At 48.1% G+C, this 56,954-nt stretch overlaps 2 protein-coding genes and 1 pseudogene across 8 annotated transcripts; 1 reads left to right on the top strand and 2 right to left on the bottom strand.

Moving 5' to 3' along the window:
* Positions 1 to 3,555: 3,555 nt before the first annotated feature.
* Positions 3,556 to 14,364, bottom strand: Stoml1 (stomatin like 1). Of its 3 annotated transcripts, none has more exons than XM_005069614.4 (7): positions 14,168 to 14,364; positions 12,756 to 12,862; positions 10,891 to 11,040; positions 10,459 to 10,662; positions 8,779 to 8,974; positions 8,156 to 8,374; positions 3,556 to 7,686 (listed from the first exon to the last, which is right to left on the bottom strand). In XM_005069614.4, exons 1-7 carry the CDS (start codon positions 14,298 to 14,300, stop codon positions 7,493 to 7,495), a joined length of 1,203 nt encoding a protein of 400 aa, XP_005069671.1. In that variant the 5' UTR covers positions 14,301 to 14,364; the 3' UTR covers positions 3,556 to 7,492. The 3 variants fall into 3 exon arrangements, with proteins under 3 accessions (XP_005069671.1, XP_040585698.1, XP_040585699.1); XM_040729764.1 differs by having other exon boundaries at positions 12,756 to 14,014; positions 14,168 to 14,305; XM_040729765.1 differs by having other exon boundaries at positions 12,756 to 13,940; positions 14,168 to 14,302.
* A 3,885-nt stretch (positions 14,365 to 18,249) lies between these two features.
* On the top strand, positions 18,250 to 54,421 carry Pml (PML nuclear body scaffold). Of its 5 annotated transcripts, none has more exons than XM_013112978.3 (9): positions 18,250 to 18,476; positions 20,227 to 20,684; positions 35,336 to 35,916; positions 37,392 to 37,462; positions 40,695 to 40,838; positions 41,233 to 41,488; positions 41,914 to 41,966; positions 49,790 to 49,940; positions 50,894 to 54,421. In XM_013112978.3, exons 1-9 carry the CDS (start codon positions 18,348 to 18,350, stop codon positions 51,673 to 51,675), a joined length of 2,625 nt encoding a protein of 874 aa, XP_012968432.1. In that variant the 5' UTR covers positions 18,250 to 18,347; the 3' UTR covers positions 51,676 to 54,421. The 5 variants fall into 5 exon arrangements, with proteins under 5 accessions (XP_012968432.1, XP_012968433.1, XP_021082531.1 ...); XM_013112979.3 differs by having other exon boundaries at positions 18,253 to 18,476; positions 20,224 to 20,684; positions 50,899 to 51,040; XM_021226872.2 differs by lacking the exon at positions 49,790 to 49,940 and having other exon boundaries at positions 18,253 to 18,476; positions 20,224 to 20,684; positions 50,894 to 51,068.
* On the bottom strand, positions 30,361 to 31,068 carry LOC101829696 (annotated as a pseudogene).
* Positions 54,422 to 56,954: the final 2,533 nt, after the last annotated feature.

Genomic DNA, 56,954 nt, shown 5'->3' with positions numbered 1-56,954 from the left:
TGCCCATTTAGCAAAACATAAGTAGTTTTCCCAGCCATTGGCATTTATGAATAAGTGAACGTGTGTGCACTGGATATGTTTAATAATATCAACTGCTTAAGAGTGAACCAGGCACTGTGCTGTCCTTTCATCTGTAATCCAGTTTTATTCTTTTTCATTGTTACCTTTTAAAGATTTATCCTTACTTATGTTTGTGTGTGTCAGATTGTGTGAGAATATGGGCACCATGTGCATGCAGGAGCCCACAGAGGCCAGGAGAAGGCGTCAGGGCCCCTGGAATAGGAGGTGATAGGCAGCTGTGTATTATCATATGGGTGCTGGGAACCAAATCCAGGTACTCCACAAGAGTAAGCTCTCTTAACTGCTGAGCCATTTGATTCCAGCCTTTTATTTAGAAAGGATTTCACTATATAGCCATGGCTGGCCTGGAACTTGCTATGTAGACAAGGCTGGCCTCAAACTCATAGAGATCTACCTGGCTCTAGCTCCTGAGTGCTGGAGTTAAAGACATGTGCCACCATAATTGCCTCACTTTTGTTTTCTATGGCTTTCCTATGGGAAGGCACCGTTAGGACCATGTATTTATCCATCAGGTAAGGAGGTCCCCTCCACGGACATGAAAGAGCCAGTGAGGGCATCAGGGACCCACATAAATGGTTAAAAGCTAAGATAAAGGCTTGATTGTAAAGTGGAAAAACTAAAGAATAACAGAAATTCATCAATATTTAATCAAATGTTGGTAAGATGTCATCCATTATTAATGTATGCCATTAATTTCATGTCAGCATCTTTCATTATTAAGTGTAGCAATCATATGAGTTGCATTATATTTAAAAATGATTTGTAGGGTTAGAAGATACTTACCTCTGTGAACACATCAGGAATGAAAGGAGTACTTGAGAAGGTTGAGAACAGCTCTTAGCTGGATCATTCCCATAGAAAAACCTACAAAACTCACACCGTATTATCTCAAAATGTGTTACACTTGATGTAGAAGTTCTCAGTTTTAATGTTCATAACACATGGGGAAATGATCTTTGATGTAAATAGCCCACCTCACAGATTTAATCCAAAAACCTGCCCAGTTTCTCCTGGCTAACCTGCTCCTCACTTCCCTTTCTGTCCTCAGCCCCATCAAACCCACCCAGGCCCAGGTATAGCAGGGATGCTTGTTTGTTATGAAGATGGGAAGTGGTGGAGCCAGGGGAACTCTCCTGGGTCCTCACATTTTCCCTCACTATCCTTAGAAACCTTTCCACCACCACTTGAAAGCCTCATCTGGAAGAAAAGCCTAATGTCCTCTAAGCACCACTAGGTGGCACCACACACTACAGATTGTCAAATTTCCTTTAGCATCAGACTAGGAGGCAGAAGGGATACCTCTGGGTGTCCCTCCCTAGTTTTTCCTCTTCTAGATGACTCTGGCCCCTCTAGGGTGACTAGCAGGCTGTATTCTCACCTCGGTGACAAGCTAGTGATCTGGGTCTCAGCATAGATGCTACAAGGACAGTTTTCTCATTCTCAACTCCAAGGTCAAAGTTAGGATACAGTCTAAGTGGGGACAGAGACTTATTATCCTAAAGGAATGGTCCTCAATCTGTGAGCCATGAACCCTTTTAGGGGGACCACATATCAGATACCCTGCATACCAGATATTTATATTCCAAGTCATAGCAGCATCAAAATTAGTTATGAAATAGCAAAGAAAATAGTTTTAGGCTTGGGGTCACCACAACATGAGGAACTGTATTAAAGGGTTGTAGCATTAGGAAGGTTGAGGACCACTGCCCTAGAGCAGCTCTGAGAGCACCTGGCTCCTCCCCTTCCTTCCTCTGGGGTCCTGCTCCCTCCCACACTCAGCTCTCTTCCTGTTATCTTACTTCTCCATTTTTCTTCTGTGCGCTTCAGTATTTCTGTCTCCCTTCCTTTCTCAACAAATCAAATGTAATCTTTTGCTTATGCATGCACATGGCAGGGGGCACATATCACATATATGAGGGTGCACATGTATGTTGAAGTTGACATTGGGTGTCTTCCTAGATCTTTCTGCACTTTATTTACTAAGGGAGGGTATTACATTGAACCTAGAATTTGCCAGTCCTGGCTAGCATAGGGATCCTGTTTCTGGAATTACAGATGGTCTCCAGTCACACTTGCTCAGTTTTTACATGAGCTCTGGAGACTCAAATTCCAGCCCTCATGATTATATGGCAGAAAGTATCCACAAGCCATCTCTCCAGCCACAAGATGTCTTCATTTTATCCAGTCAGTTGAATTTCAAAGCCAGCTGCTGGTGTCCGTTAAATGACAGACACAGGCCAATGCTGGAGATGCGATGAAGGCAGGCTGGAGTTCCAACTCCTGATAGGCAGGAGACCATCAGGGGTGACCCCTCAGTCTCTCTGGTCTTCAGTATCCTGCCTCTTTCCAGTCCCCTCTCTGCCCCAGTCTCTTGAGCTGCAGAGGATCTGGGTCCATAGGGGTGGCTCTCTGTCTGTCCCACCCCAAGTCTGTACCAGCTCTTACAGTAGAGTCAGACTGGACACAACTAGAAGCCCAGGGTCTTGAAACACTATCCTGAGACAACCCTGTCTCCCCACTTCTAGCAGTCAGGAGATGAAGGGAACTAGCTCTGTCACAAACCCCTCAGGGAAACATGCACCCTGGGCCTAACTGCCTCAGCCTTCTCGCCTAGGAAGTGAGCTGGTAGGACGAGCACTGCCCCCCCCTATCCGGCTCCCTTCTTGTCCTGTATCCTAAGGTTTTCTTTCACTATGCCCATGCTGGCCAGACACCAGATGTCCCTCACCTGCCTTGAAAATACTGGCCTCTCATCAGCACTACAAAAGATTTGCTGTCCTGGATGGACTCCACTGGACAGACAGGACAGCAATTGGGAACCATCCACAAGAAGAGGACCCTGTCTCCCTGCATTTCCATCCCCCATGACAAAAATCTCCCCAGCACCCCCCCATCCCTGTATAATTTTTGGTCTGGAAGCTGTACAGAGAGGCTGACCAGGGATGGCCAGCAAATGACTCAGTGACCTACTTAACCATCAGTACTACCTTCTCCTAACACTGTTAGAACCTGGGGAGAGGCTGGACTGTAAATACTTTCCTGCATGCACCCAGATCCTCCACCTCCTATATTTCCTTCCCTCTTTCTCCGTTACTCCTTTGTTCTTCTCACTGTACCTTTTTTTTCTTTCTCTAGAAATTACCACTAATCCCTGGCTCTTTCCTCTGGGTACAGTAACCTCTTAAATCACTTCCATCAAATACCTCCCCACAGTAGTTATGAAAAACAACTAAGACCCCAATTCAAGATTTACAGAAGTTAGCACATGCCTAAGATCCTACACATAGGTTGAGACAATAGGATGGAAAGTCCAGGGTCATCCTGGAATGCATATTTAGTTATAAGCCAGATGGGGCTATGTACCCAGTCTTGTCACATATATGCATGCACACACACACACATATGCATGCACGCTCACACGCACGCACGGCAGGGGAGAGGGAGAGGGAAAGTTACCTTAAAATGACACCCAAATACCACATTGTAAATATTTATATATCAATTAGCAAGGAATAACCATTAACATTTACTCACTAGATTATTCTGAGGGGAGAATAGAAGTGTCTGGCTTAGTACAGGGATATAGTAGGCATACAATAGTTGCTCTTTCTAGCTCAATACAGGGATATAGTGGGCATACAATGATAGATTCTCTTTTTAGCTCACTACAGGGATACACTAGGCATACAATAATAGCTACTCTTTATAGCTCACTACAGGGATACAGTAGGCATACAATTATAGTTACTGTTTCTATTTCACTACAGGGATACAGTAGGTACATAATGATAACTACTCTTTCTAGCTCCTCAAAATTCCCTGCACAGAGTCTTCATATTTCAGATTCCATCTACTCAAATTAGGTTTCTGCCAGTCTCTTCCCCTTGTGCTCTAACACGGGTGTCCGTTTGTCCTGTCTTTCCCTCTTTTAGTGGTCTACCCAATGGCAGGCTCAGGGAAGATTCTGACTTGACACTTTAGGTGTCTTTGTGTCCCTTCTCCTGTGGAATGCCCAGTTTGCCCTGTGTTCCAGGCCCAGGGGCATTTGAGCCTGTAAGCAACATCTCTAGAGTGCTAGCCACATCCAGAGAGGTACCCACTCAGGATACAGTAATGGTGTAGGTCTTACCTATACCCACACAGACATCCACATAAGTTTCCATTTCCCGAACAGAAACGTTAATCAAAAGTTCATTTTTAAAAAAGGGGGGGGCGGGGGAGTTTCAGTTTCAATTCTCCTTAAGCTATGATCTCATCTTTCCTGTCACTGCCTACTCTGCCTGGGATACAGTGCCAGCTGCCAAGGATCTGTATATGAGGGATCATGGAAAGAGGCCTAGGTTCCTTTGTGAAGCAGTCCTTCAGGACACTGGCAGGAGGATGCTTACAGGGAGGTAACGGTCCAGTGGGGAAGCATGGTAACATAGAAAAGAAGTGGTTTCCCTGTTCACTACTGCTCCACTCATATTAGCCAGAAATTGGAAACAACCTAGATGTCCCTTAACAGAGGAATGGATTAAAAAACGTGGTATAATTATACAATGGGATATTACTCAGCTCTTTAAAAAAACTGACACTAAGAAATTTACAGGCAAATGGATGGAACCAGAGAAAAATAATAAAGTAACCCAGACCCAGAAAGATAAATATGGTATGTATTCACTTATATCTAGATATTAGTCATTAAATAAATGATACGCTACAATCCAGAGAAGTAAGGCATATGGGAATGGGGGTGGAGGGGAGGAGAAATGTGGATCTCCCTGGAAGGAGGGCTGAAGCAGGAGGGGGGAGAACAGGAGGATCGGGTGGGGAGGGGACGGGATTGAGAGAGGGAACAAGGGGAAAGACAGCTAGAATCGAAGCTCATTTGAGGGGTGTTATGTAAACAGTACAGTGGAAACTTCCTACAATATGTGAAGGTGATCCTAAGGAAGTCTAGATAATGAGGGATATGGAACCCCTATTGGCCATCTCTTGTCACCAAACGAAGCTTGAAGGGCCAAGACTGGGTTTCACCCAATTGAGTTGTTGGCCATAGGAAATTCCTAAACAATCCAGGCTGTTGCCAAGAAAATAGGCTGCTCTCCACAAATTGACAGCAAGGCCCCATTGCTAAAGACAACACCCATTCAATTCATTGAACAAGGAGGGGTTGAGTTAGTGCTCATATAGAACCTTCACTCCTCAAGTTCTAATGTCTATGACACAGAAAGGTACCAATCCAACTACAAAACCTTTGATCTACAAATGTCCTGCCTGTAGTATATAAAGGGCAACGGTGACACAAACCTTGTGGGAATAACCAACTGATGTCTAATTTGGCTTAAGGCCCACTCCAAGAGATAGAACCCATATCCAGCTCTGCTTGGGTGGCCAAGAACCAGAGTCCAGATAGCTCAAAGACCTAGGGTAAAACCTAATACTACTGGTCTTTAAAAAAAATAACAATAAAATGACTCCTAATGACATTCTGCTACACTCACAGATCAGTGCCTGCTCAGCCATCATCAGAGTTTCCTCCTGCAGCACAGATAGGAACAGAAACAGAGGCCACAGCCAGACATTGTGTAGAGTGAGACCTTAGAGACAAATGGCTCCCCCCAGAGCTCAGGGAACCCCACAGAAGGAGGAGTGGGGGAGACAGAGGACACCAGGAGACTAAGGTCCTTCCTCCAGAACAAGTGAGCAAAGCTCACGTGAACTCAGAGGCTGAAGCAGTTGGCACACCAGCCCCCTGCGTACATGCTATTGCTTTCAGTTTTGTACTTTTACAGGACTCCTGAATCTAAAAACAAAGGGGTCTCTGATTCTTGGGCCTTCTCTTGGGGTTCTCTTATTTTCTGTTGGCTTGTCCAACTTAGAATGATGCTCTCCATTTTACCTTAATATATTTTATTTTGTTAAAAAAAATCTAGTCCTTTAAAAATATCAAGTGGCAATAGCTGTATTCTGGGGGTGGGGAGAAGACAAGAGAGTGATTTATCAATAGCTGAGGGAGCTCAGCCAGGAGGGAAGGGCTCTAAGGGACACTGGGGAGCCAGCAGGGCCCAGAGAAGTGGCTCGGGAACCCAGCCTCTGTGAGAAAGCCGCAAGAGGATCCCCACTGTCTGTGGGGCCCATGGAGGCTCTGAGGGAAGTGCCCAGGCCAGGTGGAGGCCTACGATGCAAGACAGTGTCTGGCACCAGAACAGACAGAGGGACACAGTGCAGGGCCCAGGAGAAACGACTGGCACTGGCAGAAGACAAGCCGAGGGCTTGGGTTGGTGTTTGGTTTTCCTCTACAAGCCTCTCTAGGACACTACGCTCACTTCTTAGCCTTGAGCTGGGCCCTATCAGTGGGACAGAAGCAGGCTGAGCCCAGAGCCAGGACTCGAGCTGGGTCTCTCTCATCAGCCAGGGAAGCAACAACATCTGAGGGCAGCAAGAGGGCTGCTCACAGTGGCTCCGACTCCTCTCCTGAGCATGTTAAGAGCCCCTCATCTTGCTCTCCAGTAAGTTAGTATTTGTATTCATGTCCTACTTCCCTGGTAAATCTGTTTCCTCACTATAAAAAGAAACACAGAGCAACCCACAGCTACCTCACGCTGACTTTCAGGGATGTGAGACACCCAGAAGGAAGAGCTTCAAATGCTGAGTCAAATGCCTTGGCCCTTGGCTGGGCTTAGGGTCTTATAGACCCTCCCTACGCCACCACGCCCCACAGCCAGCTTGTGCTTCTCCACTGCACACTGTAAACGCCACATTTATTTGTCGGAGGCTCTCAAGCCTCTAGTAAGCACAGGATAGCAGGGCTCTCCCCACATGCTGCCCTGAGCCCAGCTCCTCAAGCATGCAGGATGGAACTGAGGAATGAGACCAGGTGTCTTCGGGAGCAGTCCCCCGGAAAGACAAACTCTCCTCTGTCCATGCCCTCCCCTCCTAGCCTGTCTGGCTTGCCAGTAGCAAGCTGGGGCTGGCCGGCCCCACTGCAGCACCCGCTTCTGGGGGCCCGCCCTCCCTGCTCTTCCCTACTGTCTGATCTCCCTGGGGTCAGAGTCACGGTCCATGCGCTTTGGTCTTTCACACGGGGGATACACAGGCTGCTTCTGTGTCTCTTGTCTGTCCAGTCAGGTTATCAGCGGGCTGGGCTGTGTGTCTTCACTCTGTAGCAAGCTCAGGACTAGGCACTTTGTTGGGGATCGAATACGCAAAGGCCTGTCCAGAGCACCACCACAGCTGAAAAGCGCCAGGCACCTGACTCAGCACTGGCCAGCAGCAGATGTCTCCCAGCCTCCTGGGCTCCTGGTTGGGCCTGAAACATCTTCAGGCCTCAATTTTCTGTGGCCCAGACCAACTCCTCCTATCCCAAGAGGTTTCTCTGGCTTGGCACCAGGTTCAGGGTTAGGTCATGGATGGACAACCAACACTGCTACTTCAAGGCCCTAAGGACAGCCTCCAGCTTCATGACCACAGCTAGGTCCCCCTTCACCTTCAGCCGCCCACTCATGTAGGCTCCCAGGGGCCGCAGTTCCCTGCACAGCAAGGCCTGTAGGTCTGCCTCCGTCATCTCCACCACCACATCAGGGATGCCATCAGGTGCTCCATGTCCCACTCGGCCTTGTCCTGTTGGGAGGAAGCATTGGCATCAGTAGGAGGATACACTGTGGGGAGAAGAGGGTAGCACATCCCACTGGGAACAGCAATCACTGGTTACTTCAAGTTCTACAGCTGGGGGTGTGGCCTAGACTTAACCCCAGCCCCATACACACAGTGGTGGTAGGACAGGTTGTAGTCAATGACTTCAAGTCTGACTGACTTCTTGTTGCTTCTGTTTGCAAACTTATGAATGATAACCTTGCTTCACAAGGTCACAGTGTTAAGTACAGTGCCTGGTATGCAGTAGCCTGTTACCTATGAGGCTCCTGGTTACCTGACTGAGCTGTGCTGCTGATCACAGAGAGACAAAAGCTCAGGCTGTAGTTATGGGCTCATTCCAATCAGGTGGCAGGAGCAGGGGACAGTCTTTAATGGACCACGGGGCTGGGCACAAGCAACCTAAGTGGGAAGGGAAGGACAGAGGGGACAGCCACACCTGCAGTAAGGTCCAGGAAGTAGATACTCTGGGTGCCACTGGGCAAGATGACGTTGAACTGATAGCAGGCCCCAACCTGGCTGACCAGTGCCTCTGACAGGAAAGGTTGCAGGGCAGTGAGAAGCCCCTCAGCCACAGGCTGCTTCGGGCTGGGCTCAGCCCCCGCCCCAGCATGACAGGCAGGCGGCTCCACTTCACTTATCATTTCCAAGGTGTCTACTGGTGGCCGCCAGGGTTGAGGAGGAAGACAGAGAACACGTCAGCGCTCTGCAAAGGTCAGCATCACTCCAAACCTTTTGTGAGGCCTCTTCTTACAGCCCTTCATGCCCTGTACAATTGTCTCCTCGCCTGAGATGCCTCTGAACTCCCAACCAGCATTCCTAAACCATGTCTAAGACACTCTGGCCTGCACTGCAGCATGACCCTCTTCCTGGCTACTCTTGCAGGACTAGAGCATCTTCCCACAGAGCTACCAGGGCCTCTACACACTTGCATGCTTGGGCTCTTCTCCATGCCCTCACTCCAGTCAGCTCTAGAAATGGGGTAGAATGAACCAGCTAAGCGAAGGGGACTGGGAGAAAAAACTACTATGTGATGAGCCATGAACACTCCACACTCCTTACCTGGTCTTGAGGACGGAGCACCTCCTACTGCTGAGTTCATGCTCCCTCCCAGCAGGTGGAGGGCCAACTGTTGGAGGGTGCTGTCCAGGCTGGGCACAGCTGGGCTGTCTTGGGGTGGCTGCAGCACAGCCTCTACTGCCAGCTCTACACGGTCTACTTCCAGTCCCCAAGCTCTGGTCACATCATTGATCTCCAACTGGGGGCAGTGAAGGAAGAAATGTCCGTCATTTCCTAAGGTCTTTCTGGACGTCTCTAGATGACTCACTATAGACACATATGGACACGAAGGTTCTCCCTGGAGTCTCTCCTGACAGTGATGAGGCAGTGGGGGCTGGGGCTGCAGGAAGGCAGTGGGGGCAGAGAGCAAGGGCTGGGGCTGTAGGAAGGCAGTAGGGGGCCAAGAAGCTATTGGCCAAAATGCAGCCTGGGAAGAGTTGGGGAAGTGGCAGGCTGAGGAAGAGGTGAGGGGGGGTCCATAACCCCTACAGATGGGAAAGGGAAGCGGGAAATGCACACTTGCATGAACCAGGACTTGAGAAACATGTAACAGACACACAACACAGCTCCTGAGATTTCCTTCCAGTTCTGCTCCACCAGGAGGTGTAGACGCACCCTGGGCCATGGACCCTCAGTGACTTTCACAGCCTAGATGGGCTTCTTCCAAACTGCCCCTCTACCAACAAAGCAACGCAACTCTGTTTAAGAGTAGTTTATCTTTCTAAAGATGAATTGTAACTGGATGTACTTGTATGAAGAATCTGGTAGCAGCACATGACTTGAGTTGTACTGGTTTGAACACTGCGTTGTAGCTCTGGCCCAGAGTTGCCCTTTACCATGAATGGTTCTCAGAACCAAGTGGGTTAATTTCTGGGCCTTGGGTCCCCTCCTCTATTAAAATAAAGAACACTGGCCTTCTCGCAGTGCAGATGGGAAGCTGAGACGCTGTTGGGCAGGCATAAGTACTCTGTAAGTCATAAAATGCTGGGCCTGGGGCCCGTGGGCTCAGTGGTAGAATGTTTGTCTAGCATGCCCACAGCCCTGGGTTCCATCCCCAACTGGCATTGTCAAAAACAACAAAACGAAACAACCACTGTGCCATGAGGACCACTGTTATGGCCAAAAGTAGTTTTTTAGTAGGAATTTCACTCTGCTTCAGTGGGGTGCTTGGTGAAGTTAGACAAAAACTAGGCCACACAGGAGCGGAAGTTATATATGGGAGGGACATGCCTCTGAACATAAAACAGACAGGAAAGAAGGTAAATCAGGTACATTCCAGTGTACCTAATTTCTCACACATGTAGAGCAGGAACAGGAAAAAGATTCAAGTGCCTCAAGTCTCTGTTCTGCTCCAAACAAGAAAATAAGCCCATAAAAATGCACAAGCAGGAATCCCAAGCACGTGGCTGCACCAGGAGGGCCCTGATCCTCTCAGCTACCAGAACAGAAACTACAGAGGGCCCTAAGCCCAGGGCTGTGACCACAGCAGCAGTGAAGGGTGGAACCTCAGCAGTCTGGGCAGAGGCCCAAGGACCTCCACTAGAGGCCTCTTTTCAGGGTACATGGGCTCAAGTTGTGCGGCCTGGGTCACCTCTGCTCCTCTACTTGGGGCCTCACCCAGATTCCTTTCAGGAGGTAATGCTGGGACATATAGTGAGCCAAGAGCCGTGAGATGTCACCTACCAGGAGTTGGTCACCGATCTTGAGCTTCTCCATCTGGATCTCCTGCAGTGGCCTCCTGAGTAGGGCCTTGGTCATGGCATTGTGGGCCGTCATTCGAGTGGCTGTGTTTAGGTCCTTCACAGCCATCACAGACAGCACTGGGTCCCAGATGCGAAACTGGACATCGGCTCCCACAGACAACACAGCCCCATCCTTAGAGGCCAACTGTTTCAGAAGACCACAATAGAGATGACATTAAAAGGGCCAGGAGCTCCTGGGAGGTCGTACCCATTGAGACTGTCCAGACTGACCCACCTGCCTGGCAGCTAGCTCCTCAAAGACAAAATGGTATCTCCAAGTAGGAGTCAGGTATGGCTCAAAGCCTGGGTATACCCATAATTCACCATGCACGGCCCCATTCCTTCTGTGCAGGGCAACCGAGAAGGCCCTCACCTTGCAAGGAGGAACATTGAAGGCTCGGGTCCTCAGATCCACCCTCTGGAAGGAGTCAATAAAGGGCAGGAGAAGAACCATGCCAGGCCCCTGGGGGGTACGGATCCGGCCCAGTCGAAACACGATCATCCTCTCATAGGTGGGCACGACCTGTTCACGATATCAAAAGAAAGGGTTTGGAAGGGGTTTGTCTAGGTTGGCCAATGTCATTTTCCAGATCCCTCTCTGATCAGACCCTTACTTCACCCTTTGGTGTGTATGGTGTGTGGGAAGGCCAGAGGCAAACTGGGCCACTTCCTGTTTTCCTTTTCCTCTGCCAGGAGGTGAGGACTTCCTGTGGTATACTGTGACGCTGTGCTCAAACACACTGTGTCAAGCAACCAAGGACTGACACTTCTGAAGCTGAGGGCCACTGACTTCCCAATGGTCACTGATCACAGTGACAAAAATACCAGTACACTTAGTTATGTGAGATGAGAGAACCCAGGCTCGGAGACACTGAACTCAGGTACTCGTTCAGAGATCACAAGTGAAAGGGTTGTAATATGAACACTGTTCTCAGTAACGGGCCATGTCTCAATCACTGCATGTACTGACTTGAGCCAGAGAAACTTTACATCTGTGGCCTGAAGCTAATCATGACTCATTCCAGGGAACGGTTTGCTCTTGGATTAGCTGGGGAAAAGGCCTGGTTGCTCTAACAAATGCCCTGAGCAAACAGCTTCACCACCTTCAGCTCCCTGGAGCCCCTCGAGAAATAGTTAAATCTAAATTGAGAACTAAAGGCAAGAGAGGCCAAGCCACCCATCCATGGTCACAGGGCATTTATTTCAGTGGCACTATAGAAGTAGGATCTGGGTTCATCTTTCTAGACCACACAAACACAGAGGCTTTCTGACTTCACTGCCTAGGGCCATGCCAAGGGAAAGGCCTGCCTGGGCTTCACATCACTGGAGCTCTCGGGGTGGTGCTCAATTGCAGCTATATCTCTCCTCATTTCCTAGAAGCACCACCACTTATGAGAATTAAGGCCTGAGTTCCACTGGGTGAGCTGGGCGTTTTTCTTTCAATTGGACCTAGGCGAAAGGTCCAATAGAAAGAAAGGTCCAATTGAAAGAAAGGCAAAGGTATGTGTCTAGATTCCAGAACTCAGAAACTTATCTCTACTCCTTACTGGTTCCCAGGATGACTTTGGTTAAGTATGGACCTTAGTTTATTCATTGAAAGGGTGGGAACTGTCCTAGTTTCTCCTGTAGCTGTCATAAACACTGTGAGCAAAAGAAACTTGGGGATGGGGGTCGGTGAGAGGCATGGGAGGATGGGAGGGAGAGGGAGCTGCGATTGATATGTAAAATAAGATTGTCTCTAACCTAAATTAAAAAAAAAAGGAACTGGGGAGAAGAGAGTTCATTTGGTGTGCAGGCTACAGACCACACTGGGAGAAGCTAAAGCAGGAACTCAACAGGAAACTGAGGGCATGACTGAAGCAGAGTCTTTGGAGGAATGACATACTGGCTTGCCCCACACCCTCTGCTTGCTCAACTAGCTCAGGCCCAACTGTCTAGGGATGGCACCACAGCGGGCTGGGCCCTCCTACACTACTCAGCAAGCAAAATGTCCCCAAAGACATGGCCACTGACCATTTGATGGAGATAGTTCCTTAGTAGAGGTGCCCTATTTATAGGCATGCCAAGTTGACAACTTGACACGATAAGCCTTCAAAAATTAAACAACCCTGCCCTTGCCTGTTTCATAGAGGTGTGGTAATAGTTAGAGGCAAGGGGCTAAATACGGGGGATCCATTCATCAATGCCAACCCTTTCACTGCGTCTCCCGACTCCCCAACAGCATCCAGCCAGACTTACCTTGAGAGCAAACCAACCAGAAATGGGGAAGGTGAGCAGCAGCAGCAGGAACCCCAGGAAACTGATGAGGCCATGGCAGAGACAGGAGGACCAGCTCTCAGGTGCATCTGGGGAAGAAAGAGCAGAAGCAACCACAGAATACCAGATGGGCCTGGCAAGACAACTTCAAGTACAGTATCCCATGAGTACAGTGGGTCATGCGAACACTTTACCTGTCTTCTGCTTAGGAGGCTCCCCATAGCTGGTTAGGGACCACCTATCATAACTAACTGGTCTCAAGTGCAACACCCTACATAAGGCTTTTCTCTCCCAGGTAAGAGCCATTGAATCTGAGAACACATAGCAAGAATAAACAATTCCTTTTCCAATGTGTATTGTCCATCCAAACCTGGGAGAGAACACTCACGCTGGGTGGAACTAACACTGCTGCTGTTAGCACATTCCTCTTTTACCAGAAGTATGCTTTCAAGGGGTCCTTATGGAGAAAAGGCCTCAATGAAAAAGGCCAAAATGGTCATTGTTCATCAATAAGAGTCACAGTGAGACTAAAGTGTCCCTTTCTAGCTTAGTCCTTACTCCCACTTTAATACACTAATTTTTAAAATGTATATTTCCATTCAAGCAGTTTGAAGGGAAGAGCTGGGAAGATGAGGCTAAAGACAAAGATTCTAACCCTTGGAGAACCAAGAAGAAAATGGCTGTTAAGCAGACAGCCCCAGATAGGAAGGCATTTTGATAGAATATTTGTTTTATCCTTCAGGGAGCACCTGCCTGCAGGGCCAAGTCCCAAACTCTGACCTCTTCAGGAAAGAAATCTTTGGTCAGAGGCAATCCTAAACGCAGAGGGCAGAAGACGGGAAATTCATTCGCCAATGCCAAAGCGTTCAATGTACTGTCAATACAGAAGAACTACAGAGGGCCCAAATACTTCAAGGTCAGGCTGAGAAGTATGAGCCAAAGGAGCCGCAGAAGGCTCTGGAGTAAGAACAGCCAAAGCAAACAAGATGGGGAGATTGCAGGCCTGCCTTTTTGTTCTGTGCATCTTCACCAGTACACAGGAGACTCCTGGTCCCTGCGTTGCTACCCTAGGGTGACTCTTTTTCCATTTCTCTGAAGGTGCTTTTAGGTTGCTCGTGGCCTCCTCCGCCTAGGATTCTGTTTTCTTTTTATGCACGATGGGCTATCCTGAAAACCGTAACGTGATGAGCTGAGGTTCGGGAAGATGGGGCTACGCTGGTTCCGAAGCTGCAGCTGTGGCCCTAGGGAGGACAAAGTAGCAGCATCCCAACGCCTTTTCTGGCATCCTCTCCCCATCCTATTCCCTTCGCACTCCCTCCTCCTAAAGGCAGGGAGTACAGGTCTGGGGGTACTGGCCAGTCCCTCTAGGTACGCTGTGCTGGGAAGCCACTCACCGGGCCCCGGCCCCACGCCGCTCGGCTCTGGGGACAAGCAGCCCTTCTGCGAACCCACAAAGCCGAAACTTGACTGCTGGAAACGATCAAAATCCCCTAACGGCAGCGCCCGATAGCCAGACCTGCCGAACATGACTTCAGACCGGGGACACGCCCCGCGCCTCCACCGGCCTCCAGCCCTGCCCAGCCCGCTACAGCTCCGCCCCGCCCCGCCTCGCTTGCCGCTTCCGGCTTCACTCTCGTCGCTAAAGACAGTGGCTGCACAGGAGCAGGAAACAGGCCGGGTCCGCAACCATGTTCCACAGCGCCACCTCCGCTGGGAGGACCGAACTGCGGTCGCACAGTTTGGGCACTTGGCCTTGGTTCTAGAGCTTCTTGAAGGTCCCGGCCACCTCTGCCACCTCTTTCCTGATCTTTTACCTGGCCTTAGGAAAGGAGGAGAGGCTTAAAAAGAGCATTACAGGAGCCTTTTCTCCAGAGTCAAGGAAATGTCGTCTGCCTCACAGCACTCCTCCAAACAACACACAGAGGGATGGGCTTTCTCCAGATTTAGGCTTCCTCCTGGGCATGTTTGGCAAATTGGTTTTTGTTTCCCCACAGTTAAAAAAAAAACAGCTTGTCATACAGAGCGCTGTACTTATTTGCTTAATGATGGCAGATCCAAGTCACTGTGAACAAGGTGAAGTCAGGTCTGAACTTTGGTATAAAAGAGAAATTCCACATTCAGACACCTCAGGAAGCATGGCAGCATGTGGTGATGGTGGTCATGGTGGAGGTGGTGGTGGTGGAGGTGATGGTGGTGGTGGTGATGGTGATGGTAGTGGTGGAGGTGATGGTGGTGGTGGAGGTGATAGTGGTGGAGGTGATGGTGGTCATGGTGGAGGTGGTGGTGGTGGAGGTGATGGTGGTGATGGTGATGGTAGTGGTGGAGGTGATGGTGGTGGAGGTGATGGTGGTGGAGGTGGTAGTGATGGTGGTGGAGGTGATTGTGGAGGTGATGGTGGTGGAGGTGATTATGGAGGTGGAGGTTATTGTGGAGGTGATGGTGGTGGAGGTGGTGGTGATGGTGGTGGTGATGGTGATGGTGGTGGTGGAGGTGATGGTGGTGGAGGTGATTGTGGAGGTGATAGTGGTGGAGGTGGTGGTGGTGGAGGTGGTGGTGGTGGAGGTGATGGTGGTGGTGGAGGTGATGGTGGTGGAGGTGGTGGTGGTGGAGGTGATTGTGGAGGTGATGGTGGTGGAGGTGGTAGTGATGGTGGTGGAGGTGATTGTGGAGGTGATGGTGGTGGAGGTAGTGATGGTGGTGGTGGGGGAGGTGATGGTGGTGGTGGTGGGGGGAGATGATGATGATGGTGGTGGAGGTGGAGGTGATGAAGGTGGTGATGGTGGTGGTGGAGGTGATGGTGGTGGTGATGGTGGGGGGGGAGGTGATGATGATGGTGGTGGAGGTGGAGGTGATGAAGGTGGTGATGGTGGTGGTGGAGGTAGCAGTGGAGGAGGAGGAGGAGGAGGAGGGGGTGGGGTGAATATAACACAGAGCTATAAGATGGCAGAACTATCACAACATTACATCAGTCCCTTGATCCAGGTACTTGAGGTAACTTGTCTTTTCATGGCTTTAGAAAGCCCTATGGAGGGAGCAAATATACTGCAATGCTGGGGAGGCTGCCAGGTAGCCATTTTATAAAGCCAACAAAGAATGAAACTTTCCCAATCTTGCTTCCCTAGATTCCTGCTATAGCCCGTTTCCAAGTCCCTCTGCCCATGACTACTGTGATGGCTAATTTTAGTCAACTTGACACAGTCTAGGGTCATCAGAGGGGAGGAAACTGCAATTGAGAAAATGTCTTCATAAGACTGGACTGAAGACAAGCTGTAGAACATTTTCTTAATTAATGATTGATGTGGGAGGGCCCGTGCCATTGTGAATTCTATAAGAAAGTAGCCTGAGCAAGCCACTGGGAGCAAGTCAGCAAGCAGAGCCCTCCATGGTCTCTGCATCAGCTCCTGCCTCTAGGATCCCACCCTGTTTGAGTCCCAGTCCTGGCTTCCTCCATCGATGGGCCATGATGTGGCAGTGTAAGCAGAATAAACCCCTTCCTCCCCAACTTGCTTTTTGGTCATGGTGTTTTATCACAGCAATAAAAAACAGAAGACAAGTTGGTACTGGGAGTGGGGTTTTAGTTAATTCCAGATGTAGTCATGTTGGAAACCAAGAAGAGCCATCATAATTCCACCCCTTGTCAACTTGACTCACAATCATGTCTCCTTATATTGTGATTAATTTTCAAATGAAAACAGTAAGTAGGTCATAGTAATGCCTAAGCATAAAGATTCCTCATACAACTGCAAATACATTATATATTTAACAATGTCATAATTACACCTAACATGACTATCCCTCATACAACTTCAAATACATTATAAATTTAGAATAGGTGGCAATGTCCCTTGAGGGACATTCTTTTAGTGTCTCAAACTTAAATATGATAACCATTGATATTTTCTTAATTGATGTTAGATCACATGATAAAGAAATTGAGGAAATAAAACACAAAATAAGACAGAAACATCTGCACACTACATTTTATTGTTCTTAGTTTGATGGCCCAATTTTAGAGGTCAAGGAGGTATGGGACACTTTCAAGGCTCCTCATAGACTCTAGGATGTTGGGTCTCCCTTCAGCACCCCCTCACCCCAAGTCTAAATTTACCAAAGCAGGGACCTGTTATCATCCCTTCTGATCTGTTTCATATAGAAACACGGCATAAGACACCAATACACGCCGGGCGTTGGTGGCGCACGCCTTTAATCCCAGCACTCGGGAGGCAGAGGCAGGCGGATCTCTGTGAGTTCGAGACCAGGCTGGACTACCAAGCGAGTTCCAGGACAGCCTCCAAAGCCACAGAGAAACCCTGTCTCGAAAAAACCAAAAAAAAAAAAAAAAAAAAAAAAGACACCAATACACATAAAATAAAAATAAAGAAATAAAAAGAAAGAAAGAAAGAAACATGACATAGGATGGATGTATACAAGAGCCAGAAAGTGGGAGAGAATAGATGAAGTTGGAAGTCAAAGGCCCTGGCCAATGAGACTACCTGTAGGCATGCCTTTTCCCTCGTCTGCTGAGTTCTGGATTTCTTTTCACTGGTCAAGAGCTAACTTTCTATCTCGTTGCTTTCTCCACTGCTTCTGGCCAGTTCTCCCCCCTGCCTCCCTGCTTCCCACCACTCACATTCACCAGACCCACTGTCACTGAAGGCAGCATCCTGTTCTGTCTTTCACCAATGTCCTTCCACCTGACCCAGGTCCTCCTCTGCATCCCACAGTCACTTCTCATAAGCTTCCTGTCTCAAGGTCATCAGAGAGACACAGCTGACACCATGTACCAAACCCTTCACCAATCTCACGCCTTATGATCGAGCCCCTCTTCTTGGGGATAATTTTTCAGGAGCTCCATCTCAAATCTGAAAATGGTCCTGACTACTCCCCAAACAGGCTCTCGTGTTTCAGACCTCCACTCCCTTCCAGGTGCTAATCTCCCTTTAAGGTGTCTCCACAACCGCGAATCCTGGTGACATTTTACCGTATGCTCAGTTGTCAGCTGAGGGATGACTTTCCAGGCAGACACATCCAAATACTGGGTCAAAGTCTTCATTTGGAGCAAAGTGGGGTGTATTTCTTAATAAAGAACTAGCCTCTCAAAGTGGGGGTTCTTAAATAGGGAAGCAGAAAACTGTGCGGTGAGCTGAGTAGCTCGCAGAAGATCTGGAATAGGGAAATGCCTCTGTCAACTCTGCATCTCTCCTAGTATGCATATTGTGTGCGTGGCAGGATCTTTTCTCGTAGAGAAGTCAAACTCGCGATCTTTCTGCTTTCAGAGCTATGCCATCACCGATGGCTTGCTTGTTTGCTTGTTTGGTTAACCTCTCTGATTCTACCCGAGGTGGATCCAAAACTTGCCAATCTTTCTCTTGTAACTCCCTAAGGGTGACTTCAAAACCAGCCTCTCCGCCCCTAGACCCGCCCCAGTCCTGTTTCACTTCCTCTTGGGGGGCGGGTCCTCGGCGGGTACCTCCCTGCTGGACAGCTCAGGCTGCTCAGTTTTCTGGCTCAAGTGTGGGATTCACTTCCCGCCCTCACAGACCCAATCCAGAAATCGAAACTGCACCGGTTTCCATGCAGAAGGCGCCCGCGTCTTTTGGATCTCCCTGCCTCCAACAGGAACCCATCCCGACCCCTACGCCCACCATGCCTTCCCCAGAGGACCCCTCCGAAGACCATGAACACAGCCAGAGCCCCGCGGAGGTACTACTGGGTTAAGAGATGAAGGGCTGTTAGGGTTTTATTTGTTTACTTCGGTGGAGGAGTTGAGAATGAAGAAGGTTTTTATAGAGAAGGTAACTTAGTGTCCTAGAGAGATACCAAGGTCCTGACCCTCCTGTCTGGGCAGGGGTAGGACGGTTAGCAGAGAATAAAAAGAGTAACCAGGATGAGTTAGGGGAGCCATGGGGATAGTTGTATTGTAATGAGATGGGCCACTCCTACCCCCTAGAGCCTTGTCTTTTAGCTTCTACCTCAGATGAAAAACGTCCAGGGAGAAGGCCAGGCCAGGAGTCCCCTTTGCTCTAGCCTGAAGCTAAAGGCATGTCCCAAACATGACAAAATCATTTCCACCCCTCACCCGCAGCTGTGGTAACATATGCCAAGAGCAACAGTACTCTAGATACAGGTATTGGAGTATGGTGGTAAGTTCCAGGCCAGCCTTTTCTACAAAGAGTGTTCAAGACTACTAAGGGCGACACAACGAGACCCTGTTTCGAAACAATACAAAAGAAACAAGTAAAACTTGGCCTCAACCAAAGTGTTGTCATGGCAAAAACCACTGCCGCTCATGTGGCGTCTCTGACTTTTGATTTTCATTTTATTTTATTCTATGTGTATGAGGTTTAGGGATTTTTTGTTTCACTTTCTTGAGCTAGGGCCTCACTATATAGTCTTGGCAGGGCTGGAGCTCACTGTGTAGACCAGGCTGGCCTCAAACTCATAGAACCACCTGTCTTTACCTTCTGAGTGCTGGGATTAAAGGTGTGCACCACCATGTCCTCTTGTCACTTCTCTTAAGGAAGCTTAGCTCTTGGTCCTCCTGGAAGTTTTATTACCTCAACCTGCCATACTTAGAAACTTCTATCCCTTTAGTCTTTATTCTCCCCCAACCCCCCTCCACAAAAGCTCAGATAATACCACATTGCCATAACGTTTTAATTATTAACGCTATATAGCTAAGGGTTAACAATACTAGTTAATATTTATGGGTAATTCTCATGTGCCAGGCACTATACTGAGCACTTTATACCCTTTAAACAATAGTTATACTTTCTGTTTCTATGAACTTAACTATTCTTAATATGTCATATAAATGGAATTGCACAATATTTCTTACTTTATGGGAGACATGTTTCACTTATAATGTCTTCAAGGTTCATCTGTGCTGTTGCATGTAATCAGAACTTCATTCCTTTTAAAGGTTGGATGATATTCCGTTACATGTGCAGACACATTTTGTTCATGCATTCATGTGCTAATCGGCACTTGGGTCGCTGTGACTATTGTGGTTAGTGCTACCTGGCGGGCGTGTTAGTATATAAATATCTGCTTAGAATTTTCCCCCAGTTCTTCTGAGTATATATGAAAGGTGGAAGTTCTGATCGTATGTTAGTTCTGTGTCTTAACTTTTGGAGAACCATAAGTACTTTAAATGAGGTTGGTGCTTTAGTGTGTCCTTGAAGGCAAAGATGTATCCAGTCTTGTATCTCAGGACCTATTAGTGAGTTTAGTGATAAGTAAATAGGTGCCCAGCAAATGATGCCGTGAGGGCTGCAAGGCCTGAGTAAATGAGGAACTGGGGTGCTGATAAGCCAGAGTATGACCCAGTGACTCCCCGGAATGGAATGCGAGGTCCTACCCTTTCCAGCTTCCAGAGACCAGTGGGGGAGGGGGAGGAGCAGGAGTCCTGTGCTTTCCCGAGGCCTTATTTCCCTCTTCGATTCACCAGCAGGCCATGAAGGAGGAATTCCAGTTTCTGCGCTGCCCAGGCTGCCAGACCCAAGCCAAGTGCCCCAAGCTGCTGCCTTGCCTGCACACGCTGTGCTCTGGATGCCTGGAAGCGCCGGGCTTGCAGTGCCCCATCTGCCAGGCGCCTGAGTCCGGCGCTAATGCAGAAGCCTTGGATAACGTATTTTTCGAGAGCTTGGAGCGGCGCCTGGCGGTGTTCAGGCAGATCGTAGATGCGCAGGCTGCGTGCACCCGCTGCAAAGAGTCGGCTGACTTTTGGTGTTTCGAATGTGAGCAACTCATGTGCCGCAAGTGCTTCGATGCGCACCAGTGGTATGTCAAGCACGAGGCCCGGCCCCTGGCAGAGCTCCGCGACAACTCAGTTCGCGAATTTCTCGACGGTACGCGCAAGTCCAACATCTTTTGCTCCAATACCACCCATCGCAAACCTACGCAGACCAAGTGAGTGGAGCATCTTGGAGCCAGGGGTGGGAGCTTCAGGGAGCTTGTCATTCAACAAGGGGTCCGCTGACCTGTAGTCGTTTCTAATGCCCCTCTGAAATATATACATGGCGCTGCAGAATCATTCTTGCACTCTTACCTAGTATGTCTTTAGTACAAAATTTTTTTTTCAGAGTGCCATTGCAAGTGAGGTGTAAAAACAGTACGCTTTAGTACAGGCCATCAAATTTTAGAAATCTTAAGAATGGATTTTTCCTCAGGGGCCCCAGGGAATCTCAGTAAGGCTGGGTATTAAGGGGCAAATAAATGGTGTCCCAAAAGTCGAAACTATGTCATCGGGGAATGCTGTTTGAAATTATCTATATACAAAGAACAAAGAAAAAGAAAAATTCACTTGTAATTATTTTTGTTAGAGTATTTCGATTTCATGTGTATAAAGGGGATATATTTATATAGCTCACAAACAACATCTGTACTAAGTAAAAGAGAGTGCCATCTCTGTTCCGTTTCCATCTACTTAGTTTTCCACACTGGCCCTCCTTCACACGGCAGCTGCCATTACTGATTTTGAATGCTTCTTTTCAGTTTCTTTGTGAATATACTTGCAGGTAGGGTCACTTTATAAGGGCGTGTTTCTTCCTGCTTAGCCAGTAAGGTAGTATATGATAAATAGACTTTTTGACCACTCAGAAGTGGATTACTTGCTTACGATTCTGCCTAATAGGGGTAGTAGTCCTTGGGAAACTGGTGGCAACAGAAAGCGTTTTCTCATTTGCAACACCCTTTGACCTACAGATTGTGTACTGCAGGAGCTTGCTTCCTTCCTGAGTCTCTGAGGAGTCCTGCCCGCTTGCCGGATTCCTCGGCGTATATTGCGGCTTAATTTGGTTCACTGTTAAGATCAAAAGACTTTCTGTCCATTTATTGGCCCCTGCATTTCTTCCTTTGTGAATTGCCAGTTTGGAGGCCTGTTTGCTTTTCCTTTGAAGCGTTTGTCCCTCTGTAAGAATCTGTTGCAGTATTATTTCACTTAGTATGTGTTACCATATTTAAAATAACTCTTCATTTTCTGGCAATCAGTCTCTCTCTTGATGTAGTCCAAGGAAGAGCCAATGCCTATGTTAGAAATCATCTCTATATGTTCTATGGTCTTTTAGTATGATAAATGAATGTCTTTTCTTTTGAACTGGATTTTGGCTCTTAGGAGGAAAAACTCAACTTGGATCTTGATATACTATCAATTTCATTCCTAGCTAGGTTACATTTTGAAATATTTTAATTAGGCTATTCTTTGTAACTATAAGTATAATCAATTTAGTATGAAGTATGTATGGTTTGTGCATTAGGTTTTGTCTGTTTTATACTAACCTCTTTAATTTGTAATCTTTCATTTCTTTGAGCATGATAATGCAGTCCTTCATAATAGAGGCGATGTTTTATCTCCCCAACCCCCCAGAGATGTGCTCATCTTCCTGCAAACTCTAACCCACTTCAAGATTACTTATAAGCCTGGATGTCTTTAATACCAGCACTGGGGTAGCAGAGGCAGGCAGATCTTTGTGAGTTTGAGGACAGTTTAGTCTACATAGCAAGTTCCAGCCTAGCCAGTGCTACATAGTGAGACCCTGCCTTTAAAAAAATTACTTATAATGCTAAAAATATGAATGCCATGTAAATAGTTTTTAATTTAATATTTAGGAATGATTATTTAAAAATCTGTACAAGTACAATATGAATTGTGTTTATGTGTGTGTATGTTATTCACATGAACACAAGAGTGCATGTGTGTGCTCATGCATGTGGAGACCAGGGGACAATTTTGGTTGTTGTTTTTGTTTGTTTAGCTTTGTTTTTAAACTAGTGGTTATGGAAAAACTTTTTTTCACCGATCCTAGTGCCATAAATAACCCACAATTTCCCTTTGGCCACAAGTCAAAATAAGCCACCCTGGCCTTTGCCATTGAGCTGGCATGTAACTCATGCTGGGGAGCACACAAGAGGTGGCTTTAAACTGGGGTTAGGGTCTGTCCTCAGGTCACTGACGTTTGATCACCATGCCTGTGGAGTGCGTTGTTTCAGCCAGCCATCAAGCCATGCCTGGAGTGTGCCGTGTTCTCTATTAGTATTGGTGCATGAGTGCAAACAGGCCCAGCCTTGTCTTCTTGGGTATCCGTGGGGTGGACAAACAGGGCCAGCAGTGAGCAGCAAGGGTGACAAGTAGGGAGCCTGTCTCACTAATCACCCTTCATGCCTGTGTTTTCACAATGACTCTGATTACAATATCTCTTCTGTTATGTTCCCTTGGCAGTGTTACCTGCACAGGACACAGGTATCTAATGTGTGGGCAGAAGGAAGCCATAAAGGCCTAGATTGCAGAAATTCCCCTGCCCAGCCTGGATGGACAGAGAGGCAGCTTCTAAGAGGGTGTCATATTGACTTAGATTAGCAGTGCTCCTAGGAAGGAAAGGAAGGTCAGAAGGGGCAAGGCTTCATGTGCAAGATTAGAGAGAGCTCTGGAGAATCTGTGAGTCATAGAAATTGCACTATCCTGGGGCTGGAGAGATGGCTCAGAGGTTAAGAGCACTGAGTGCTCTTCCAGAGGTCCTGAGCTCAATTCTCAGCAACCATATGGTGGATCACAACCATCTATAATGAAATCTGGTGCCCTCTTTGGGCACCAGATGTATACATGTGCACATGTATACATAATAAGTAAATAAATCTTAGAAGAAAAAAGAAAGAAAGACATTGCACTACACAGGGACAGGAAAAGTGAGCTGGGATCAGACACATGGGACTTGGAAGAAGTTATGATTTTATTTCACATTTTCCAGAACATTCAACCTGCTCAGCTTACTCCTTTTTCATATACACTCAGGTCTTGTCGTTGAGAACCCTACAGAGTGCTCATGAGACCATGGAGCACACTGTTGGAAGCCCACTGCTTGACGTCATGGCTAGACCCTCTCCCTGCACTCTGGTTCTTTGTCTCAAGTGGGCAACTTTGACAACTGTTAGGCCAATATTTATTTATTCAGCTGCAATCTTATTTCTATTTCACTTCTGTTCATAAGAATTTTGACAGGATGCATTCCATATGTTGGGTATGCTCAGAAACTGAAGTATAGAATCGGAGGGTAAAGGAAGCCCCCTTAGGAAATTGAGGTCTGTGAGAAGGCGGAGAGGAGGAGAAAAACTGGGTTCCACACTGTCAGAGCCTGCGGGACCTGGAGGTTCACCTGAGAGGCCTTTCACCCATGAGTGATAGGGATCTAGGGCTCTCTGTGTCTGGATATTTGAACCTAAAGTTTGGTGGATTGGGGTGAGGGAGTTTATCCAGAGCTATCAAAGTCTGTAGGCAGGTACTATAGCTGTATGGAGAAAGTGGAATACTTATTAATCAAATTAAAGAGGTGTAATGGGGGCCGAGTAGTGGTGGCACACACCTTTAATCCCAGCACGGGGGAGGCAGAGGCAAGCAGATCTCTGCGAGTTTGAGATCAGCCTGGTCTACAGAGTGAGTTCCAGGACAGCCAGGGCCACACAGAGAAACCCTGTCTCAAAACAAACAAACAAGAAGAAGTGTGATAGGATCAGAAGCCCGTTGGAAAGTCTCCAAGATAAGAAGCTGAATGGTTGGCAACAGGTGACAGAAGGGCAGCTCCAGGCGGGAACCAATGACATCCAATAGCAAAACTGTGACAACGCAGGGAAGAGCTGGGTTGCCGCCGAAGGGGGACATGTTGGTTGTTGGTTCTGCTTAGCATTGGGACCGTAGTGAGGCAAGCTAGGTGCCAGGAGTACAAACCTGAGGGAGACTCTCCATGCCTGTCCCACTTTAACCCTCTGCGAGAAGCTACCTAAGCTTTGCGCCCAGGATGCTTTGCTGCCACTTGCTTACCAGCCCTGCCTGTCCCCACCCTCACACCCACCCTGTGCAATTTTCAGTGCATTGCATCTTCTTCGGGCTCATGATGTTACTGAGACTGATTTCTGGCCAGGGAGGAACACCACCACGTGGCGGAAGAGATGCTGCTGCCAGCAGTTGGGCAACGTAGCAGAAAGGATAGTAAATGACTCCTTTCTCAGTTTCTAAATGCACTCACCCAGGAAACTTGGTTTCAGACCCAGGAATAACCGTGCTGCACTTGATAGGATACAATGTGTATAAAAGAGATTTCCCACACATACCTGGCCCTTGAGATGTTTCAGAGGCAAAGACAGGGAACTGAACATAACTCAAGGCAAGATCAGGGTTAGGGTGTTGGTCCCTGGAAAGGTTGGCCTCTCTTCTCCAGCAGTGGCACTGGGCTTAGCTGCTCTGAGATGGGGCAGGGAGACTTTGGACAGTGTAGAAGAATGGTTAGCAGTGAGACTTAATGGTAGCAGGCTTTTCTCGTTGATTCCTAACTAATAAAATGAAGCCAACTGGAATCACATCTGTGTGTCTGCCCATCTGCCACTGAATAATCAGTTAGGGAGGCAACAGTTTACTTCTTGCTGGGCATCGAAACAGCTGTTGCCAAGCAAATGAGAACTTATGTCAAAGCTGTGTTGAGTATGCCCAGTACAGTGCACCCTGGTGAGGACTCATAGGCCCCAAGAGACGGCTTCAAATACAGTGCCAGGTAGGTTGAAGGAGGGAGGGAGACCTTGTATCTGACTGTGAGGAGGACTAGAGACAGTTTCAAAACTGTACTTTGGAGAGGTTTGTTTGGTTGCAGGAATTCCATGAAAAACAATTTGTAAAAATGAGTGAGAAACGTTTAGCTTCTGGAGTGTAAAATGGTCGATAGCTCATATAAGTCAGGAAAGGTGGTCTGGCACCTGACTCCCACCCAACCTGATTAGATACAAAGATCGTGTCACCAGGAAGGTCTCCGCATTTCTGTGGCCTGGCTTTCTGCCAAGGCCACTCTATTTACAAAAGGTTCTTTCCCCAGGGTTGCCAGAGATTTTCAAGATCTTAGGCGGTTACATACAGTTAGCCTTGAGTCCTGGGGGACAAGGAACTGAAAGCTGAGTCTCAGTATTGTTGCCGGTGGATCAAGTACTCTCCTTGAAAAGCTGCTCGGAATGCTGGGGACATTCAGCTTGGCCTATGCCAAAGTCATTCTTTCTCAAAGCTCGTGGGTGTGTCCTCCTTAAAAGGAAGTCTGATTCCACGCTGGCATTAGGAGGGGGAAGTCCTTCAATGTGCCTCAGAAAATGGCTACTGCAAAGGAATCAAAGAAAATAAAATACCAGGTATGGGCAGAAATGAGGGCAAAGGACAGGTTTGTAGTTGGCACCCCGACTCCTTAGGAGCTCTTTCCCGTGGAGCCACAGAACCAAGTGTTCTGAGTTGATTCCCTTTCCCTTCTCTACCTTCCTGTCTTCTGAGTTGTTTCCCCCTGGGGTTCTTAATCCTGAACCCCCTGCCAAGACTGTTTCCACTGCCCAAGGAGATAGAAATGGGAGGTCGAGGGGTTCATAGGCGCTAACCTAGAAGAGGGCTCCTCCCACTCAGGGACAGAAGGATGAAGACTCCTGACTGTGGAGTGTAGTCTCTCCTGCCCTGCCGGCCTCCCCGTTCCTGCGGCCTGCAGCTAGCAGAAGGATTCTTCAGGTTGCTTATTTCGAACTCAGAGTGTATTTTCCTTTAGAACTCTACTGTTGAAAGGAAGCATGCTGTTAAAGCAATGGAAAGTTTCATTTTCCTTGAATTTAACAGAAAAACAAATTAGACTTGCCAACTTCAAAGTATGTTTAGAGCCTGGGGGTGAAGCTCAGTGGTAGAGTATCTGCTGAGTTGTGTGGGGCCCTGTGTTTGATCCCAGTCACCAAAAAGGGAAGAAAAAGAGAGGAAGGAAAGAAGGAAGGAAGGAAGGAAGGGAGGAAGGCTACCCTTCTAAAAAGAATCCTCTAAGATCACCTTTTTTAAACCTCAATGCTTAGATTTTTAAAAAATTATTGGAGATGGCTCAGTGGGTAAGAGCTCTTGTTCCCAAGCCTGATGACCTAAATTTGATCCCAGAGGCCACCACACACACACACACACACACACACACACACACACACACACACACACTTTAAAGAAAGCTGTTGAAGTCTGAGAATTTGTAATGAAGCTCTCCATCACTAAGTCACTAATATTAATGGAGTCTCATGGACACGCTGAATGCTCAGTTCCCATCCTTCCAGTTTTGGTTCCACCTCAACACAGGCCGCTTTACATTAGCATTTACGATTCTCAAATTGTTGGATTTTTTTTTTTTTTGCCACAACTGGAGATGGAATCCAGGATGAGCATTTACTGCCTCTGAGCTACATACTGTCAACACCCATATTCTGTGTTTTGGATGAGCTCTCACTGAAGGGACTTTGTCAAAACCAAGAGGACTTCTGTGTTTCAAGATGCTTGCGTCTCTTGGTTTTGAGAATATTCATGGTTGTTTTTAATACTTGAGTGACATTTTAGCTAGGTATAGTGTTCCTGGGTCACATTCTTTCCTTCGAATGTTGTACATACTACTGAATTTATTCATCAAAAAAAAAAAAGGCAGCTGGGTGTTGGTGTCGCACACCTTTAATCCCAGCACTCGAAGGCAGAGGCAGCTGAATCTCTGTGAGTTCAAGGCCAGCCTGGTCTACAGAGCCAGTTCCAGGACAGCCTCCAAAACCACACAGAGAAACACTGTCTCGAAAAAAAAGAAAAGCAGAATGCCAAGGGAAAATAGATTTTCTTTTTTTCTGTCTTTGTGTGTGTGCGCACACGTGTGTAAGCGTGTGTGCAAATGTGTGTGTGGGAGATGGTAAGCATGCCCATACATGTACATATAGAGGTCAGAGGTTGACCCTGCCTTTCTCCTTTTGATAGTCACTTTGCTTTTTGAGGCATGATTATGGAGCTCATCCCCTGGATAGACTGTTACAGGTACTGGGGATCCAGAGTCAGGTTCTCATGCTTGCACAGCGAGCATGAACCATCTCCCCAGCACCTCCTTTTCTGTCTTAATGCCCAGACATGCCTCTTATTATTGAAATGTGTTGATTAACCAGTGTCTGGCTAGTTTTATGTCAACTTGACACAAACTAGAGCCATCAGTGAGGAGAGAGCTTCAGCTGAGAAAATGCCTCTGTAACCTTGGGTTGTAGACAAGACTGTAGGACATTTTCATAATTATCAATGTGAGAGGGCCCAACCCATTGTGGGTGATGCCACTCCTGGGTTGATGGCCCTGGGTTCTACAAGAAAGCAGGCTGAGCAAGCCAGGAGGAGCAAGCCAGTAAGCTGCACCCCTCCATGGCCTCTGCATCAGCTCCTGCTTCCAGGTTCCTGCCGTGTTTGAGTTCCTGTCCTGACTTCCTTCTGTGATGAACAGTGCTGTGGAAGTGTGAGCCAGATAAACCCTTTCCTCCCCAAGTTCCTTTGGTCATGGTGTTTTGTCACAGCAATAGAAACCTAAGACATCCAAGTTGACTTGATAGGGAGAATTTGTATCAAATTATTCTGGACCTTGCCAGACTCCATCCATCTAAAACTTCTGTGACATTTTCCTCGTCACTCTTCTTTCTCCTCACTTTCTGCCTTCTTTTCCTCTTAGTTTATTTTTAAGGGTTTTCTTATTAATAAACCTAACAATATCACTGCATTTTGAAAGGAACTTACTAAACATCATTTGGGTGGGCAACTAATTAGAACTACCATATACAGGCAAAGCTATGTGATAGTCATTTTTATAACTTGTTTGGTAATTCCAGAATTGCTTGTGCCACACAGGGAATCATTGTCTATTTTGATATCACCAGATTCTGTTAATGTTTAATGATGAGTCTTGTAACAAATTCCTGGCATGGCATATTACACTGTGGACATATTCTGCCAAAGCTGTTAAGGGTAGTGTGGTATTTCAAGATGGGCATGAGTGAATGGCAGAGTTGACTGTTTTTATATGTTACTTATCTAATAGTAGCATGCTGTTGTCTTAGTCTCTTACTGTCTTTTTTTAAAACTCTTGGCCCTAACAGATTATTTTGAATGTTCTTTTTAAAAAATTTATTTATTTATTATGTATACAGGGTTCTGCTCGCATGTGTGTTGCAAGTCAGAAGAGGGCACCAGATTTCATTATGGATGTTTGTGAGCCACCATGTGGTTGCTGGGAATTGAATTCTGGAGCTCTGGAAGCAGCCAGTGCTCCTAATCTCTCTACCCTTATTTTGGATAGTCTATTTTGCCATTTTGTTTAGTGAAAATAGATTAGACTTAAGTAAAAATAACTCAATCACTGTGCTCATCTAAAGAATAAAACTTGTCTTATTTCTTTGTGTGCATGACTCTGTATGTGTACACATAACTGTGTGTGGGCATGACTATGTATGTGCATGACTGTGTATGTGTACATGACTGTGTGTGTATGTACATGACAGTGTGTGTGAGTGACTGTGTGTGTATATGTAACTATGTGTGTGCCTGACTGTGTGTGTATATATGTGCATGACTGTGTGTGTATTTGTAGACTGGAAATTGATGTTATTATCTTCTTCAGTTGCTCTCTACCTTACTTTTTGAGACAGAGTCATGGAACCATGAGATCCCTAATTCAGCCAGACTGAAAGGCTGCAAACTCCAGGGATCCACCTGTCTGCCTTTCCAGATGTGGGCCACCATGCCTCGCTTTTTATTTGGATGCTGGGTATCCAAACTCAAGCCCTCATGCTTGTACAGTAAATGCTTTTCCAACTGAGTGTTCTTCCCAGCCCCCAATTTCACCTTCTCTCTTGCAGCATTTATTGACAAATTTTATTAATATTTATCAGTATGTAATTATAATGTATAATTACAGAATTCAGTGAGTTTCCCCAAAAGACCTCTAACTTTGTTCAAAAAAATTGGGTGTTCTTTATTACCATGGGACAGATGTGAGACACTTTTGGTTGTGATCAAGAAGGGTACAGTTTCTACACCTCGGCTTTTCCTTTGGGAATTACAGTGTGGAGGCACTGGGGAGTCTTGACTGGAGTAGGAGGGACCAAGATAGGCCAAGCTTTGGATAGTGTTTCAGCTCAGCAGTAACTGGGCAAAAATGAAGACAGTAGCCGTGATGTGACAGGTGAAGACTCAGAATTTTCTGTCACCATCTTTTTGTCCTAGCCTCTGCCACAGATAGCTGACCTCATAAGGCTTTTGAAGTAGATGAAAGTCGATTCATCCAATAAGAATTACTGATGAGGACTGGAGAGATGGCTCAGAAGTTAAGAGCACTGGCTGCTTTTCCAGAGGCCCTGAGTTCAATTCCCAGAAACCACATGGTGGCTCATGACCATCTATAGTGAGACCTGATGCCCTCTTCTGGCATAAAGCCATATATGCAGAGAGCACACTCATATACATAAAATAAATAAATAAGTCTTTAAAAATTTACTGGTGAATGTTGTTGGGGGCATCTTTAATGATCTCATAGTCTCTGGCTTGAGAATGGTGATACCATTCACCACCCTAAGGATGTCAGGAAGAGCTGGGGTACCCAGAGCACAATGGACTTGTTACCCACTGAATGAACGGTGTGCCAGTGTTTTAAGCCAGATCTTTTGAGTCTTAATACTCTTCCAGTTCCATGCTTGTTTTAGTAAGTGCTAACTGGCTGAGAAAAGTCTTCATTGCCTTCCTTCCACAGATTTTCAAACATTCCTTAGCTATTTGGTTCATCAGTTCCTACATATGACATTTATAATCATTTGGCTATGTTTTTTTAAAGTCTCATAATTAGATTTTAATGCCTTTATCTGCTTTTTAAAAAAATGTTTATCTGCATTTATTTTTATGCTGAATTTATTCCTGTGCTACAAGTTTTTGTTTCTTCAGTTTCTTTTGGGATATTTTTTTCTTCTGTGCAACCTCCGCTTCTGGCTTTGGAGCAATATGCCCCTTTTCCGTGGGGATCATCTTGATATGCAGGGGAGCTCATGTCAGTTAATCTGGCTGTGACTCCTGTAAATTCATCAGCACATCTTAGGTGTTTTGTTTACCTGGGTGTGTTCAATTACCAGAGAATCTACATCTAGACCCTTAAGCTCAGCATTACTCTCTGCATTTTTAAGCAGGTCCAGCAAAAATTCATCAGTCTTTTTTTTTTTTTTTTTTTTTTTTTGGCTACCACCCCTGTGTCCAGCCTCACTGTTTGGCCTGGGCGCATCTGCCGACTCCTCCATTGTACCGCCGGAACGGCGCTCACTGCTTCTTCAAAATGACATCTTTCAGGTATTTGGTGGCTTTTCAGATATCTATATCCTTGGTGGCCTGGGCAGTTTCACGGGTGTTCTCAAAGTGAACCCGAAGATCTGAGCCTCTTGACTTGCATGATTTTGTGGAGTTTTCTGGGTCAAGAGAGTAGCGAATCATTTTCATAGATCACCTCAGGCCACTTACAGGAAGAACTATCTTGCTATCAATAATCTTACAATATTTAGTCTTCCCAATCAGAAACTTTGTCTACTTTTCTGTTTTGTTTGTTGTTGTTGTTTCTTTTTCGAGACAGGGTTCTCTGTGGCTTTGGAGGCTGTCCTGGAACTAGCTCTTGTAGACGAGGTTTGTCTCGAACTCACAGAGATCCACCTGCTTCTGCCTCCTGAGTGCTGGGATTAAAGGCGTGCGCCATCACTGCCCGGTTTTTCTGGGTTTTTAGAATTTTTTTTATTTTAAAATTGCATTTATCTGCTTCTGCCTCCCAAGTGCTGGAATTAAAAGTGTGTGTCACCACCACCCAGCTCATTTATTTATTTTTTTAAGTTTTCATACAATATATTTTGATTATATTCTCTGCCCTTTCCCAACTCCTCCTAGATCTTCCTCCCTACTCAACCAATTGCAGGTTGTTCCTCTCTCTCTCTCTCTCTCTCTCTCTCTCTCTCTCTCTCTCTCACTCTCTCTCTCTCTCTCTCTCTCTCTCTCTAAAACAAAAAAAAATCCAACAGAAAAAGCAAATCCGTGGAATCTGTTTTGTGTTAGCCAGCTACTCCTGAGCATGAGGCCTGACCTGAGGTGTTCTTCATATACAAACCCTGTGTCACCTCATTGCAGAAGACTAATTTTCCTCTCCTAGAAGCTATCTGTTGCAAATGCTTCTTGGTTAGGAGTTGGACTTTGTGCCTTCTTCCATGCCAGGACATTTTACTGGTTGATTGTGTGCTTATGTCTGTGTGCATTTGCCACAGCTCAGAGGTCAACCTGAAGAAGTTGCGTTTTCTTTCCCTTGACACATGAGTCCTAGGGATCTAACTTGGGTGGTCAGCTTTGATGACTCTCAGCCTTATCTACTGAGCCGTCTCACTGGCCCCAGTTTTCTGCTTTTTAGACTTATTTCTAATGAGTCTTTGCTATTTTCTTCATACAAATCTTACATATTTCTTGCTAGTATGTTTAAGTATTGCATAACAGTTTTGGATTATTGTTGTGAATGGGACCCCCACCCGCCCCAATTTGTTTTTATTTCCTTTGATAGAATAAAATTAAGATCCCTGTCTCTCTTTCTCTCCCTTCCCCTCCCTCCCCTCTCCCTCTTCCTCTCCTTTCTGTCTCACTCTTTCAGTTCTGGTGTAGTATAGTCATTTTGCTGAGTAATTTCTTGTTGACTCAGTAGTGTTTTAGTTAATTCTTTCATATATTCTAGGAGGAAATACCTGACCTTTCCTCCTGGAGACACAGCTCTGTGTCTTGACTAAATCTAGGTTCTTGGCACCGCCCTCTCTGCTTCATTGCTGTTTGCCTCAGTCTGGCTCTGGCTCTGGGTAACAGGACTGTCACTGAGATCAGCCTCCATGGAGGGAAGAGCTGCATGCTTGGGGGTGTTCTCCTCCTACACTCTGGGCTCTCTGGGAATCCTTTGCCATCTTGGAATAAGCCCCCAGTGTCTGATGAGTGCCGAGACATCACCACTTTGAGTGGTCTGGGGAGGGTGAGAGCTGATGAAGCAGAGGACCAGGGTCTGACCTGCAGCTCTCTGTTAATGGTTCCGGATCTTGGTGGTCTTGGTAACCAAGGCCAATGTGACCCCAGATAAGACGTTTCCCCAGATCTCAAGTAAGCTTTTTCTTTACATTACAGAATATCTTTAGAAGTAGCTGAAAGTATTGGTCTTGGCACAGAACAGCATTACAGTGGTTAAGAACTTGGACGGAGGCTGCTACCTGGCTCCTGTGTTAATTTCCTATTGCTGCTATAACAAATAGACACAAACTCAGGAGTTTGCAACAATGCGGATCCCTAATATTGTCCCTCTGGATTTCACATGTTTGCAATGGGTCTGAGATGAAATCAAAGTTCCAGCAGAGCTTTGGGACTTGGGAGAATCCTTGTCCTGGTTTCTGTGCTGCCCATATTCCTTGGCACACATTCCTTCCATCTCCAAAGCCAACAGGAGATCATCACTCCAGCTTCTGCTCTCATCAGGTTCTCTCTCGGTCTCCTGCCTCCCTTCTTCCTTTTATTACAACTCTTGAGATAACACCTAGGTAACTCAGAATAATCTCTCAATCTTAAAATTCTTTTTAAACAATCTTTTTTAAAGATGTATTTATTTATGTGTTTTGATGCATGTATGTATGTGCATGTGTGCTTGGGACCCACACAGGTAAGAAGAGAGCCTCAGATCTCCTGGAACTAGAGTTACAAACATCGTGAATCACTGTGTAGGTGCTGGGAATCAAACTTGGATCTCTGAAAGAATACCAAGTGCTCTAAACTTCTGAGCTATCTCTGCAGCTCCTAGAATGTCAGGATTCTTTTTTTTTCGAGACAGAGTTTCTCTGTATTGTTTTGGAGGCTGTCGGTCCAGCCTGGCCTCGAACTCACAGAGATCCACCTGCCTCTGCCTCCCGAGTGCTGGGATTAAAGGCGTGCGCCATCACCGCCTGGTGAATGTCAGGATTCTTAATTTAATCACACATGTAAGGTCTGTGGCACCCATGCCACAAACAAGCCCAAAGTATCACGTCCAACTGTTTGTGCTAAGAAAATGTGTGTGCCGCCTTTATTGTTAGGAGAGAGAGAGAGAGAGAGAGAGAGAGAGAGAGAGAGAGAGAGTCTTTATTGCAAGTGCTAAGAGGTCTTTCTCTATTGTAAAGAGGGAGCAGCCTTATATACAGTCTTACAGCACAACCCTAGGTGGAAGAGATCTTGTTTTCTTCCTGCTAGATGTCGATGTCAGTGGGGCATGGCCGGGGCAGTAAGTCAGGACTAGAAAACAAGATGCTCTTGGACTGGAAAACAGGATGGACTTGCTGACTGACCAGACACTCACAGAGACCCCGTGGGGACTGGGGCCCAACAAAAGTCCCTTCACCTTGTAACATATTTAAAAAATAGATAGAATGAATATAATAAATACTGTGAAAGTCCGTTAGCCCATATATTGAATTGATTAATAAAAGCTATATATAAAATCACATATAATACTGTGATATACACTGTAGAACTGGAAAAATCCAATTAATTAGAATATCCATGATATCATATATTTGCCATTAATTAATAATTTTACATGTGTAAAATATTAAGATAGAGATATGCATCTAGCAATCTGTTATCTGTACTCTATTTCATAGAAAGAAAGGCACCCATACATTGGGCTGTCTAACATGAATGTTATGTTATTAAACCACTGTGCAATTCAGTCAAAAAATAAAAGGGAGCAAGAAGAAAGGCAGAAGTAAAATGCACAAACAGGAAATCACTGTGAGTTTTTGTCAAAAAGGAGCCTGTTGAACTAAACAGTTGTCCATGTAGCTATGATGGAGCTATTTAGATGAATACATTAGGTTTGTCCCTGTTAACCCAAAGAAATGCCCTAAATGAAAGCAGTAGAGAAGGACGTTATCCAGGTAATTGTAGTATGATTTTATGTTTTAATAACAAACATTACCCCTCCACATTGTTTAGCTGTAAGTCTTGGTTTCTTTTTCTTCATCTGTGAAAAGAGAATAGTAAAAGTACCCTGCCAGTGCTTGCAAAGTTGGAGTGACATGCGTGGAGTTTGGGTGTGGGCAGGTGAGAAGAAGAAACCTTCCCATGCTCAGCTGAGGCCTGAGTGGGCAGGGCGGGGTCAGAGCTAGGGTTAAGGGATGTTAAGAAAGGGCGGAAAGAGGTTATTTCTTTGTGTATGTGCCTGCATTGCTGCGTGTGTGGAGAAATTGTTACTGTGGTAGTTTGTTTACTTTTTATTTTATTTTATTTATTATTTTTTTTGGTTTTACAAGACAGCGTTTCTCCGTATTGTTTTGGAGGCTGTTGGTCCAGCCTGGCCTCGAACTCACAGAGATCCCCCTGCCTCTGCCTCCCGAGTGCTGGGATTAAAGGCGTGCGCCACCACCGCCCGGCTTGTTTACTTTTTAAAATGTGTGTATGATTGTGGGTGCACCTGTGCTTTGGCACGCATGTAGAGGTCAGAGGACAGAAGTCAGTTGTCACACCATGTAGGCTCTGGAGAATCAAACTCAGGCTGTTAGGCTTGCTTGAGAGCACTTTTACTCCCGAACTTGCTGGTGCTGTAGTAGCTTTTTACTGTCTGGTGTTTTATGCATAGACCCAGTACCATAGCCATCCATAGACACTGAGTAGGGAAAAGCATAAACTGAGAAATAGCTTGTCCTAAGTGGGTCTTTCGTGTCCTCAGCATCTACTGCCGAGGCTGTTCCAAGCCTCTGTGTTGCGCATGTGCGATTCTGGACCGCGGTCACAGCCATCTCCAGTGCGACATTGGCGAGGAGATCCAGCAGCGGCACGAGGAGCTGGGCACCATGACACAGGCGCTGCAGGAGCAAGACAAGACCTTCGACAATGCTCACGCACAGATGCGCTCGGCCATAGGCCAACTGGAGCATGCGCGCGCAGACACCGAGGAGCGGATCCGAGCACGCGTTCGCCAGGTGGTAGAGTATGTGCAGGCACAGGAGCGTGAGCTGCTCGAGGCGGTGAATGCACGCTACCAACGCGACTACCAGGAAATAGCTGGTCAGCTGGGCCGCCTGGAAGCTGTGCTGCAGCGCATCCGCACTGGTGGGGCGCTGGTCAAGAGGATGAAGCTCTATGCCTCTGACCAGGAGGTGCTGGACATGCACGGTTTTCTGCGCAAGGCACTGTGCCGCCTGCGCCAGGAGGAGCCCCAGAATCAGCAAGTCCAGCTGCGCACCAGCGGCTTCGAGGAGTTCAAGATGTGTCTGCAGGAACTCATCTCCTGCATCACCCAGAAGACGGGTAAGTGCCGAGGCCACACTGTTGTCCACAGGGGAAGGCGAGGCAGAAAAGGTGATCTCCATGAAAGACGGCTATGAGGTCTTAGGTTCCAGAGGGCGGAATAAAAGGATATAATGATCTGGTGTGGCAGGCACCCGGAGAAGGCACTTTGCTAACTTGTAAGACTCTATGGAATAGACGTGACTTAATCAACTTTAAGGAATGTGAAAATTGAGAAACTGCCGAGCTGAGAACCGGATGTGGTATCATTGCAGCCCACTCCAGGGACCTCTTAAGTCCCCTATGCCCAGAAAAAGAGAAGCTAACTGGGATGTAAGGAGAGAAGGAGGCTCAGAAAACCTAGCAACAGGGTACTTGGTCAGACACTGAAAGGAAGAATTCCCCTAGAATGAAGCAGCCAACTCCCGGCCTCTAGGTCCTGAGTACCAAATACTGAGTACTGAGTACTGGCACTGAGCTCTTATGAGGTACAGAAGTGACAGGCCAGTTCCTACCTCAAAAGTCGTCCTATTCAACTGGGAGAGGACCCTGGGCCACGTAGCATAGCCTCATGCTTGGCTCTGAATCAAACTCCAGGAGCTGTGCCCTGTATGAGCTGGTGGCATCAAGGGCTGTTCAAAACAAACACCATGAGTGTACATGCATACCTTCAGGGTTTTTGTTTAAATCTTTTGGCTAGGTCAACTCTGAGCAGCTATTGAGGGGTACCCCTCCTGGCTCCTGGCAGGTTCCAGGAATAGGGGCTCCCTCCTGGAGCTGGTGGCTATGAGCTTGTAAAGGTTCTAGAATGGAGATGGACTTGTATCTTCTTTATCTAGGCAGCGAATGATTCCCTGTAGTTGGACCTTTTCATTGGGACTGCTGGGACAGCCAGCTCCCCAGTAATGACATGGGGACTTATTATTAATTAGAAAAGATGGACCATAACTTAGGCTTGTTCCTAACTAGCTCTTACAACTTAAATTAGCCCACATTTTTATCTATGTAGGACTACCATGTGACTCAGTACCTTTTCTCATCAGGGCAAGTTCATCTTGCTTCTCTCCATGCTTCCTGGCGATTGTGCCCTTCTTCATCCCAGAGAGCTCTCTCCCTGTCTGCAAGTCCCGCCTGACCTCTTTCTGCCTAGCTATAGACCATTTAGCTCTTTACTAAACCAAGGAGAGCAACACATCTTCGCATTGTACAAAACGATTATTCCACACTTCCCCAAAGACGATAAGATGTGCACTTGGGATTTAAAGTCAAAGGTATCACCCCTTGCTACCTTCCCTTCTCTGTTCTTGCTGGGGTCATGCCTACAGCAATCAACTCCAGTTCCTCTGTGGAGACACGCTCAGTAGTGAATATCCAGGAAACACAACAAGGACCTCTCTGTGTCACTGTCCAGCCCAGAATTCCCCTTACTAGACTGCCCTTGTGCTTTCTCTGTTTTTGCTTGTTTTTTTATTTGTTTGTTTGTTTTGTTTTTCCAGATGCAGCAGTAGCCAGGAGAGCCAGCCCAGAGCCAGCCAGTACTCCCAGGGAATCTTTGGACCTTGAGCAGGTGAGAGGTGTTTGATGTGTGAGGAGGGGCGTTAGGCAAGTTGATGGGAGTCCTGATGTCCTGTGCCAGCAGGGAGAATGCCTGAGAGGGGGCAGCAAATGACTGGACTGGAGCTCTCAGGAGGAGAGTTTTAAGAAAGTGGTGAGGAAGGGTTGACTGGCTGGTGCTGGGTTCCTAAATGTCTCAGTAGCTCTTGATGGGCCATGCTAGTTCAGGAAGGGTTAGACCCAGGGATGGGCAGGAAGTGAAGGAAGTAAACATAAACAATGGTCCTGATGCATGCTACACAGGATATCCCTGAATGTGTGAGCCATTTTCTGGGGCTGGCATAGGTGGACCTCCACTCCTACCCACATGGTTCTTAGATTTAAGGCTAGGTAGGAGTGACATCTCACTCCCACAGATTCCAGGACCATCATGTGTCTAAAGCCTACAGTTTCTCAGAATGGGAATACATCCTTAGGCGATCTCATGTTGGTGCCTTTGGGGACAGGAAACTCATTCATTCTTGAGGTGGTACTCCTTCCTCTGCTTGCTCTGACTTAGTACTTTCCACGGTAGAAATGCACAGGCATCCTTTCCATTCTCCTCCACTGATGCTCATAGGCATGGCTCCCTGCAGCAGGATCGGCCCTCTCAGTTCCTTCCTGAGCCTTCCATCTTTCTCCTCCCCAGCTTGGTCACTCCATTGTGTATATCTGCATGTTAAGATATGGGCCCAGGACCAAGCTCTGGTGGGCAACAAGGTTATTAAGCCTTGAGGTGGCCCACAGGCAAGAGATTGCTGTGGGCTACAATAGTCAGGAAAAGCTTCCTGGGGTGGGGGGAGGCAGGACTCGGTGAATTTTATAGCTACAAGAGATCATGGAATCTAAAGCCCCCTGCGGAGATACAGACCCAAAGAGACTCAGCTGGGGAGCAGTTTGAACTTGAGCTTTACTCTGCTTTACAAAACTTCCTGCTTTGTACCACAATCATCGCCTGAGTGCTGAGGGTAGGACTCCAGAAAAAAGTAGGTAACAGCTTGTGGGTGCAAAGGTCAGGGAGGCAGGCCCAGACCTACCTCAGGGTAATGTAACTGCGTCGTCAGTCCTGTCAGGAGAGGCAGCTCTGGCCCTCACAGCACTGCCTCAAAAGGGAAAGTTTCTGTGATTTTAAGACTCTAACCAGGTGCTTCTTAAACTACCTAATGTTCCCTTTAATATGGCCTCTCATGTTGTGATGACCCCCAACTATAAAATTATTTTCATTGCTACTTCATATCTATAATATAACTATAATTTTGTTACTATTATGAATCGTAATGTAAATATCTGTGTCTTCCAATGGTCTTAGTCAACCCCTGTGAAAGGGTCATTCAACCCCCAAAGGTTCTGAGACAGCTATAAATCACTTGTGACTTTCCCCTCTTACTGTCTTCTGATTCTTTAATGCCAGTGAGTGGATGCCTTGTCCACAGGGAGTTCCTGGCCTAAGTAGAATGACAGTCAGCAATTTCAGAACTATAAAGGCAAAGATAAGACATTTAAACTTTTTGCTTCCGTCCTGAGGATGGAATCTGAGGCTTGGCATATGATAGGCAGGTGCTTTTCCATTGAACTGCCTGCCCAGCCCCATGTTTAAATTTGCATTTGAATGTATATCTTTAGTACTTTTGGGGTAGTACCTAGGAGTAGAATTGGTAAGTCATGTTGTAATTTATTTCTTTTTATGTTATGTGTTATAAGTGTTTTGCATGCAGGTAAGTGTACCATATGCGTGCAGTGCCAGCAGAGGCCAGAAGAGGGTGTTGTATCCACCAAAACTTGGGTTACAGATGGGTGTGAACTGCCATGTGAGTGCTGGGAACTCAAAACACTGAGCACCAAGTCTGACCTGGAATAGTAATAAAACTGTGGTGTTCATTAGCCGTCCTCATCACCCCTACTAGTGGAACCCTGTATGTACTACATACTCTTAGATCTGTCGAAGGTGTTTGGCACGTTTCAGCCATATCAGCATATGAAGCAAATGTTATCATCCCATTTTTTGGAAGGAGACTGAGGTCCAGTGAGTTTTAAGTAATCCCAATGTGTAGCAGCTGCTGGACAGAGTTAAGACTTGGGGGGAGTGTCAAGTCCCGTCCCTATTAGCCCCACATTGAGGGGCTTTATGTCGCAGACTGATGTCTTCGGAACCAGCCGAACAGCCCCGGGCCCGTTCCTGAGTGGGGGAGTGTGGATGAGGTTAGGCTAGCTATCTGGCGTTAAAGAAAAGACAGAGACGTAGGATCATATCAGGAGGGCAGTCAGTTTATACTCAATGCACCCAGTTTATTCATGCATCATCTTAAGTAACTATCCAAAGGTGGGGGGACAAGAGCAGAAGACATCTATTATCGTGTATAAGGGGCAGATAGCTGGGTGGTGGTGGTGCACACCTTTAATCCCAGCACTCAGGAGGCAGAGGCGGGCAGATCTCTGTGAGTTTGAGATCAGCCTGGTCTACTGGAGCTAGTTCCAGGAGTTCCAGGACAGCCTCCAAAGCCACAGAGAAACCCTGTCTTGAAACAAACCAAACCAAAACAAACCAAACCAAAACAAAACAAAAAGGCCAGATAGCATTTACTTCCCTTGGTTGCATGTAGCTACACTAGCTGCATGTACACTTGGCCATCGAGCACTCCATACCAGTACACATCACTATCCATTAGCCTTCAGGGTGGGTGTACATCTTGCCTTGACCTAGGTCTATTGTTATTTATATAGGAGCTATTCACCGCCAGGCCTGGACATCCTGCAGCTATTAGCTGACATCTTAAAGACAATAGAAGTTTAGGCTCTCTGAACTCCTGGCAAGATGGAATAGACATTCAGTACAGGGTAGAGGCAAGCTTGTGAGAGGCTGGACTTGGATGTTCTCACTGCTGCAACTCCACCACTGCTGAGGGACATGCTGCTCTCACAGCAAGCAGCTTGTCTCTAGAGGCATGCAAGCTAGGCTAGTTGTTAGGCATGTTCTGAGGAGTTGGCGTTGTGGTCCCTGAGCTGTCTTCCTGCCCTGTCAGGAAATTGAAGTGGTGCCTGGGTACCAGCAACCCAAGATCAGAAGAAGGTGACATCATGGAGGGTTCGGGAAAAGCTATTTGTCCCAGTGAGCTCTTCGATTGGGACCAAGAAGCTTAAAAGTGAGGCATGTTGGTAGGCCCAGGGTCCCTGGCCATTTCTGACTTTCTTGTTACCTGATTTTACAGCCCAATGAAGTACAGAGGTCAGAGGCCCAGGCCGAGGCCCTGAATATGTCTAAGACTCACTCTGTGGCTGTGGTACAGTCAGTGCCCGGAGCACACCCTGTGCCAGTGTATGCCTTCTCTGTGGAAGGTCCCACCTATAGAGAGGTAAGTCCTCCTACTCAGCCCCATCTTGTCTGAAAGGGTCAGACTCCAGCCAACAGTGAGGCACAGCGGATGAGAACCTGTGCCTTCCTAAGGTCTTCATTCGCTCAGCATGTGCCCCATATTCTCCATTCCTCTGGGATGCTCCCCTCCCAATAGACTTGAGTGACTCTCAACCCAGCTGGGATGCTGACACAGCCAAAGCCAGGAGGTCGACAGAGATCATTGGCAGTGTGCATGGCAACCCAAGAGGGTTTCCTGTTTGCAGAGATATGGTCAGCAAGGCCAAAGGAACAGGAGCAAAACCATGCCACAAGCCCCTGGCACCAAGCTCAGGGTCCTCAGCCCAGCAACCATGGAGACACCTGAATCACCCCTGTATCTCTCCGCTGTGCAGGAGGCCTCTCAGACAGTCACCCCCAGGAAGAGGAAGTGCTGCCACACCAATTGCTCCAGGAAGATCATCAAGATGGAGTCCACAGAGGAGGATGAGGACAAGTTGAGCACTGGCTCCCCTGAGCAGCCCAGGCCCAGCACTTCCAAGGCCGTCTCACCTCGCCATCTGGATGGGCCTTCCGACACTGAGAGCCCTGTCCTAGAAGAAACCCTCCTACTCACCAACAACCTTGTTACCAGCGACACAGGGGAAACAGGTAGGGAGATCTCAGGCAGGCTGGCACTTCTTGGGTAAGACCCTCTTGCCGTCGTCAGAGATCTAGAACACCTTCAGCCCCCACCTCACATTCTGGTCCCACCTGGGCGCTCAAAGCAACCGGGATTCCTGTGCACACTTTGCTCTGAGCTGCCACTGAGTATGGTGGAGGTCATACTTTGCTGTGATTCCAATGTGGGACAGATACCTGAGGGGCTACGCCCTGGTTCTAACTTCTTTCCTCCAAACTCTGTCAGTGCCAAACACTGTGACTGAGACATATACACACTCCATGTCCTCCTGATGCACACAGGTGAGGGCATCTGTCACCCCCAGCTTACAGGGACTCTCCTGGGTGGCCACTTCTCACCCCAGCCAGTGGAAATTTCAGAAAGGACTTAATGCCACCACTTCTCCTCATTTCAGAAGAGCGAATTGTGGTGATTAGCAGCTCAGAAGACTCAGATATTGACAATATGGTGAGTAACTCGGAGTTCAGCCTAGGACTCCTGCCTCCCCTCATTTAAGATCCAAAGGCTGCAGCCACAGTAGGTGACTCTCAGGCTCATCTGGCACATGAGAAATTTTCCAGCAAGGCAATAAAAGCCTAAACTGTACTAAGGAGAGTCTGCAAGTACTGGCTGGCTGCATGCTTAGTGCCCTGTAGTCCTCTCATGACACCAGGCAAGAGTGCCTCTGAAGTGCTTGCTAGACTGCTTCCTGCGGGACCTGGCTGTCCTCTGGAATATCTGAAGCCCTTCTCTATAAGCTTCCTTATATTTTTTCTATCTAAGTTCTCCATGAGAGCTGGACAAGAGTTCATGCCAGACATAGTGGTTCATGCCTTTAATCCCAGCACTTGGGAGTCAGAGGCAGGTATAGATCTTTGTGAGTTCAAGGCTGGTCTGGTCTACATAGTGAGTTCCAGGACAGTCAAGGCTATGTAGAGAGATCCTGTCTGAAAAACAAACAAAACAACAGCAACAACATCAGTTAATGAAGGCTAGTGATGGATAGAGGTGTCCATGGGTTATAAATAATGGACAGGGGATGTCTTCTTCACTTTTCTATGACCCCATGACAAAGGCATCTTATAGTAGAAAGAGGTTGTTGGGATTTATAGTTTCAGAAGGTAATTCCATGACCATCATGGCTGGGAGCGTGACATTAGGCAGGCACATCTGATCCACAAGCACAAGTTACAGAGAGAGCTGCCAACTGGGAATGGCATGGGCTTTTGAAACCTCAAAGCCCATTGCCAGTGCCACACCTACTCCAAGAAGGTCACACCTCCTAATCCTTCCCAAACAGTTGCTCCAGCTCTTCTGAGCTCCAACACATCTGAGCTCCAACACATCTGAGCTTATGGGGAACATTCTCATTCAAACTGCCACAGGAGCACGTGCAAGATTTTACTTCTTATTAGAAAATTTCCGTAAAGGCATCTTATGATGACTCTTCTGTGCCTGGAGCTATGTCACCAGAGACTAGGCTGTTAAGTGTCCAGGGAAAGCAGAGTTCTTTCCAGCCTGCAGTCTGAGATTCCGTATTGGAAAATATTTGGAGCCACAGGGATACCACTGCAGCACCCTCTACACCCACCCACTCCTCCCTGCTGAGCACCCAAAGAGCCTCCCACCCACACTGGACCTCCCACTCCAACAGGGCCTGCGGTCTACCTCAAAGCACCTGCCAGCCACCAGCTCGGTCTTCCCATCATCCCACTGAGGAAGCTGCCACCACTTGCCAGAAGTATGCCGCTGCCCTCTATCAGATCTGCATTTTCTCACACAAAGCAAGGAGAGCCACCTGCCTTCATCACACCCTTGGTGGTCTATGCCCCCAGGGATACTATCTCCTGACCCAGGCCTGCTCTTGTAGCTCAGGCCGCCACCCCGCCACCGTAGGGCTTCCCAGGCACCTGCTGATGCCTACACTCAGAGGGGGCATCAGCACACTCTGCTGGATGTGCAGGGCTCTCCAAGGGCTCCCCCGATTTTAACCAATGGCTCTGCAACTTACCTTTTCTCCCTCGTGGCTTCTCAGCCTAATGGCTTCTTCGGTGAGTGCTGAACAGGTAGCACATCTCAGAGATTCCAACAAAGGCTGCATGGAAAATGGAAAATCCCCAAGTTCAAGTCCCATCTTGAAGTCTTTGAAATTTCATTACCACAATCCAACCCACCCAAGAGACCTCATCCTTACCAGTCCAGGCCTAGGCCCTCTATCAGATGGGCCTCTGAGAACCTCAGTTCTTCCCTCCTCTGTGGCTACTTGCCACCCCACCCCACTACCTGCAGTCTTGTGGCCAGATATCCCTGCCTGTGAATGAAGATTCTCCATCCCAAGGCCTGGCAGGAATGACTGCTCAATAAATACTTGTTAAATGATCTCCGTTGTGAACCCTTATTCCACAGCCATCAGGTCCCGTGTAGAATCTTCCCCGTGGGGGTGTTTGTCTTCTCCCTGTATGGAACTTAGCTCTTCTCTGGAGGAGACCATGGCTGTCTTCCTTCCACACTTATGAGCATCCAAAGTGGGGAAACAGGATTCGCCCTGTAACGCACCGATATTTCCTGGTGGCTTTGAGGTCCAGCTCTTAGGTTGTAACTAACCTTGTCTCCTCAGTTTGTCTCGGACCATCTGCACCCTAGATTTCCTTTTCCCCTTGTGTCTTGCTTTCTTCCTGGTTGGTTTCAATCCCCACCATCTGTCCTGTGCTCCTTGATGTCTGAAGGATCTTCAGCCTGCCACTTCAGCTGCCAAGCAGTGATATGGCCACACCCCGTTCCTTGACACCCTATCTAAATGGACAGCTCTGACTCAGACCACAGCTTCTCGTGCCTCGAGCCCTCAAACCTACCATCACCTCCCTCCAGCTGAGGTATTTCAATCATTACCTCATCTGGCAGAAAGAACCAGAGTCAGGGCCCTGTTGACTCTCTGCTGCCCCCTGGAGACAGATTGGAGAGAAGCCACACAGGAAGGCAAAGGGCTTCCCAGGGACACTTCTCTGGGCTTCATTCCTGTCCGCTCTCTTACCCGATGACTGTATGCTTTGCTCCTGGGAGGAAACAGAAACCCTTTTGACAGTGTGGGGATCATGGGTGTCTGCTACCTAATTACAGATTTGCCTGTTGCTGTCACTTCCCTTCATCTGCCCCTTCTGCCTGCAAGTCGGCCTGCCTCTAAGAGCCACGCCTGTGTCCTGGCCCAGCCCCTGCCCGGTGGGAGGCCTCGCTCTATCTCTTGCTGCTCATCGGCCTGTGACTTCTGACTCACCTGCTGCCTCCTCATCAGTGTCTCCCGCTCCCTGCTTCTCCCTGGGCCTGTGCTTCACGTTGCCCCTGGTCTCACTTCCGCAACCCCCCACCGTGCCTGCAAACTCTGCCTCTCCGCACAGTGGCCCTCGATAGTCCACAGCATTCCTGACCGGGCTGGCCTCTTCCCAGAAGTCTGCTTTCTCTGTGCATCTCTAGGTGCTCCATTCCAGGTCTCCTTGCTCTTGTAAAGGCTGACATTCTGGCATTGGCCCTGGCCTCTCTTCTCCCTGTACTCTGTGCAGCCCACTCTGACTAGTTGTTGCCCAGGGAGAGCTGATGCCCGCGCTTGCTCCTGCCTGTGAGACCGGTGTGTCAGGACCTTCCAACAGCTCTGCCTGGATGCCCTGTATGTACCTCACACATTCTTTCTTTCTCACAGCATCTCTCTGCCGTCAACCTGGATACACAAGCTGAGAGTCCACGAGACCCCTTTGCCTTATTTCTCACCTCCAGCCAAAATTTGGTCCTTGCCTTCCCGTGGCCTATATTCTTCTGTTACCCAGACATTTCTTTCTAGCGCATCATCTTTGATAAAGTTCAAACTACTGCCCATGGATGGAGGTGGAAACCTAGGAAGGAACGGTGGAGAAAAGCATTCCAGCAGTTTCCCTGGATGTTGTGCAGGGTTGAGCCCGGGAGATGCCACAAGCAGCGTAGCAGCAGATGGGAAGAGGAATAGGGTTCCAACTCCACTATCTTTGGGGGTACCCAGGTCACCAAGGGAGGAGGGAGACATATTTCAACTTAGGAGGAGGTTACCAGCTAGAGGGCATTGTTCACTGTGCAGAGTGAGCAGAAGTAGAGTCTACCTCTTTTGTGTATATAGGTAAAAGAGTAACCATTACGAGAGTCCCAAACTTAAAAAATAAACTAAGTCCTCTCACGCATTTCACTCCCATCTTCTAGGACCCTCCCAAACCTCTGAGGCACTGTAGCATACCTCCCCACAAATACCCACTCTGCAGTTTGGAGGGAGGGACAGTGCTCCAGGCTACCCAGCCAGATAGCCTTGCTGTGGGGCCTTTGTTCTGCCTTTCAATGAGGGGCTGTTTTGTAGTACTGGCTTGTTTGGATGATAGCTTTTCCTAGTGAGCCAGTGGGGGTAGGCCCCAGCGTGACCTGCAGCTTTGTCTGAGGAGAGAGACTGAGCAAGGAGGAATGCATTGGAAGAGCTTGCCCTTACAGCAGGGTCACAGATTAGGAGCAGAAGGCAAGTCCTAGTCTCTTGTAGAGTCCATGAGATAAGAACTGTTGTTTAAACCCTGGAAGGGTGGGCAAGCCCTGCACCTAGCCAGGGCCACTGTCTGAGGAGTCACAGCAGAAGAGTTAGGTACTCTCACCCATATTTGTGACAGAGGAAGGCGTCTGGCTAAGGGGACAGGCTGTGATAGGCCTAGAAATGATGATTGACAGAGGAAGGGAGGCCCATGGGCAGCCGCTGGTGCAGAGATGCAGCCATGGCTCCGATGAGTGTGCATATCAGAGAATGTGAGTCAGGCGCTTGGCTCAGAAGCTAGGACCTGTTTGCCTAAGAGCGGAACTGCCTGCAGAAGGGCTGGAGCAGCGGGCAGAAGGGTCATAGCAGCCAATTACAGATGGATTGGTTCCCTAATACCTTTGTTGTGTCTCCAAGGCCTTCAAGACTGCAAGAGCTAGGACTTTTTGTCTGTAAACCCCAGAGATGCATGTGTCTTGCTAAACTGAGGCCAGCTGTATCTGAAGCTTGAGTGCTGAGGGAGTTCCCCAGGATCACAACTCCCACTGGACATTGATGGAAGATTCTAGATGGCTCCTTCAAGCTGTGTGCCAGCTTCCTAAAGGGTTTGGCATGTGTCTGTTCAGCTGATGATCAAGCATGGAATGAACCCCTATGTAGACCCAGGGTTTTCAAGCCTGGCTATGCACTGAGGGGTTTAAACAATTGCAGATTTCTGGGTCCTACTCCCTTAAACTGTAATTGAACTGTTCCATGTGCAGCCTGGACTTCCAGAACTTTTTATGCCACTCAAGCCTGGCAAAATCAAGTACCACTGAGTTGGGGGATTTGATTACGCATCTAGGTGAGAGGAATGTTCTTTTGTTTTAAAGAAAGTGGCATTTACACAGAGGGTGTGATACAAGAGGGACAAGAAAGGCTGGCTCTTGCCTCTGCCTGGGAACAGGGAAGGAAAGAGAGCTTATAGCCCACAATGACGCTTAGGTTCCCCATCCCATCCCTTGGGCTCTCATCATCACTCCACGGTTTCTTGAAGTATTTTGCCCTTCCCTTTGCTGTTCTCACTCCTGGACCAACCTCTCTTTTCCTCAACCCTATTCCCTTCTGTGCCCACTTCCCTTTCCCCCACCAGCACCTGTCTGTCTGTCTGTCTGTCTGCCTGCCTGCCTGCCTGTCTCCCCCTGTCCTCCTTCACACCCTGTTCTGGTTTTTGGAATAAGATGGAGGCGTTAGGGCTGCAAATGTGACCGGAGGCTCCCTTGCTGAGCCAGGAGGAAAAGATGCTGGTGCCAGATGCTCTGTCTTCCCTCCCTGTAGGCTCTCCTCTTTAGAAATGTCTTGTTTAAGTGATGCTCTCCTGCCAGGTTGTTTGGGAGTTAAGAGAAGAGGCGAATAAGGAGTTTACAGCTGCCTAGCTTAAGTACACAGTGTTCCAGAGAAACCAGCCTCTGCCATAGTGCATGGCCGTTCTCAGAGATGGGGGGGGGCAGGGCTGTGTACAGGCTAAAAGATAGACCCAGCCTTTCCTCTGTCACAGCACAGAGGAAAGGGAGGAGGCATCTTGTTAATGAGACACCCACAGGTTTTCTCAGAGAAGGCAGACTTAGAAATGAGGCTTCCTGCCATGTCGTGTGGAGATGAAGGTGCTAACCAAAAGGTCCAGCTGAGTGGCACTCCAGGTGTCCTGCTCTGGAAGATTGCCTTTGAGGCATAAAGGGACACCACCAGAAGGAGATGGAAGTCAATGCCAGGAGTCAGGTTGAAGCACCTGGAACCACAAAGGGGCTTTTGAAGTAATGTTTGAAGCTAGAAGAAGACCAAGGAAGATGAAGCCTGTGTGTCATGCCAGTGGCAGCAGAATCGACTGGGCTAGTGAGCCGGCTCTTCAAAGATTGGCAAGAGTGAACATTCCCAGAGCAGGGAAAGACATGGCCAGGGTGGCTCAGCTCTGCCCGCAAGTCCACGTGTGAGGATGGACACTGGGACCTACAGACAGAAACCCTGAACAGAGGAACAGACACTGGAAGCCACAGACAGAAAATGACCAATTCTTCCACGGGAAAGAGGACTGAGTCCTCTGCTCTCAGCTAGCAACTCGGAGGACACCTCCAGAAAGGCCCTAACAGGGAAGGCAAGCAATGTAGGGTCTCTGCGTGTAAGGCAGGCTAGGAAGAAGTTGGGGTGCTTGGCGCAGGACTTCAAAATGTAAGTTGAGTGAAAAGCAGCCTCCTATAGGAAAACCCAGCCCTGGCTTGCTTTCTGGTGAACAATATGACTTCTCTTGGCTGGAGGTTTGTGCAAAGCAGGTGTTTTAGAAGGATGGGTGATAAACACCATGGCCAAAAGCAACTTGGGCAGGAAATGGTTTATTTCAGGCTGCAGCTTTTAGTCTGTCATCCAGGGAAGCCAGGGCAGGAACTCAAGGCAGAGACTGATGCAGAATCCATGGAGGATGCTACTCACTGACTTGCTCGTCTGCTTTCTTATATACCCCAAGACCACCTGCCTAGGGGGAGGCACCACCCACAGTGGGCTTTGCCCTCCCATATCATTCATTAAGAAAATACCCCACAGGTTGCCTAAGGACAGTCTTATGGAGGCATTTCCTCAATTGTAGTTCCCCCTTCTCAGATACCTCTAGCTTGTTAACAAAACAACAACCAGGACAACATTTAGCTTTCTCTCAAGCCAGGGGCATTAGCTGGAGGTCACGGTGAATAGAGGCCTCAGCCCTAAGTGATAACTCCATTGACAACCAGAGCAGTCCGTAGGAAGACAGACCCGGGACCTTGTCTAAGCTCTGTCCCAGCAGTTCCCCACCTCCCATTGGGCCCTGTCCAAAGTCCAAAGTGACATTAAAGAACATTTACAGGCTGTGCTGTTGAGTGACTGTATTATCCTCAGACACTCTCACTCCTTGGGAAAATCTCAGAGATAGAGAGAGCCCTTCCCATCCTTGAGGGCTTTAAAATGGTGTTTCCCCAATGACAACCTTGCCACTGCTGGGGAGTGGAGCCACTTAGAAAGCCTGGGGTGGATCTTGGAACTCCAAGGCTCCTTAGTGCAACTGAGGTCTGGATGCGGAGAGTTCAAGTCTCCAGGATCTGAGGCTCCAAGCCGCTCCCGCCCAGACCCTCTCCCAGCCAGTGAATGTGTGTCCACCTAGATATGGACTTTAAGAAGCCAAGTAGTCCTTTCCTTCCCTAAACTGAAAGGCACCATGGGTCAATCTGGTTTTGAGGGCTAGGAAAGCCAGGCTCCTGCCCCTTCCAAAGAATCACCTGGGGTTGTGGCTCCTATCTCGTTCCCATCGGTGCCATTTGTTTCTTCCGAGTCTGCTCAGAGAGGTGAAATTAGGAGCAGATATCTCAGTCCTTGTACACCTGAGCCGTTGGCCCCTTCCTTGAGCCTCCACGAGCAGGCACAGCTTGCCCCACCCCACTGTGTCTCACGCTTCACACACTTGTGCCGACACTGTGCACAGGCTGATGTCCCTCACCCATGCATCCCGCACTCAGGTCTGTACACATAATGCCCACCTGTATGGTCTCCCCTTTCACACCTCCCTTCCTAAGGTGCGTGAGCCAGCTCACACCTGCACGCCCATCTGTGCATCCCGTCTAATCTACCCTCTGGTGCACACAGATGCTCTTACTGTGCCAGCTTAGTAACATTCCTATGTCTCCCTGTATGTGTGCACACTCGGCAGGTCCTTCAGGCCCCTGAACTCCTGACCTATTGGCTTTTTTTGTGTGTGTTGCAGTCCTCCCACGAGCTGGAAGACAGCAGCAGTGAGTCCAGTGGCCTCCAGCTGGAGGGCCCCAATTTCCTCAAAGCATCGGAGGAGAGCCTCGCTGACCCCCGAGTGGAAGACAGGCCCCTGGTCTTCTTTGACCTCAAGATTGACAGTGAAAGTGGGTTCCCCAAGAGCTACACCATCTCTTTTTTATCTTAGTCTCTGAGTCCTCAGGGAAAGTGCAGGTAGAGACACCTGGAAGGCTCCAGCCAGCCCTTAGCATTGGCAGGCCATGGCAGACAGGTGGACAGAGGACTCTGACCCCACCTAGGATGCCTGATGTTGCCATGTCTGCCTGAAGTGGAACCTGGGCATAGGAGGGAGACATGTAATGCCATAGGTTCGCTTCTGACAAGACCTTCTCTATACAGAGAGAGGCTGGGAACAGTGTGTGAGCTCATTGCTGACCAGTAATCCACACTTGAACTTTGACTATGATCACACATTCCCCAAACAGGCCCAGCCCACAAATGGATACTACATAAGGAGGTCTGCAGAACCTAGGCCACGGGGAGTTGTGACTCCTCCTCCTGGAAGCCCCTTGTCTTCCTTGCTGTCATCCCTGCCCTGGCCCCTCAGCTCTGACCCTTTGCCCTGGCTAACAGTTGTGGGCCCTGCCATTGTGGCCAGCCTACCAGCCAGAAGCATCAGGTATTTGGAGAGCACACACAAAAAAAGTCATCTGTAGGCTTCAGGGGGAGGCTCTGGACCATACTCCTAGGGGGTTCGCAGGCCATTACTGCTGTCTTCAATCCTGGGCTCTGATCCAGTTGGGACTGATGGGGTCTCTGGTGGTGGTGGAGGCTGAGAAAATTCAAAAGGGGCAGAGTTCTTGGGATTGGGCAAACTCGAGGGCAGGAGGGATAGGAGAAACCATATTACCCACAAGTGAGCCCCCGACCCCTTCCATCAGAGCCAGGCAAGAACTACATCGGTCCAAACACCATTTGGTTCCTGCCGGCAGGCCTCCAGGTGGGCTCTCTAGATAGTGGGTCAGCAGTCTGACCCCTTGCACCCACCTGGGTGCCTCCTAAACCCTGGAACCTCACCCTGCCCTTCTTTCCTGCCTAGCCCAGAAAATTAGCCAACTGGCAGCAGTGAACCAGGAAAGCAAATTCCGAGTACTCATCGAGCCCGAGGCCTGCAGTGTCTACTCGAAGACAGTCTCCCTGGAGGTTGGACTGCAGCACTTCCTCAGCTTCCTCACCTCCGCGCAGCGTCCCATCTTGGCCTGCTCCAAGCTGTGGGGGCCTCAGCTCCCCATCTTCTTCAAGGCCTTGGATGATATTAACAAGCTGTGGGAATTCCAGGATGCCATCTCCGGCTTCCTGGCTGTGTTGCCCCTCATTCAGGAACGCATACCCGGTGCCAGCAGCTTCAGACTCAGGAACCTGGCCAAGACCTACCTGGCGAGGAACATGAGTGAACGGAGTGCCCTGGCCGCTGTGCTGGCCATGCGAGACTTGTGCTGCCTCCTCGAGGTCTCCCCGGGGCCACAGCTGGCCCAGCATGTCTACCCCTTCAGTAGCTTGCAGTGCTTCTCTTCCCTGCAGCCCCTAGTTCAGGCTAGTGTCCTGCCTCCCGCTGAGGCCCGCCTCTTGGCCCTCCACAATGTGAGCTTCCTAGAATTGCTGACTGCATACCGCAGCAACCGGCAAGAGGGCTTGAAGAGGTATGGCCGCTATCTGAGCCCGCAGACCTCCTCCTCGGCTCCCACCCAGCTTGCTCAATACCTTCAGGCTCTGAGCACCTACATGGAAGGACTGTCAGAAGGGTGTGCCCCAGCCGGGTCAGAAGGCAACTCTACTCTCCCTGGCCAGAGCTTGGCCAAAAAGGCCTCCGAGCAGAGCTGACACAAAGGGATGCCTGGCTTAGCTGGGAGCCACAGGGGGAGGGGCGTCCTTGAGCTAGGCCCCACCCTTCACCACATTCCCAGGTCCTGGTCTCCAATACAGAACTTAGTTCAGAATAGGTGCCAAACACTGGAACCAAACACTCTTTCTCTAAAATTCCTGCAGCAGACGTCAAAGGCACCCCAGACCTAGACGCTCCCTCTAGAAGCCAGAATCAGGAAGACTTGAGTAGAGAAGGCATGGCCTCTGGGCTCATTGATTGGCCCTCATATGGCCCCAGGCACCTCACCCACCACTACCACGGTGGCCTTGCAGCTCTTCCCTGATGCTCAATCAGAAAGTCCCAAGCGATCTGCTGATAGCTCATACGAATAACACCCTCAGGCAGAGGTCCTCAACCTGCACGCTGTGACCGTTGCAGAACACACATTTCTGGTGGTCTTAGGAACCCCCAGCCATAACTGTAACCTTGCTGCTGAGCGGTGTCTCAGTTTCTAAGACAATCAGGAGCCCATGGTCGTGACCCACAGGTTGAGAACCACTGTCCTTACACTATACCAGCAGCCCCCTGGGCACCCAAAGTGCCTTTCAAACCAAACTGCCCTTCATGAATTTGGGTTCTCCCAGCTCTCACTATCCGGAGACCAACTGTGTTCATGTAAAAAAAAAAAACAAAAACAAAAAACAAACAAAACAAAAACCCACTTCATTCCAAAGGGGCGTCCTAGCAGGAGAGAGCTAGAAGCTCTTGCTCCATCCATGTCCCTTTCTACAGCCTGACCCTTCTAGCTTTGTGCTTTGTTCATCAGGCCACCTAACACCCTTGCACTCAGCCCTTCCAAGGGACACCCAGTAGGATACTTGCATTGAGAGCTTTGGGAAGGTGACTTTACTGAGGTCCCCCGAATGAGGCTGTCTGGAGTAGGGCCTGCAGCATTAACTGGTTCTCCGAGCGATGCTATCTGCTCAATTCTGAGCATCACTGCTGTCACAGACCATCTCCCCATCAAAGGGAAGTAGAGAAAGCACTGGCTGTGTATGTTGAATATGATTAGGAAAAGGCCAGAGCTCTACTGTTCTGTGAAATGAGCTGGCTGGCCTGCATTTTTATCTCCAAGTCTCCAGCCAGCTCTATCATCCTGGGCTTTCAGAGTGGGGGGCAGCTTGCTGGAGCCGCAAATAAGAAGCATCCTCACCCTTGGACCCTAGCTCTCATGCCAAGTCTTTGGTCCCCAACCTTATGATCATCTTGAAGGTCAGCTGTTCCCTACGGTTATCTGAACTGTTGCTGGTGTTGCTGCCTCCTTACCCTGACCCATTCCCTGCTTCCTGCTCCAAGGGAATTTCCCAGAGAGCCCAGAGGTCTGGTCTTGACAGGTTGGTGGTCTCCTCTCTCAAGTGGGTGATGCCTGCAAGCCCACAACTCTGACCCATCCTGATGTTTGAAGGCATCCTGTAGAAGTCCATTCCTACCATGGTGAAGCTGGGCTCCGACAGCAATCCATTAGAGCTCTGGTTCTGGGTGGGGCTGAGGATGGAGAGGAAAAGAGGCTAAGGCCCTAGCCTGGCTGTACAGGCAAGGCAGTGTTGGGGCCATGTCTCATACCTCGTCCTCAGCCTATCCCTGAACTAAACAGGGCCCACTGAGTCCCAGCTCCTCCAGGCTGGCTGTCTTCAGTTGCAGCTGACACAGATTAATGACAAGGGAGGAAGGAAAGCCCCGTCTTATCTGTCTGCTCTTATATATGAATTTTTGTTTTGTTTTTGATTTTTTAAGATAGGATTTCTCCATGTATCCCTGCCAGTCCTGGAACTCATTCTGTAGACCAAGCTAGCCTCAAACTCACAGAGATCCACCTGCCCCTGCCTCTTGAGTGCTGGGATTAAAGACGTGCACCACCAGTAACATCGTTATACCCCAAGTCCCACTCCTGGAGCTTTTTAATCTCTCACTTTGACCAAAAAACATCAAAGTTTAAATATGCTGCATGTGCCATTTTTTAAAAATTATGTCAAGATTTACCCTAACACCACCAGCAACCGCCAAGCCCTACAAGTTAGGACACTGGAATTCGGTTCTTGGCAGCCAGTGGCCATGATGTGGCTGTTAACACCCTGATTCCCAGGCAGCTCCTTTGTGAGGTAATGTATATTATATTTTTACTCTATGAGGTCTTTGATAGGTTCAATGAGAAGTTCAGTTTCCCTATCTTAAGGTCTTATTTCACAAACAAACAAGTTGAGAGTTGCCAATTTATAAGAAAACCAACAGCAAACCTTAGCAAAATACTAATATTAATACACACTATGTTGGGGGAGAGGGCCTGGGTCTGCAGGAGTCAGTAAGAGTCTCGTAGCCTCTGAGCAGTGGTTGTCTCTGTGTTCCTTGCACACCCCGTGGGAGAAAGACCTGGGATAGAGAGCAGGCTTCCTGGGGCCATTTGGCCATCTCTAGCCCAGCCCCTCTTTTGGGAACCAAAGACTAGCTAGTTCATGTCATGTGACTGTTCCTTGAAAGTCTCCTTTAGCCCAGCCCCAACCATGTTTCTCCAATCTGCACAACACTCAAACACTACCCAGGTGCCTGCTGTCATATACTCCATCCACCGTCAAAGTCTAGCCTCTCAGCAGATCTCCTAAATCTTGAGAGTCTCCCTGCTCACCACATACCAGGTTTATCCAGCTCTGAATTCAAGGTTTCTGTCTCACATTGTGTCTTTATTCTCCATTAAAGGAATGGCACGGCTAGGGTCCCTGGATGTGATGCACTGTCAGGACCCTGAACCAGCCCAGATAGAAAAGAAGCCAAGCACACACTATTCCCATATTCTGTCAGCAGAGGGCGCCACAGCCCACGTGTCTGGCCAGAGGTTGCTGTTTGGCAGGCCATTGTGCACAGCATTCCTGGGGTTGCTATCCTAGGCTTAAACTATATACCAACCCTTGGAAGTGTGCTGTGTATTCTTCTGGGACTACAGGAGACAGCTTTAGGCAGCTGACCCATGGAGAAGAATTTTTAAATGTTGAGCTTTTTATATTTACCTGAACACCTATCAGAAATGATGTTACCAGTCTTGCTGATCTCTGAAGTACAGTCGCTCAGAGTGGCACTAACATGGAATTCTTTAAAGGTCTACCTGTCATCAATATTAAGTAACTATAAGCCCAGCAGGGACACAGGCCCAGCAAGCCTGCAAATGTGGAAGCATGTGATCTCAGTTTGGGGAATGCTGGATAATCAGTGAAATTAGATGAATACTATGGGAGAATGAGGCCTGGGCCAGGTTAGGGGGTGGCTAAGCTAGCTGTCGAGGGGGAGGACTTGACCTACAGTCCAGCTGAGGGTAGATGGTAAGGCGTGGGGTTAGACCAGACTAAGGCTCACATTTGGAATGAAGGCTGGGGATCTAGTTAGAAGCAGAGTGGATCACTCTTTTAGTCTCCAGGTCTGCGGGTTTTTTTTTTTTTAGCAACCAAGAAGTCCTTGAACCTTCTGAGAAACATCCCAGTGCATGCTGGATCCCTTTTCTGGGATCATCTTTTAGAAGCGATTAGATGATCCTCTATTGCAGCTCACAACCCCAGTGGGACCAAGTCCCACCAATCGTGGGAGGGACTGAGGCGCGTGCAGATCTCACTCGGGCCAGGAGCCCAGACATCCTGGTGAGAAGTCTCCCAGCAGACACACGTTAGCCATGGGACAGGTCGCTTCATTGCCTCCTTCCAGATACACTATTTCATTATACCGCTGCCTTCCTCCGGCCAGTGAACACCAGGAACAGCAAGGTCAATGTCTTGTTCAAGGTCAGCTCTCCTGCCTATGGCAGAAGTAGAACTGACCCCACAGGGAGCCCATGTTTAGGCCAGCACCATTTATAAATGTCCCCTTCCCTCCGCACTGCACCGGGTACCTGGCCTGAGCTTGGGTGTGGCTTCCTGATGGTCCAATCTCAGGTAATGAGAAGTGCCCTTTGAAGCCCCTGTCTCCCTCAACCTGGTCCCACTGCTCAAGTTCATCCTAATTCTAATTCTTCAAGATTTTAGGGCAGTGTCTTGAGAGAAACTTCTTTTTGTTTCATTTCTGCTGCCCCCTGAGGAATCTTTAAGATAAATTTTCCCTGCTTTCATGTTCCTCCAACTGAAGTGGCAATGCACATCGTGTTGTGCCTTCTCTGGGACTCTTCAGATCAGTGACCTCTAAGAGGACTGTTTCCTTCATATACAGCTGTATTTAGGGAGTACAGCTAGCTGTTGAGACAGTCGGAAGTCGCAGTAATGATTTCTGTCGGCTGTCCACAGTTTCCCTCTCCTGTTAGGGATGAGCAGTCTCTGGAGAGGCCTATCTCCAGTTACAACTAAGAAGTGGCCATGGGACTGTCAGCCTTCTGTGGGGATGGGGACATCTGGAGAGAATGAAAGAAGATACGTGTGAGATCTTGGGACACATTCCCCCTCAGCATAACCCGAAGTCCCACACAAGGGCCATGCTGAACCTGGAGCTCTGGAACGGTAGATGGGACTACCATTTGCTTTTGTGACTGAATCCATATGTCAGCTCCAGACACACTGGGCCTGAGTGAGGAAGATGTCTGCGGATAGTTTTAAAATTTCCACTCACTCTCCACATCATTAACACACACATACACATACACACACACACACACACACACACACACACACACACACACAAAACAAACAAAAAAAAACCAGGAAGTTTGGAAGTTCCTATCTAACCGTACAAAATGTGTTTTTTGTCAAATGAGGGGGAAAATTCCTTTAGTCTTGGCTCAAGGAACTTCCTTAAACTCAGCTCAAAGGAATTCTCTCCAAGACCAGCTGCCTGGAGTACAATGCAGTTCATACATGTTATAAATATCCCCAACTAGATAGCCAGGCTGATTACAAAAGCCAGCTAGCTAACCACAAAAAAATGTCCGAAAGGCCAGCCAGTTAGACCAGTGTGGTAAGACCAGTGTGAAATGGAGTTTGTTTGTCTGCTTGTCTAAAACTGTACGATTGCATTAAAATTAAGGGTGATAATAAGTACTGCCTAACTCCTAAGGATTAACCAAATGCCAACCTTTAGCAAAACAGCAGCACAACACAGTGAGACACCCACCTCCCTTCTCAGTGGAGAAGCCTGCGTGCTGACTCCCAGAACAGGCTTTTGCCCCCTCCACCCCCTTTCTGCTCCCTTACCACCTCTCTTCCCTTCTTATTGCCCCCTTTCCTGAGTCCAGTCCATGTAGAATCTAGGTGGTTCTATCCCCATGTTCCCA

This window comes from Mesocricetus auratus, unplaced genomic scaffold (assembly GCF_017639785.1).
Source record: "Mesocricetus auratus isolate SY011 unplaced genomic scaffold, BCM_Maur_2.0 Super-Scaffold_100022, whole genome shotgun sequence".
Classification (NCBI taxonomy): Eukaryota; Metazoa; Chordata; class Mammalia; order Rodentia; family Cricetidae; genus Mesocricetus; species Mesocricetus auratus.
The sequence above is the reverse complement of the archived record's forward strand: the minus strand, read 5'-3'. Positions and strand labels throughout refer to the sequence as shown.

Excerpts from the sequence above, each read along its gene's own strand:
- Pml (XM_013112978.3), top strand. The coding sequence starts at position 18,348 with ATGCAGAAGGCGCCCGCGTCTTTTGGATCTCCCTGCCTCCAACAGGAA. Across the intron at positions 20,685-35,335 it reads CGCAAACCTACGCAGACCAA|CATCTACTGCCGAGGCTGTT; the intron begins GTGAGTGGAGCA and ends TCGTGTCCTCAG. Across the intron at positions 35,917-37,391 it reads CTGCATCACCCAGAAGACGG|ATGCAGCAGTAGCCAGGAGA; the intron begins GTAAGTGCCGAG and ends TTGTTTTTCCAG.
- Stoml1 (XM_005069614.4), bottom strand. The coding sequence starts at position 14,300 with ATGTTCGGCAGGTCTGGCTATCGGGCGCTGCCGTTAGGGGATTTTGAT. Across the intron at positions 10,663-10,890 it reads TCAATGTTCCTCCTTGCAAG|TTGGCCTCTAAGGATGGGGC; the intron begins GTGAGGGCCTTC and ends CTTCTGAAACAG. Across the intron at positions 8,975-10,458 it reads AGATCGGTGACCAACTCCTG|TTGGAGATCAATGATGTGAC; the intron begins GTAGGTGACATC and ends CACTGCCCCCAG.